This window comes from Tamandua tetradactyla, chromosome 7 (assembly GCF_023851605.1).
Source record: "Tamandua tetradactyla isolate mTamTet1 chromosome 7, mTamTet1.pri, whole genome shotgun sequence".
NCBI lineage: Eukaryota > Metazoa > Chordata > Mammalia > Pilosa > Myrmecophagidae > Tamandua > Tamandua tetradactyla.
The window spans coordinates 80,672,678-80,744,766 of NC_135333.1; the positions used below are offsets into that span (position 1 = coordinate 80,672,678).

The window sequence follows — 72,089 nt, forward strand, 5'->3', positions numbered from 1 at the left end:
TCCAAACCAACCAAAAAGAAAACCCTAGGTAAAAGAGAGAAAACAACCTCTAGAATAAACTAATCAAGGAAATCAGATGCCTAGTCATCAGCAAAATATCATGAGTCATTACTAGGAAGCAGGAAAATATGGCCCAAAGGAATAAACTAACACTTCAAATGAGATACAGGAGTTGAATCAGCTAATTAAAGATGTTCAAACAAATCTTTGAAATGAAATCAATGAGGTGAAGGAAAATATGGCAAAAGAGATGAAGGATACAAAGAAGATAATGGAATAACTCAAAAGCTTGAAAAACCAAATGGCAGAATCTGTGGGGATGAAAAGCACAATTAAAGAAAAGGAAACATACAACAGCAGATTTGAAGTGGTGGAAGAAAGTATTAGTGAACTAGAGGATAGGACATTGAAATCCTACACACAAAAGAACAGATAGGGAAGAGAAGAGAAAAATATGAGCAGGGTTTCAGGGAATTGAATAATAACATGAAGAACATGAATCATGTGTTATGGGTGTCTCAGAAGGAGAAGAGAAGGGAAAAGGGGCAGAAAGAATAATGGAGGAGCTATACATTGAAAATTTCCCATCTCTTATGAAAGACATAAAATTACAGATCCAAGAAGCACAGCATAACCCAAACACAATAGGTATGAATAGACTCACTCCAAGGCACTTACTAATCAGATTGTCACATGTCAAAGACTAAGAGAGAATTCAGAAAGCAGTAAGAGAAAAGCAATCCATCACATATAAGGAAAGCTCGACTAGACTATGTGTCTAGATTAAACTCCCCAATCAAAAGACATAGACTGGCATAATGGACAAAAAACAGGACCCATCAATAAGCTGTCTACAAGAGACTCACTTTAGAGATAAACAGATGCTGAAAGGGTTTGAACAAGAGACCTGCTCTACAAGAAATACTAAAGGAAGTGCTACATGTAGATAGGAAAAGTCAGGAGAGAGAGGTTTGGAGAAGAGTGTAGAAATGAAGACTATCAGTAAGGGTAAAAAGAGAGAAAAATAAAATATGACACATAATATCCTAAAGATAAAATGGTAAAAGAAAGTAGTGCCTTAACAGTAATAACATTAAGTAACAATGGATTAAACTCCCCAATCAAAAGACATAGACTGGCATAATGGATAAAAAACAGGACCCATCAATAAGCTGTCTACAAGAGACTCACTTTAGAGTCAGAGCCACAGATAAAAATAGTTTGAAAGTGAAAGGTTGAAAACCTTTAATTCATGCAAACAACCATGAAAGAATGGGTGTAGCTATACTACTATGTGATGAATTAGACTTCTAATGTAAAACAATAAAAAAGAAAAAGGACACCATATACTAATTAAAGGGAAATTCATGAGGAAGACATAACAATCAGAAATATTTGTGCATTGAGCCAGAGTGTCCCAAAAATACATGAGGCAAACACTGACAACACTGAAGAGAGAAGTAGACACCTGTAGAATAATTGCTGGATACTTAAATATGCCACTTTTATCAATGGATAGAACATCTAGACAGAGGATCAATAAAGAAACAAATAGCATGATAAATGAACTAGGCTTAACTGTTATTTACAGACATTCCACCCACAACAGCAGGATACACATTTTTCTCCAGAGCTTATGGATCATTTTCCAAGATAGACCACATGTTGGGTCACAAAGCAAGTCTCATTAACTTTAAAAAGATCAAATTATGCAAAACACTTTCTTAGATCATAATAGAAGTTAGAAATCAATAACAGGTGGGCACCTGGAAAATTCTCGAATACATGGAGGCTAAAAATACACACTCTCAAACAACCAGTGGATCAAGGAAGAAATTACAATGGAAATTATTAATATAGCAGGGCAAATGAAAATGAGAACACAAAATATTAAAATTTATGGGATGCAGCAAAGGCAAAGCTGAGAGGGAACTTATTGCCCTAAAAAAGAAGAAAGAGCAAAGATTGAGGAATTTTGAGTTCAGAAAAGATGCTGAACTTCACTAGCTATTAATGAACTGTAATTCAAAACCACAGTGAGATACAATATCACATCTACTAGAATTGCCATTATCAAAAAAACAGAAAACTACAAGTGCTGGAGAGAATGTGGAGAAAGGGGCACATTTATTTGCTCTTGGTGGGAATCTATAATGGTGCAACCACTCTGGAAAGCACTTTAGCGGTTCCTGAGAAAGTTAAGTATAGAATTGCCGTATGATCTAGCAATCCCAATACTAGGTATATACTCAGAGGAACTGAAGGCAGGGACATGAATGGACATTTGTGCACTGATGTTTATAGCTGCATTATTCTCGATTGCCAAGAAATGAAACAGCCCAAATATCCATTAACAGATGAGTGGATAAACAAACAATGGTATATACCCAAAATAGAATGCTATGTAGCTATAAGACAATAAAGTTATGAAGCACGTAACAATGTGGATGAACCTTGAGGACATGTTGACCAAAATTAGCCAGAAACACAAGGACAAATAGTGTATGGTCTCATTAATATGAACTATGTATAATGACCAAGCTCTGATAGTTAAGTTAAGAGCACAGGTTATCAGGAGATAGAAAGAGGGTAGAGCTTAGGCATTTGATGCTTCAAATGGGACAGAATGTGCAACAGGATTGATTGTAAAGACCCAGAAATGGATAGCACAATGCTATCTGATGCTAGCACAATATTGTAAGTATACTAAACAAAACTGAGTGTGAGCATGAGTGAAAGAGGAAGGCTGGGGCCATGTATGACACCAGAAGGAAAGAAAGGATAAAAGTGGGATTGTATAATTTAGCAAATCCTAGAGTGGACAGGGGTAATGAAAACCAGGAGACAATGGAAATGAAGCTTCAAAATGCTGAAAGGAATCACCTGCCAATCTATACTATTTATATTTATTACTAGGCAGGAATGCTGATTTGTTGTTAACTACTTTATTGCAATCAGAAGTGACATTGGGAAACACATACATAACTTAACAATGGCCAAAGCTAATTATCATCTTTAGTCTACTGAAAATGCATGCTATTTCCTAGCATTTAAATTATGTATTGAATTTTTATCTCTCTAAATAAACATTATTGTTAATGTTTTATACTGCCAGTGTTTGTCTAGAATTAGCCTTATTTATAATCTCTGATGCATTACTATTTCATCTTAGGCTTCCCTCCGGGGATCAATTTTATTTTTTGTAGCCGTATACCCTTTGAACAGCAAACATCAATTATTACCATGCACGTAAGTCTTCAGTTGTATAAATTGCATGGGTTTCCATGCATTACTGTTTCCATTTTGAAAGCTGAATGAAAATTATTCAATTGTAAAAAAAAAAAAAAAGAAAAGAAGTGCAGTCTCCCAAACATATTCATAGAACAAAGATACAAGTGTGCTCAAAATTATTTGCAACATTATACATTTATGTTCTTTTTCTGAGAATTTCTGTCTGGGTTTGCAACTCTGAGACTGCATGAATTTAAAAGTCCAATTTCTTTCACATTCTTATGAAACCAATGGTGCTGCTCTTTAAAGTGCTGCCTAATCTACATTAATAGAGTGCAGATTATTATGGAAGCCATAATAATCACCGAGAAATTGATAATGACTTGAATCAGGGCCTGGCTTGTTAATTGTAAAGCTTTTACTATAAAAATAAATTATTTAACAATTGCATTTAACCAGTTATGAAGAAATTTTATTAGAAATAGAATTTAATGGTTCCTATAGTATCTCATGCAGGAGATAAAATATCTTTGTTTCATTGTAAAATTATAACATTCAGATGTTGACAATCTGTAACCACGTAAAGATTTCCATCTCACAATTTCTCTTTCCCATTTTATATTAATTAATTTTTTGCCAAATGATAAAATGGCGAAAGAAGCTTTGTGACTAATAGAAATCGATATGCAAATATTATCACCTACATAGAAAAAATTTACTGAAAAAATATGTATTTCACGTCTTCCAGCTCAAACATTTTAGAATGTTTGAGCTGGAAGAGCTCAATTTTTTTTTTTTTTTTTTTTAGTGTGCAGAGTCCGGGAATCGAACCCGGATCTCCCGAGAGAAAGGTGAGCATTCTACCACTGAACCACCCATGCACCCTAAGAACAAGTTTTATATTTTAAAGTATATATGAAGCTTAAAATGTGAATGACCTCAGGATTAGTAATTCACTGATGGAACATCTCTCATAAGGAAAATATGTTTTAAAAAAGAAAACAGAGAAGGTAAGAAACATTTAGTGGCTGTTTATTGTGTTCTGGACAGTGCACTAAGTACTTTGTGTATGGCATTTTATTTAATTCAATTAATAGAATTTAAATTTATGCATTATTCAGTTATATAAATAGACGCTTATTTGCATTTTATGTGATAATTGCAACAAAGATCAGTAACTTGCTAGAACCCTCATGGCTAGGAAGTGATGAAGCTTGTATTTGAAAAGCAGGTGTGTCAAAATGTCCCACCCCAGTAGTTATCAAAAATAAAAATATCAGGATCAAATAGAAAGTGGAATGTTTGAAAACACAAAAAGAGATGGGGTACCTAAAAACAGCTTCATTTTCTTCATAAAGTTCTGGTGAGGCAGTGCTATGGTTCCCAAAGATCAAAGAGATCATTTGTTTGTTCTCATCGTTCCTTTTCTTTCACATCTTTTGCTTCCGTTTAAATGTATTACGGGTTTGACTGCTCAGAAACATCCCATCAGGAATAAACTAAGAGATGCGGCATGGCAAGACAGAGACAGAGGAAAAGAAAATGAAGTGCTTTGGGTATAGTTGGTGGAGTCCCTGTAACTTCAATATTTGCCATTATCCCAATTAACACCAAGAGTTTGCTTCAGTCCTAGATCACTTAGTACTCTGTAACTTGCTGAGCTCCAGTACACTGACACAGGCCACAGTTAACAGGAAGCCTGTTAACTTTATGCGCTGAGGAACCTGCTGGAGGAATGGCATCTTTATATTTCACTCTTGTGAAACCTTTCTGATCTACACAAGGAAAATAAGGAAGAAAAGGGAGGAGAAGAGAACAAATAAGAGATTAAAAAAAAAAAGAAGAAGAAGAGGAGACAAAAGAAAAGAAAATTCCTCTATAGTCCCAATGCACTTCTATGCCACTAATGTAATGTGGACAAATATTTTAGCAAACTTATCCCCTCATTCTGCTTTATAAGGAAGTTTCTAATTATAATTATACCTGCTTGTTCCTGAAATTTTGTTGAATTGTTTGTGATAATGGGTGAAGAGAAGTTGCTTTATCAGGGAGCAATTAAATTGATCTGTAAAATGAAAGAGAGACAAGATAATATTAGCAAATTGGAATTAGTAGTTCGAGAGAGAGAAAGACTTGTGGTTTGGATGGAAACAAAAAAAAGATTAGTATGGGGAGGAATTATGGAATATTTATATTTGCCTTATATTTTCAATTGCTTCTGTCTCTATCAAGAAATAACTTCTATTAAAAATTCAGAGGCAGGGTGGGCCATGGTGGCTCAGCAGGTAAGAATGCTTGCCTGCCAAGCCCGAGGACCCAGGTTCGATTCCGGGTGCCTGCCCATGTTAAAAAAAAAAAAAAGATAAAAATTCGGAGGCCAACAATTTGCATGGAAATACGAAAAGTTTGTTGTTACATGACCAGGGCAAGGATTGCTGGATTTCAAAAATAAAAATAGAGGAGACCCAGGAATTTCATATGAACAAAAATTACTTTTAGTATAAGTATGTCCCATGAGAGATTGGTAAATATATGTACTAAAACAAAAATCTGTTGTTTATCTTAAATTCAAATGTATCTGTGTGTCCACCATAAATATATGTTGTTTTAAATTGCTAAGTTTGTGACAGTTGGTTACACAGCAAAAGAAAACTAATACATTTTCATTACCAAGACTTGTTTATTTTTTCTTTCTGGCACATTTAAGCCTCCCATTATGCATAATTAATACAGGACTGTGAGACAAAATATGGCAGTGCTAGATATTTATGCATGGTCACCCAAATTGTTTATCTTTACCATAATTTACCAGGAAGTGGCTCTCACTCTCCAAGCTTTCTCTCCATACTTTGTTAGAGAAAAATTTAATTGTATTAGTTAAGTAAAAATGTTGCCAAGGTATCAGGAATTCTGTACTAACACAACTTAGATGGAAGCTCCTTGAGAATATAAGGTCATTGACCCTATCATACAATACATTTCTATAGAGAACCTGATGATTAACAAAATATTCCAGTATATGGCCACAATATTTAATTGTTAGATTTATTTATTATACTGTTACAAATCAATGTGCAAAATCAGTTATTTTATTTTAGAAAAAATAAATACATCTATTAAAAATTTACACATAGGCTGTTTTTACATAAATGACAGAAAATATTGAATGAGAATTAAGTAATTATCCATGAACTAAGGCAAAATAAAACATGACAATTTAAGGCAAATTAGGGCAAAACCCCATTAACTTACATGTGAACTTTTGTTTACATACATAAACTGTGTCTATCATAGACATTTTTAATGGAATCATGATAAGGCATGTATAAGGAAAAAGAACGGTTTCTTACTACTATGTAGAAGAATTACATGCAAGCAGTAAACTGTTCTTTATCTAAAATTTGCAATTGCTTATGTAACTCATTATCTCTTTCTCCTTTGACAAATATCCTTTTAGTGAAATTATTCTCCTTAAGAACAGGTGAAACTGTTAGGTTCTAGTATATGTGAAACCATAAACTAGAAAATACATATATAGTAGCTACCACAAAAGGACTTTTTGCAAGTAGTACATAAGATTTTAATTAAAACTCAATGAATGTATAGGTTAAATGAGTTCTGGGGCATTCGTTTTTTTCTTTAATTCCAAGCTCAATTCTAAAAGAAGTATGTATTCCATCAATAATGAAACCACTTTCATTTTAAGGCTGCAATTAAATTATTGGTCAGTATAGTTTACTTTGTGGCAACCATACTAGCTGTTCATCTCTTTATGGTTGCACTCTGTGGGTAGTTTTATAAAACTATTTTCCTTTATCTAAAGGTCTTCTAATTTTAACTTACTACATAAGCTTGAGGGCCTCCTTTCAATATGAAAGGGTAAAAGCTCACCATTCAGTATCTATGAAGGGAAAAGAGCTTCACTTTAAATCTGCAGGGGATTATTCTTCCCAAATTGAGACAGCTACCCCGTGCCCATAGCTTGTTATCCACGCTTGTCATAGTACTTTCTCCCATATGCTTCTTAAGCTCAGTTCAGGGCACAGATATTACAAAGGAATGGTTATAGTAGCAGCAGTTTAACCCATTCTGCATACTTTCTGATAATCCTACAGTAGCGAGGAAGAAATCTAGGATAGTTCATTCTGCATCATGTATGCGCATATCTGAAGTGAGACTATGTTTCTAGATAGAGCTTCTTGGCTCTATCTCTGTCAACCCATACACAGATTGTGTGTTTCATCATTGCAGTAGTTATCGTACAAGATAAGAAAGAAAGTCTTTTATCCATGTTAGAAAAATGTATTCTCAGCTGATTCTGGTGCATCAAGAGAAAGCTGAAAATATGAAAATAAAATTATATAATTAAAGCCAGTGATAAAATTAGAGTATCATACCCTAATTCCTGGCAATACACTTTTCTTTTCTTTTCCTCTCTCCCTCCCTCCCTCTCTCCCTTCCTTCCTTCTTTCTCTTATCTTCCTCCTTTCTTCCCTTCCTTTCTTCCTTCCTTCTTCTCTTCCCCCCAACTATACCACTGTACTTTCCATATTTAAAGAGAGTACAATAATAGTACAATGTTTTGACTTTATTCTACCTTTCTTTATTCTGGAATATAAATTGGTGTTTAACAATGGAAAAATAATTATTAAGATCCAATTCTTTGAAAAGGACAACAGCAAAAAAAAAATCAATAGGTAACATTGCATTGAATACATTAATGACATTTAACATTTATTGGATGCTTATCATGTGCCACTTTTAAATGCTTTTCTTTTCTCAATTAACAGTTCTATAGAAACAGTAGCTATTATTATTCACATTTTACAGATGAGGAAGGTTGGGTCATACAGAATTTGAATTAACATCCCAAGGTCACAAAACTATACAAGTAAGGACAGCCTAATTCCGGAGTCTGAACTCATAAGTACCTTTATATGTTAAATCTGTTATTCGTATTGTCATTATAATAACACTTGTACTCCATAGGACAAAAATTAGAACAGAAAAGGAATACAAAATCTTTATCTTTATTCTCATTCCAGATTTCCATTTCCATTTCCCCAGGTAACTAATTTGAGCTTTCTTCCAGAAAATTTCCAGGCCTATGTGTGCGTAAACATGAAAATTTATAAAACTCTTTGTGTTGGTTATAGTTAGATCCTCTTCTTATACATTCTTTATTAAACTCAATAAATTGTTGAGATTTCTCTATATCGCACATGTATCTTAGAGTATATTTGAAAATGTATTGCATAATTCACCTGTCAGTAATTACTGAATGAAAGAGAACTAGTATAAATTTACATACCTATTAGTGCACTTGTTCCCATTTCTCTAACTTCTGGCCAACTCTGCATGTTATTAAAACTCTTCATACAAAACACCTAAAAATGTTGAAAATATAACAAAAGGCTTTTAAATGTATAACTTCAAAAGTAGGAAAGTGAAATATGGGAAATTATCTTCATGCAATGATAACTGCCAAGTATGCTACCAAGCAAGCAACCCTAAAAGTCAGAAAGAAAGGACTCACAAAACAAATTAAATGACTTGTGTCCATTTAAAACAGCTCAAAGCAAAGGGGAAGAGCTGAGATGAATTAACACACTTAGGATATAATGCAATAGAACAGAACTGACAACACTCCCTAAATCTTGATGTGTACAATGTTTATAAACCCAAATATATGTATTGGCCTGATGTATGACCTTTCCTTGCTGATGGGTGGTTACAAGTTAAATTGTGAGTTTTCTTGGGAGAGATTCATGGGACCAGAACTGGTATCAACAAATTAAGGCATGCGTGAATATTAAGTGTCTCATACAGATTTAATCTGTATCACTGCATCCTTCTGTCCCTTTCTATATTAAAACATGTGATCTACCTACTTTATGTTGCTAACATATATCACCATTTATTTGCTGCTTAACTGTGAGTTGTCCCATTTATTCTTCTTCTTCATAGCAAAACTGAATATTCACGAACACAGAAAATTCACTTTGCACCAAGAAAAGTCCCCAAATGCAAAATATAGAAACAATGGAACCCAAGATTCTCCCTATACACAGCTCATTATAATACAAGTTGGAAGGTCTTCCTAGAAAGTAGCTTGGCAATATGTAACAGTAGTCTTAAAGCAATATATACAGTTTGACATAAAAAATAACTTCTAGGATTTTATCGTATTTATATAATGAGTCTATGAAAACATATATATGCATGAGTACACTTATATAACAGCATTATTTACTATAAGAAAATTGTTTAAAAAATAAATGCAATAACTACAGGACATTGATCAAATAAAGTGTTTCATCCATAAAATATAAAATTTAAAATGATTTTATGAAAGAAAAAATGCATTGATACATTGGTTAAAAATAGTATTGAGTTGTAAATTTAATATTTTTATTATATATAAAACATAATTATTTATTTTGCTCTGTGGAAGAATATTTTTTAATGTATAAAACCGAAAGAACACTACTTATGCTAAATACACATATCTGTAAAATCAGCAATATATATTAATTAAATAAGTAGATTACCATTAAAATTTCTTAAAATCCCCATTAAATAAAATCAACAATTTAAAAAAGTGAGCCCTTAAATGATAAAAACTTGATGGTAAAGGGCATAAATTTTATTTTATATGTTGAGTTTGATATTTTGAGTTTTTATGTATGTATAACTTAAAGAAGTAATATGAAAAAGGTATAATTTCACTATGGTTATTTCTATCTTTCCCTCTAATTTCATTTGGAATTTAGCACTGGCAAGTTGTAAATTTAAGCATTTTAATATAATATATTTGATTGAAATAATAAAAGAGTACACTAGGGGGAGGAAGAGTTCTTATCAAAAGTCAACTTGAAGTAAATAGGAACTTCATATTTTCAGAAATTAAAAACACAATGATTAAAACACTGCTGATAATTCTGAATTTAAGACTCAGATTAATGTTCCGTCAAAATATCGTCTCATATAAAGTAAAAAACTTCCTCATGGTTAAGTATATCTCCACTCAAAAACAATTCATTTAAATTTCAAGAACAATTTATTTGCCCAAATTTACTTCTGAAATTGAAGAAACTATACCTATATATGATAGTACAAGAAAAAAAACTTTTTTCACATAAAAGCATGCCAAATAATTTAATTAGCAATAGAAAACATTGTGGAAATTTAAGCTAATCCATACCTTGGTATAATTTGACTATAAATCTTAGAATACATGGCTTCTGTGGAACTGATCAAAATATATGAAAAATAGGGCGGGCCACAGTGGCTCAGCAGGCAAGAATGCTTGCCTACCATGCCAGAGGACCCGGGTTCGATTCCCGGTGCCTGCCCGTGTAAAAAAAAAAAAAAAAAAAAAAATATATATATATATATATATATATATATATATATATATATATATATATATGAAAAATAAAAGAAATACACATATATTTTATCATTTCCCTCTCAAATTTTAGTAATAAACAATTATGTTAAAACCAGAAATTAAAGTCATTTAAATTTTTGTGTTTTAAACTTGACTTTACTTTTTCATAAACTATATTAAGTTTATGCAGTGCTATGTAAATAAATATAAAGAATCAGATTTTTTATACATGGACTCTTGATGCATACTGATAAATTTAGTAACTATAAAGTTGAATCAGTCCGTATGCTGCCAATTGTCAGTCTCATTATACCAGTGCTGACATTGAACATTCTCCTCATTTTAGCATTTGTCAATATAATATGGTGAAACTGAGTCTCATAAGTGTTTTTGTTTTAATTGATTTAGTTACTAGATAGTTTAAACAATTTTATTCCATGCATTTTTATCTCCTTCATTGTGGTACTTGCTGTTTATATATATAAAATATATATACATGTATTTTTTTCTCTTTGACTTAGGAAAGAACATTAAGGATTGAGGACATTTCTTTGGTTACCTTATATTAAAATAAATAGTTCACAAATTTAAGTTATGTCATATATACAAATTTTTATTGTAATACTGCTTAACTTTAACTGTATTTCTCTTTCATCTTGAGACTTTTATAGTTTTTAATACATACAATATGTGAGAAAGAGTATCTTCTGATCATCTCCTGTGTAAAGGTAGATCTGTTACAGTGTCTCTTGTTATATTTTACAGTATCTGTGAATATATAATAAACTTTAGAATTATTTATATTTACATTGCCACTTTGATAATTAAAATACATTTACAATGTTTCAAATCATGTGTATATAATGTTACTTTATCCTCTTGCTAAATTGACTCAATTCTTCAAGATTACACAATCTATTTAGAAAAATTCCCAAATAACATGAACAAATGCAGAGAAAAAAGTGAACATTTTAGTATCAAATGCTGTTCTAGAAAATGGGTATTTTCTACTACAGAATTAGGTTTGCAGAGCCAACTTAAAATGGGTTTCTGTCCCTGCCTTATACAATGGACTATTCTCCATTTGATTAATTCTGAAATTTCATTCTCTTCAACAAATGCTCTTTGAGTATTTACTATGTCTTTACATTATGTATATTGAAATTGAATAATGTAAGAAATGTCCTATAGCACTAAGGATTTTATGATATTATTATGGACAAAAAGTCTGATATAGAAGATTAATTTTTGTACATATGTATTTATAAAACCTAGCTGCTTCTACGATAGAATAGGAAACAGCATCATGAACTGAGAAATATTTTGTTTTAAGAGACAACACTAAAATAATCAAAGAATTAGATAGGAATGAATTAACCACTAGTACAACAAAGAATGCCAAAAGAATAAAAATGAGATCTGGCTAAAGTGTACTGGCAATATTTATGGAAGAAGGGGAAATTGAGTGGAGTTTTTAGGAACTGAGATTAGTCTCCTAATGAAAGATACTATTAATAGGTCCTTCGAATATTAGGTTGCCTATAATTTTAAGAAAATCATATCTAGAAGTTTATAGCACAGTGTTGAACTGAAATAGGACTTAACTCACAACTGGAAATCAGGATCGTTAAAAAATGTCACTCTGAAATAGATATTCATGAAGATAAATCATAGGTTTTATTAATCATCTGTACAAATCTTCCCCAATGATGAATACAAAAGAAGTAATTTCTGGATAGTACATGATAATTTGTCTAATCCTGATAAATTTCCTCAGTGCTTTCCTTAAAATGAGACCTCTATTTTAAGTGTAACAAATGTAAAATAAGCTGTAATGTCAGGCAATATAATGCCTTATAAGAGGTAATAATTATTTATGTAAATTTCTTAGCCTATGAGGATTATTGAAGAAAAGAGAAATGAAATTTCAGTTGAAATGACCATTCAAATCCATTTAGAAGTTGTATTCCTATATGGAACATGAAATGCCCGAATAAGACAATGCTTTTTTTTTTTTTAATTATTGCATAATATGACATATATACAAAGAAAAGAAAGAAAAAAGCAATAATTTTCAGGCACTCTTCAACAAATAGTTACAGGACAGATCCCAGAGTTTGTCATGGACTACCATATGATTCTCTCAGATTTTTCCTTCTAGCTGCTCTAGAATATAGGAGGCTAGATGAATAAATATATATTTTTTTTTGCCATTACCATCGATTTTTTTTCTTTTTTTGTGAAAAATAGCATATATACCAAAAAAATCAATAAATTTCAAAGCACAGCACAATTAGTTCTACAGCAGATTTCAGAGTTCGGTATGGGTTACAATTCCACCATTTTAGGTTTTTACTTCTAGCTCGTACAAGATACTAGAGACAAAACAAGTATCAATTTAATGATTCAGCAATCATACTTGTTTGTTAAACTCTGCTGTCCCTGTATAACTCCACCATCACCTTCAATCTTTCTATTCCACTCTTTAGGGGTATTTGGGCTATGGCCATTCTAACTTTTTCATGTTGGAAGGTGCTGTCAATAATATGGGGTAGGGAGGTGGAACTATCTGATGCTCTGGAAAGGCTGAGCCCTCTAAGTTTCAGGACTTACCTGGTCCAGGGACCCATCTGGAGGTTGTAGTTTTCTGGAAAGTTGCCCTAGTGCATAGAACCTTTGTAGAATCTTATATATTGCCCTAGGTATTCTTTAGGGTTGGCTGGAATGGTTTTGGTAGATGTTCAACAAGTTATGATAGGTAGCAAGGTCTAACTGAAACTTGCTTAAGAGCACCGTCCAGAGTAGCCTCTCAACTCTATTTGAACTCTTCCTGCCACCGATACTTTATCAGTTACACTTCTTTTTCCCCTTTTGGTCAGGATGGAATTGTTGATCCCATGGTGCCAGGGACTCATATCCCTCTCCACCAAGAAGATTTTCACCCCTGAATGTCATGTCCCACGTAGCGGGAGGAACAATGATTTTACTTGCAGATTTGGCCTTAGAGAGAATAAGGCCACATCTGAGAAACAAAAGAGGTCCTCCAGAAGTAACTCTTAGGCATACCTATAGGTAGGCTAAGCTTCTCCATTACTGACATAAGCTTTACAAGAGTAAGCCTCAAGATCAAGGGCATGGTCTATTGATTTGGGTATCTCTAATGTTTTACACAGTATCAGGGGATTCCCTGATGGTAAAGTTTAATAGTTCCATATTTTTTCTGCCCTCCCTCAAGGGACTTTTTCCAGTACTTTTTGATTATCTGCTTAATATATTTTAGGATATATCCAGGGATTGCATTAAACTATACAGGATTAAAGGCCCTCATTCTTATTCTGGGCTCCCTGTGTTTCAGTTGTTCAAATGAGCTGTATAGACAGGTTGAATAAGATTATGTGCTACAGAAAATTTAGGTACCAGCAAAATAAACCTTTCTTCCTTTGGTCTTGAAGAGTAGGTCTGGTTCTAAAATATGGACAATGTCCTCCTTACCCCTGTGTTCTAAATTACCCTAATTCTGACCTGATTGGCCTCATTCTTATTTCTAAATACCAGGTGATAGATATATTAAATAAACAGCCTCTCAAAATCCAGAAATAGTAATTACCACTCTGGAGTAAATGTGTCTACTATAAGAACTTACAATCTAGATTCCCGTTTTCTTATAAGATTTTCTAAAGAAGCCCATACAATGATTGTTTTTTTTTTTTTTTGGCTTATTTTGCCTCACCAAATGTCCCTCAGGTTCATTCATATCATTGCATGCTTCACACTTCGTTCCTTTTTGTAGCAGCACAATATTCATCATATGCATGCACATCATTCACCAATCTACTTCTCAGTCAGTGCATCCTTCAGCCATCTACATTCACTAGGCATCATGTATAAAGCCCAAAGTCCACAGTCCATCAGTACCCTCCATTTTAGATAATTTCATTGTTCCCAAGAGAAAGATAACCAATAAGCACACCCTTACCAAATAGGAAATCTAAGCCTCCCCTTAACTCTTTTTTTTAAAATACAGTTTTATTGAGTACACTCACACACCATATAGAAATATATAGTCACGGGCTCATAGTATCATCACATAGTTGTGCATACATCCTCATGATCAATTTTGGAACATTTTCATTACTCCAGAAAGTAAATAAAAATAAAAAATGAAGCTTACCATACCCCTTATCCCTGCCCCACTTATTGACTGATAGTATTGGTGTGGTACATTTGTTAACTGTTAATGAAATAATTTTAAAATATCACTATTAACCATAGTTCATGGTTTGCAATAGGTACATTTTCCCCCATGTATCCATCTATTATTTTTTTAACATTTATTCCTCCTAGTACTTATTCATTTTTAATTTTAGTTTTACTCATCTGTCCATACAGTAGATAAAAGGAACATCAGACACAAGGTTTTCACAATCACACAGTCACATTGAGAAAGCTCTATCATTACACAATCATCTTCAAGAAACACAGCTACTGGAACACAACTGTACAGTTTCAGGCACTTCCCTTTAGCCACTCTAATACACCTTAGACTAAAAAGGGGAAATCTATGCAATGCATAAGAATACCTCCAGGATAACCTCTCAACTCTGAAATCTCTCAGCCACTAGCACTTTATTTTGTCTAATTTCTCTCTTCCCCCTTTCGGTCTTTCTCAATCCCTTCATACTGAGTTCCAACACCTCCCCTTAACTCTTGTCCCTCCCCCATTATTCGCTGATGCGGTACTGCTGATCTTTTTCTGTTAAACATGGCCCGTAGCATGCAATAGCAGTTTTCCCCCTGTAGCCTGGACTTAAACATTCTTTGTAAATGAATCATACCTTGCAAATAAGTTCCTGCAAGAATTTATTTATATTTCTAGTGTTAATCAGTGGGACACAAATGTCTATACAATCCTTTTCAATCATGTTCACCTTCAGTATATTATATTACTTATAGACTCACTAGAGAACTGCCTTCACTTCTATTTCCTTACATTTGAGTTCAACCTCATAGGTAACCTTTCACCCATCTCTAGCTTCTGTGTATCTCTAAGTCCCCTAAATTCTGTATTATCAGCCTCTGATTTTACCTTTACTATGGTCATAAAAGTGGAGTCATACAGCATCTATCCTTTTGTGTAAGACAATGCTTTTTAAGAGATCTTTTCCTATCTAGTTCTAATCATTGTGAGGCGCAAAATCATGTTTATAAGAGCAGAGATGACCTACTGGAGATCAGTGCTTATCTTTTATAACATCCAATTGGGTTATTAATTAGGGATTTCGTGAAAGTAAATATGTTCACATGCATACACGTATTTGGTAAGCATGAATCAGACTTCCCTGAAATCTGCACACAACTGGGCAAAGCAATAAAGCTGATATAATCAATATTTAAAATTGAAGAATAGATCCTAAAATAGGATATATCTCATGCGATCTGGCCTAGAAACAAACAAAACAAAGCACAAAGGACACACATTGTTCTTTTGAGCTTGTCTTAAGATCAACCTCTGGGATAAAAGGTGAGCATTTTCTTAACACATATAGTGGCTTTGTAAATGACAAATTATTTTTTTGTTGCTAAAGACAGCCATTCAAGCCAGAAAACTTAAGAGAACTAATTTTATGATACTTTTCCTTTTAAACCAAAATGATTCCTTGGTATTATTTTTTCTTTATTAGATAAGTTGTGGACTTAAAGCAAATTCATGCAGGAGTCCCACATACCACTCCACCACCAACACCTTGCATTGGTGTGGGATATTTGTTACATTTGATGAAAACACATTTTTATTATTGAACTATTAACTATAGTCAATGGTTTAAGTTAGGGTGCACCATTTGTATACTGCAGTTCCATGGATTTTTAAAATTGGTTTATTCTGTTATCATGTATACACTCTAGCATTTCCCCCTTTTAACCACATTCAGCTCTATGTATCAGTGCTGCAACCACTACCATCTATTACCAAGACATCTCCATCATTCCAAATCAGAACTCTGCTAACTTTCAGCCTTAACATTCCATTTCCTATCCCCAACCCATCCTCTGGACTGTGTGGGGTGGGGATATATGTAACACTATATTCTAGATTCCGATCTATGAATTTGTGAATTTTAGTTATTTCAAATGAGATAATACAATATTTGTTTTTGTATCTGGCTTATTTCACTCAACATCATCAAGGTTCATCTATGTAGCAGGTATCAAGACTTTATTCCTTTTTATGGCTGAATGATATTCTATTGCATGTATATACCACATTTTGTTTATTGATTCATCAGGTGATCAACAGTTCGGCTGTTCTTCAGAAAGTTAAGTATAGAATCACCATATGACTTAGAATCCCACAACTCTGTATATATCTAAAAGATTTGAAAACAGGGACTTGAACAGATATCTGTACTGATGTTCATAGCAGTATTATTCACAATTGCTGAAAGCTGGAAGCAATCTTTGTATTCTTTTGATTGTGTTTTAATTAAAATTTTTTAATCTGTGTATTTAGTTTCCCTCAGGCCAAAATAACTTGAGAACCATAGTGTGTGTGTGTGTGTGTGTATTTGTGTTTGGGTGTGTGTTAAAGAGAGAGTTTGTAGGTGTGTGCTTTTTAAAAAGTCTTCCCAGTAAAATCAGTTAGATTTTGCTTTTTTATTTTTTTTTCACATTTGACAGCTATATACATGAAGATAAGAATCATGATAGGCTGTTGAATAGCTTATCTGTTTGTAGTTTAGCTTCAAATATATGACTCTAAAATTCAGAATAGATATATCACTTGGGGTAGTTCAGATAATTGATTCATAAGTCAGCTACATCAGGCAGGTTTTGATGGTATCTTTATAAATAGGCTGGGGCTTTCAAATGCCTGATGGTATCTCTCATGCTGACATGAAAGGCATTTAGAGGTTGGAATATGCTACCAGTACAACTTGTATTTTAGATACAGTTTATGAGGCCTATTAACTTCCTATAGCACAAGCAACAAAAATATCACTGGAATGTAATAAAGTAAGTAATAATGCAAGAAATGCTTTTACAATTGTTTTAAAGGAGCAATGTGGGATAATGTCTTTTATATTAGATGTTTAGAAATAAAAAGACAAGCAATTTTAAGATGTTTAAAACAAGAACAAAATAGTAATAAACATAGGAGCTTTAGAAAGGCCAGGGATAATATCCACCATTACATAATGCTAAAAGTGGCTTCTCATCTACATGTGAGTAAGACTGAGTCTGCCTTTGCAAAGTGCATTCACCCAGTCTGTATTCATAATTCCAGATGCATACACACACACACACACATCTTTTCTTCATAAAGTTAGGTAAAGGGTTAGAAATTTACATTGTGAGGTATTTTTAAAACAGCTTAGACATACAAGATTCTGCACTAGAATTAGTATATTAAATGAATCTATTTAGTAATTCTAACCAAGGATTCTGTATAGTTCATTTATTTTCAAACTGCTCTTTACTAATAATGAGATTAAGATTTAAAGTTCTCAACTTCTTGCTTTTTGGCCACATGTTTGTTTTCATCCCCTTCCATCCATAAATCCTGTTCATAATAATATAAGCCATCACTGATAAGTTTAACAAGTTCAGATGTAATTTTTGCCTGAGACATGTGGTTGCCTGTTCGATCTCCTCCAGGATGTTATCTCATGTAAGGTGATGTCTGAGTTACAATTAAAATCTTGTTTAAATCCTGATCAGCAATTTTATAATCTGAATCATTATCAGACCGATTAGTAAATGTGTTTTTTCAGCCTTCTGTTTGTTCCATCTCTTCATGAAATAAAAAATTAAGCTCTTCTTATTCCTGTCCCTTTGAAGCATGTAGGTGAACTGATGGCTCAGCAGGTACAGGCACTGATTCCTTTTATTTCATTGGAGATTGACGATGTCTCTTTTTAACTTCTATCAAAGGCTCAGAGTTCAAGTCAGGCAAACTGGTAGACAAACCTCTAGACATTGCTTGAAGATTACTTGTTGCAGAATTTTTTTTTTATTCAGTGGACTTCCACCTCTAATAGGTAGTTGTGGATATACTCCTCATTCATTCCCAAAGTTTCAACATCCTTCTTTTGAACTTTTGAAGGAAAATGGCTTTACACAACAAGGTACCACAAGTATCACCAAAGATAGTTAAGTGAGAGAAAATGCTTGGGAATTGGCCGGTCTCAAGAAATGAATACCCGCTCTGGTTTCTGGTCCTTTTTCCTCAAAGATCACTTTAATATATTAAAAAAAGTATGTATGAGGAATTTAGACAACTTCTTTGGGAAGATCCAAAAGAAAATGACAGGTATGGATTAGCATGTTTGTTCAGATTTTATAGTTATGGACTGGAAAAAAAATTCAGACAATAAATGTTTAAGGATTTCCAAGAAGAAACCCAAAAAGACTACAAATATGGTCAGTTCTATGGACTAGAAAAGTTTTGGGCTTATCTAAAATATTTTCAATCTACGATGCAATTGGTTGACCCAAAACTTCAGGAATACCTCTGTAGTTTTAAGAAGTTAGAAGACTTCTGCGTTGATTCGTTAGTGAAGAATTCAGAAGAAAAAGACATTCAAATAGACTCTTATGGAAGTTGTTTGCTTTTGAAATCAACATTTACATCAGTATTTATTTGGGAAAAATCTGATGCTTAGTTTGGGTATCAGAAAAAGGAGGAAGAGAAGTGGGTAGCACTTTTCCTAGCAAGATAGTTTCTAAAAGTGTTTTCCCTGATTGTGCAAACGAGGGTAGTTTGGGGGACCTTTTGCAGATAGCTTCTAGTTATGTATTTTGGTTTCAGTGTTTCTTTTCCAAAGCCATTGATTACAAGAACAACAATCCTTAATATAAACAAAAACAGCTCAAGGAATGGATGACATTTCAGTTCATACTTCTTAAAGAAGATATGATCTCTTGTATTAATCTCTTCTTTAGAGCTTTCTTAAGGAATCCAATTACCCCACTATCAACTTATATTCGAGCCTATTAAAAACAAAGAAAGATTACATACATATTTTTAAATTCAGAAAAAATAGCAAATGATGCATTTACTTTTCTTTTAGATATGTAGAGTTTAAAAGGAACTTTTTTATGCAAAAGTAAATATATATAAACAGATTGCAGTTAATGCAGTACATGCATTTTGGATGCTGGGTTCTGCTCCCCTCTCCACTTTTGCGCCCAGACATACCTCATGCTTTCCACAGTGATTGTGATATTGATGTGAAGTTTTCTGAATCAGCACCAGCTGGTTACATATTAGGAGAGATTTACTTTTGTGATTTTTCATGAACTTGCACAATTAATTGAAAACTAGCTTGAGATCAATTGAAATATTGTCCTAAATTAATTAGATCTTTTTGAACTCATCTGCTATTTATACATCTGCATCACAAGCAGTCAGATCATCCTCAATTTAAAAGGAGCATTTGGTTTTTCTTTTTCGTTTCTTTAAACTTTATGCTTATAGAATGTTTGAAGACTTACATAGTAAATTGATTTCTAATTTTTATTGCTTTTGCAACTGATGTAAAAGGTAGTTTCAGTACTGGTGGGACTTTTAGAAAATAAAGCATTTATCCTGAATTATTTGAATTGGTTTTTTGTTTGTTTAGAATGTAGTTGAAAAGTTGTAATGCCAAATTCTGTTATTAAAAGACTGTTGTAGTTTGTGTAATGTTTCAGTTATAAACTTATAACCATTTTTAGTTGGCACATGATTCACATATATTTTCTTATATTGTCAGAAGCAGCAAATTTCAATACACTAAATTAATTTATTTTCTTTTTGAATAAAGTGATGTCTTTTTCTTATAAATGATAACATTGAAATTCATCCTTGAGGGAAAAAAAATGACAACCTTGGGCACCAAGTCTCTATCGAGCTGCCTCGGTAGACAGCACTTTGCCCGTGTTGTTGTCACTCATGCTGGAGGAAGGAAGGACATTCTGCTCCACGCCACTGGGAGAGGTCTCTTGAAATCTTGCTCCTGGCTTCCTCTGGACTTCAGCCCATGTTCCTTTTCCCTTTACTGGTTTGCTTTGCCTGTAATGAATCTTTGCTGGAAGTACAACTGTATGCTGAATCCTTCTAACCAATCACCGAACCTGGGAGTGGTCTTGAGGAGCTCAGGCGCAGATTTAAACCCCAATTACAGGCAGGGATTGCCAGATTGGATAAACCAAATGAGGCCCAATGATATGCCCGATTTGAATACAAAAACCCAAATAAGTTAAATTTGCAATTATGAATTCATCAACGAGAACAGACTGCACATTCTTTTCAAGTTCCTAGAAAACATTTACCAAGGTAGACCATATTCTGGACCATGAACAGTGTTAATATAATTTAAAGTATTTAGTCGTAAAAGTATGTTTCCTAGCCACAATAGAATTAAATTAGGAATTAATGACGGCAAGGTATCTGGAAACTACCCAAATACATGGAAACAAAACAGCACAATTCTAAATAACCCATGAGTAAAATAAGAAATCAAAGGTGAGAATTAGAAAGGATTTAGAGTTAAATGAAAATGAAATCAAAGCATTGAATAATTGTAGGAAGTAGGTTAAATAATTTGTTAAAATTCATTGAACTGTATATGTAAAATCTATGCATTTTGTTATAGATGAATAATCTTAGCTAAAATTTTAAAGAAGTTATTCATTTTTTCTGCTCTTGAAGAAAATTAAAAAGAGAAAATCATCTTTAAAATTGAAAATTAATAAATTCTGTTATGAAATTTGGGACTTGATTTAGATTGAAGAATAAAATATCTTTATTCCTATTTATCCGAGCTATATATATATATATATATATATATATATATATATATATATATATACCCTAAAATGCCCCCTTATAACTGCATTCAAGTATTTAATTCAATGGTGTTAATGAATCACACACATTATGAATCAACTTCAGAATGTTGTGATACCATCACCACCATCCAATATCAAAACTTCATGTTAGGTAGTTTGCAAAGAAATTTAAGAAACTATGAATGTTTCCTATGATTTAACTTACTTTTCTGAACAGAGGGACTGAAATATGTACTTTTTTTTCTTTCTAAAATACCCTGAATCATGTTCAAGGTGTAAAATTCTATCTCCATGTAATCCCAGGATAGGGATTTTTGTTTCTATTATAGGTTTCTAGGTTTATATTCCAGGAATATGTATTATTGTAGATTAGCTTCTAATCTTTATCCCTGCAATTTCTATTTATGTTTATGATATGTTTTTAATATTTTTTCATTCCTTTTTCCTTTGTGTTCTTAACAGTCTTCTCTGGTTTTAAGTTATAACTAGTTTAAAATACCTAGTTATTCTATTGATTTTCAGTAATGCCAATTCAACTCTTCACTGCCTCAAATCTTTATTTCAAAGTCTCCTCTAGACTTTTTGCTTTGCTCTTCATTTAAAGAATATAACCAATTTCCTTTTCACTTCAAACTTTATGATGGCCTTTTGTTTTCTCTTCCCTTCTAATTCGTAAAAGAGATGTGGCTCCCAGCACAGACAATAATTCACCTTTGACCTAGATGAAATATATTAGCATAATTCACCTTTGACCTAGATGAAATATATTAGCTATCTCAAAGTGTGTGAAATAATATACTATTCATGTATAGTTCTTGATTATTTAACAAATATTTCCTAAGGCAAAAGAGTTATAGTTGAATATATACTTCCCCATTTCAGATTAATAATGCTAATTTCTTGTATTTAAGAATCTTTTCAAAAACCTCTTCTTATGTATATTAGTTTATTGGAAGGAGTGCTTTGTTTGCTTTTATGTTCCTTGATCCTTACAAAAGGAAATATTTCTTATGGTCTGGTTTGCCAATATGTGATGCACATGGTTTACCCTTATTTCATTATCCTTTCAATTATTATTTTATGGAGGGATAGCATAGCTCTCTCAAATTTCATACTGGAAGTCTGGTTCATGTGTCTTGTTTCAGCATAATTTCTTGGCATAAACAGAATTCATTTAGTTTGGGTATGCTGTATGGAAATGGGAGGTGATTCTCATTATGAGGAAGAGCAGATGTACTCTAGAACAGCATGTTATTGTTCTTTTTTAAAAAAATTAGGAACTATAAATGAATAATTATAAGCTGCAGCTCTTTAAGTTCCAGCCACAACATGTCAAACAACTGAATCTCTACTCTATCTGCATTTGCCTTTATCCATGAGTACAGGCTAAGATTTTTGCCTCTACCCGCCTCTTATTCTCCCAGTTATGCATGTTCAAGGAAAGATAGCAGATGGTGGCCATGGATACCACACGCAGGTAACTCTTGGTCATACTTTCACATAGTGACAAGGAATTCCACCTTTTAATCTTTTGTTTAATTTTTGTTTTCTTTTTCTTTTTTTTTTTATTTTACTGCTTATACCTTAATTGTCTGGGACTGCTAAAATCTTGGCCAACTTCCAAATTGCTGCTGTCATTTTATAGTCTGCTAATTCCTTCCTTAGAGTAACTAATATTTTCATTATCAAGTACAAACTTACATTGTCTATATTCAAAAGGAAGAAAAATAATATGTTTTGTGTTTTATACATTTGAAAATTATGATGAATTTTCTCTTTGCTTATGAAATTTCTTGTAGCTATAGAGTACATTTCCAATTTATGGTGTGTCTTTTTTCCTTAGGAAATTTAAAGTACTTTAAATAATTTGGGCTTTGCCTGATTCCCCCAGAATTGTAGAATATGACTGATAACTGACTTTAGAATCCCTAATAGCTAAATTACAATTATTATGCAAAGTCCTACAATAGACAGTTATATGGATTGTTAAATGACTTTGCCTTTTTTGCAAACTATAATCATTTTCCTTTATTAGCTGAAGGATTTCATAATTTAAGGAAGATGAGAAACCTATAAGTCATGCTTTCAAATAAGGAACATGGATATTGCAAACATTAAATTCCTCCATAAAAACGTTAAGGCATCATTAAACTAGGTTCAGATTAATACAATTCAGTCAACTCTGGATAGATATCTCCCATAATAAGCTGAAACAATACCTAGTGATCTAAGATGTAAAATATTTTACTACACCAATTTATAAACCTATAAAACATACAGGTATCATTCAACCCCTTTATTAATAGTGCATGCCTTGTTTTAAATCAAAACCATTTTAAAGGCCCCTCCCCTTTTGCATTCCCTTCCTCAGCTGTTGCCCCTCATTACGTGTCATTTCACTGAAGCTCATCCAAAGTGAATGATAGCATCTTTTTTACTAGAAGCAGAATAGGCAATTCCTGGCCCAATGATACAGCTTAACTATCTCAGAGATTTATAGACACACTTGCTACCCTCAACTTACAACCTTCCATGGGCTAATGTTGATGTATTTATTTCTCCATAGGTAGATGGGCTTTTTGCTCACTTTGGAAAACTGCCACTTATTGTTTGAAGTTTTTGCAAGTTGCTTTACACGTGAAATATATTTACATAAAAATTCATATTGGTTCGACTTAATATCCTAGAAAAATTTTAATCTGTTTGGAAGAATCCTTTTTTCCATACTGTTTTCCCCAATAAGAAAGCTAAACATTAGAGTTGGTTGAAGTTACTGAGGGTTTTAATGAATTGTCTGTTCTGCATATCTACTGGCATGTAACAACCCCCAAACTTAATGGCTTAAAACAACAGTGATATTTATTATGCTCACAAATGTGCAATCAAGGAGGACATAGTGGGGAGAACTGGCTTCTGCGTCACTCTGTATCAACTGGGGTAGCTGAAAGTTGGGCTCCTATATTGGGTGTTTGAGTGGTCACTAACTCCATGTGATGTCTCCAGCCTGACTTCTTCATGGCAGCCAGACTTCACACATGTTGGCCTATGGCTCCTAAAGCACAGTTCCGAGAGAGAGAAACAGATGGAACTTTATCACCTTTTCTAACCTGGTCTCATAAATCACACAATTACTTCCACCTCATTCCATTTGTTAGAAGAGAGTTAATAAGGCTGACCCATTCCCAATTCATGGGGACAGAATTAGACTCAGTCTTTTGATAGAATTGTCAAAGAATGTGCATACATGTTTTAAAACTGCCACATCATCAAAAGGGAAATTAATCCAGGGCACTTAAATATTGCTCTGAAAAATAGTCAACTGTTCATTTCTAGAGTTACTTCACAGAAGCTACTTTTATAATGTAAATTCATATTCTTATTGTTATGTTGCACAGACTCTGTGCTGGTTTGAAAAGGCTTGTATACCCTAGAAAAGCCATGTTTTAATCCTAATCAGCCTTGTGGGAGCAATGGTTTCTTCTAATCCCTATTCAGTACTATAGGCTGGAAACTTTAATTAGCTTATCTCCATGAAGATGTGACTCAGTCAGTGTGGGTATTAAACTTGATAGGTGGAGACATGTCTCCACCCATTCCAGGTGAGTCTTGACTGATTTTACCGGAATTCTTTAAAAGAAGAAGCACTTTGGAAAAAGCTAGAGAATGATAAGAGAGAAAGCCAGGAGATTTGGAGAGAGCAGAGAGGAACAACATAGCCCCAAGAAGCAGAGAATCCATCAGTCAGTGCCTTTGGAGATGAAGAAGGAAAATGCCTCCCAGGGAGCTTCATGAAACCGGAAGCCAGGAGAGAAAACTAACAGATGACACCATGTTCGCCATGTGCCCTTCCAGCCGAGAGAGAAACCTTGACTATATTTGCCATGTGCCTTCTCACTTGAGAGAGACCCTGAACTTCATCGGCCTGCTTGAACCAAGGTATCTTTCTCTGGATGCCTTTGATTGGACATTTCTATAGACTTGTTTTAAGAGGGACATTTTCTCGGCCTTTGAACTGTAAACTAGCAACTTATTAAAAATTTCACTTAAAAAAAGCCATTCCATTCCTATTGTATTGCATTCTGGCTTATAACAAGGTGTGTTATTCTAAGTCATTTGTCTTATTGATAAAAATTCAAGGTCTAATAAGTAAAATTTAAAACATATGGAAATATAATATCCTCAATATAGAAATTTTGAATTCTGGTTCATCACTGTTATATACATATGCATGGATTAAGCTAGTAAAGAATTTGAATATCATATTCATAGTAGATTTCTACATATAACATGGATAAATATGTTACTTTAATGCAAAAACAGCCCCAAAATATTCTCTCTCTAACTGGGAAAAATTTTTGAAGAATGAGGACCAGATCTCTAAAAATGAGATTATCTAGAGGAAAAATAAAAACATAGCAGTAAAAAATATTAAAATACTAGTGCTTAAGCATCTATGTATATATACACACATATATATATACAGCCAATTTTGACACTAGAAAAGATTCATAACAGTCCTGTAAATAGTTGACAAAATTGTTAAAAGTTTATTACTGAATGTGTTAGGATAGTTTAAAACAATAAGAGGTTTATTATTCATTCACATAGCAATCTAATATGAATGTTCTTATTTGGTAGGAAGCTTTCCTCACTTAAACATGATACATTAGTGTTATTGAAAGAGGTCTGCACCTCGTCACATTCCAGTAGAGGTCACCAGCAGCTCCTTGGTGGAAGGACACCATGTCAGCTGGCAGAACTTCAGGAACTACACTTTGGTGCCCATCTCGTGTGGAGGGAAAGGTGGCCTGTGGTTCATTGATTTCTGGGCATTGATCAATGGTTTAGCCAATTGGTCAGTGTCTGCAAGAAATATGACTGGAAGATCAGTAATAGAAAGTCTGGGGTAAAGATAGGTGAATGGGTCTCAGAGAGGGCACAAATGATGCACATCTTCATGCATCAAGTTAATGCCCAGCAGCAAATATCGAGCAATGAGAGCGCTTTAAAACCAGATTGACAGGATGACCTATTCTGTGGATAACAACTTTTCTCTCTTCTTTGGCCATCTCTGTGCTTGTGAAATATATGCATGAAAAGTCACTATGGCCTCTGGGATGAAGGTGACATATTGGCCCACGATGTGGATGTCACTTCTAGACCTCCAGACTTCCAGCACCAAAAATGGAGCCTCAGTTCTGGATGTGACCTCATTTCCTTAAGGGCTAAGTGGGTGCAGAGAAGGTAGCAGGCTAAATGCTCCCATCCAGGTTCTGCTATCCCAGGAGTCTATCATCTGCAGTGATAATCGAGGAGCACATTTCAATGCAAGATCCCTACTATCAATTCTAGCCCAGAGCACACTCACTATTGTGCTTTTCAAAATTGTCTGTCTTCCGGCGGGCCGCGGTGGCTCAGCGGGCAAGAGTGCTTGCCTGCCGTGCTGGAGGACCCCGGTTCGATTCCCGGCCCCAGCCCATGTAAAAAACAAACAAACAAACAAAATATAATAAAACAAGAAAATGTTTAAAAATGTTTCCCTTTCTTCCTCCCTTCCTTCCTTCCATCCTTCCTTCCTTCTCTGTCTTTCCTTCCTTTCCTCCCTCTCTCTTAAAAAAAAAAAAAAAAAAAAAAAAAAAAAAAATTGTCTGTCTTCCTTCACTAGTGCATTCCTTACTTCCTTATTAAGCGAGTTCTTCTAGGGACATACTCAGGGTGGAATTTTGGGTTGAACATTCTGTATCAATTCTAATCTTTTCATCTTTACAAACTTTCTGAAACTATCTTGTATACTACCAAACAGTTGTGTTATTTCCACTACTTTTGTTTTAATGCATCATCAAGTTCAGACAAGGAATAGCAAAGCTTTGGGCCAGCTCTAAATGCTGCTCCTAAAATTTTAAATCCTGACTCATGTGAGTCACCCCATGTCAATGATGTGTCTCCTATCCAGCCTGATGTTTTTTTATACCTCCCCCCAATCTACCACTCTTAAGTCAAGATCTATTTCCACCTAGGTACCCAAGTTCTTATACATCTATATCAATCAAATATGTAGCACTGTTTATGCTCACACTTTGGTTTGCCTTAGACATAACCTTAATTATCAGCTATTTTGCTGAATACATGCCGAGGGTCTCAACTTGAAATGCAGCAACAGGCAAAGTTCAGCAAGGGCAGCAGCAGTGGTGCCGAGGTTCCAGCAGCTAACCTGTTGTCTTCTAAAGGAAATGCTAAAGTCATTTGAGAAGGATTAAAATGCTGCATCTAATACAAAAACATCTCTTTCAGAACACGAAGGCCTTCAAGGCTATCTATATAAGAAGCAGTATTCTTTTTTATCTTCCCTCTGATGTATGGATTTCTAGGTGAACTGAAATAAATGAATCTTTTGACCTAAAAGGTATTTTAGCTCGTAACTTAATTGCTATATGATAATTGCTTTATTTAGTGCAGCGTGAAACATTGAAAGGCATAGACTTCTTAAGATCTAAGTTACGCTATAATTAAAAGTTCTATAATATCAGTTAACTCACTGGATTATTGTGAAGTCATTTAAAAGTATATACATGGATTTCTATTAAATATATTGAGAACTTTCAGGAATTGATAAATTAAGCACAATAATATATTAACTTTATTAATATAACGATGCTTCATTAAAGAGAAAGAAATGAAATAAAGTTAAACTGCAGCCTATGGAATGATACTTTAATAAAATTACATAAGCATAGATTGTTTGCCAGGACAAATTAGAGGGCAATCCACCAATAGGTTATACTTATACTGAGTGCTATTCTTCAATGAAAGGTTAAGTGGCAAGATGAGCATACAGTATACAAACAACCCAAAAGTGAAACTATAAATATTGTAATTTATGTTCATTCATTTCATATCTCCCAGATAATTATTTTTAAATCACATAACAAAAACTAAATCTTATTACCATGTAAATATTTATCACTTATATAATAAGCCCCTAGGGTCACATGTCTACTAAACAGATTTCCTTCTCTTTCCAAATACATTATTGATTAATTTGGCCATTGATTTAGACCCACTGGGTCGTCTCTTTTCTTTGAGTTTGAAGTTTGTCAGGATGTCCTTGATAATTCTAATAAACATCATTTCTACCTCCAGAGACTGTTCTGCTGCAGACAGTTCACAGAATTGGCATCGGTTATCCAATGCCAGCTTTTGCCCTTCTTCCCAGCCAACTTCTCGCACGTGACAGAGATCTTGTTTGTTGCCAACTAAAAGCACTGCTGACTCCACAGCTCTGAAATACAGATGCACAGTGCTTTGGAAAGACTGTTTTAAATTAAACGTTAAAGACAATTCTTTTAAATTTATATTAAACAGACTGTGAAGCAAAAAATAAAGAACACGTGTGTGCGTGTGCATGTGAATTACTTATGGTCATGTATGTGTAATGACACATATTCCTGTCTACTCATAAAATTTATTTTAGGTAGAATATAGTAAATGAGACAAGTAAGCAGACCCTAAAGGACAGGAATTGAAGTAGCACACACCTATTGTTAAAATCGGGCTCTGTTTACTACCAAGGCATGATTTCAATATTTCCCACTCTCAATTTCTTTGCATGTAAAAAATGGAAAATAATCCTCAACACACAATATTCTCATAGATATTAAATGAAATGATACACACACACACACACACACACACATATATATATATATATATATTAATACTTAGCATGCCTGGCAGTGAAAGATGCTTACTAAGTATTAGTTTTCATTATCCTTATCAATTGGAAGGGAAGGACTAACATCTCTGTACTTATATAGTTACTGTAATTGAACAGTCAATTTACATCTAAGTTTCCTAAGAAAAAAATAATGTTCAATACCCATCGCTTTTTCTTTAGTATCCATTACAACATGCTCTAAAGAATATCTTACAATTTTGTGAACTTGCACAATTTTTGTGTTTATTTAAGAAAAATAATTCTTTCTTAAGATGATGTCTTCAGCATATATCAATATATCCTCCTTGGTTTTAGTGGCACACTCCTAAAAGAGAATTCCATGGGAAGAATATAGTAAAACCACCAACCCTTAAATGACATGAAACTGTACTATCTATGCTAGGGAAGAAATGGCTAAACACAGATGGTTCTCAGTGCTATCTAAAAAGATATTGTTCCCAGAGTCCTCTAAACGGCAGTTCATTCATGAGGCAGTGTGAATGGTAAGGGAGAAAGCACCTGTACTTGATAGGGAGTTAGTTTATTTTTCTCTCTGGTTGGCAAAATTATTGTTAAGGGTAAGTAAGAAAAGGTAAGTGAAAATGTCTTAAAGGGTGTGTAACAAATATCAAGTATAATTTTATGAAATGATGCCATATTTGACTCATCTAGTCAGTCCATGAACTGATAACTGAGAATACCCTAGAAATTATTTAGTCAATAAACTAACATGATTACTTGAAAAATGCCAAATACAGGTTTTATATTTTCAATATATTTATAAATATTCTTGAGTGGTTCTTTTGATTTGGAGTAATATTAAAAACTTTATTCTTGTCCCTTGCCTAGGTCATGGTGTTTACACCTAAGACATTTACTGCCTGAAACAATGGAGTTCAAAAAATTAGAGCTATAAGAGACCTTAGCAAAATTGCATCCTTCCCTACTTCCCTGCCATCATCATCTTTAAAGTCAGAATTTGAGTTCTAGAGAATAAAGGGGCTTACTTAAGACCAATCAGCTAGAAAAAAACCCTAAAATTTACATCAATTGACCCCAGGCAGGTACCCTTTATCAATTATTATCCTTTGGTTTATTGATAATGAGCAATTTAAATAGACATAAAAAACAAACACACACTAATTTTCAGTTACAATATTATGTTTCTCTACTACCAGACTAGAATGTTATTTTAGACTCTATTGGCAAAACCGTAGTTGAGAGAAGCACAAAAAATGCTTTACATGAACATATTGAACAAAAATAAATACTTTAAAAGGGAGTGAATAATAATAAAAAGGATAAGGAAAACTAAAATTGGAAACTCAGATGTTTAAACTTCTGTCTAATAATGCAGCCATCATTTAAGATACAGCTATGCATTCATTTACAGTCACTTGCATCAAGCCAGTAAATGTGGAACCACTGATCAGCTCTTTATTTTAGGAGGTGAAGTGGAGAAAAAAATGTTTTCTCATACTTCAAATTTGTTAAAGGTTTGATTATTCAGTCTGTTTTGTTTTGATAGATTGCACAACCCAACAACTAGGAATTAGATTTCACAGGATGTCAAATGAAATACATCTGAATTTCCTTAGCATCCTTAACATTTTTGTCGGAACAAAAGGAAAAGTTGGGAAGTGAACTGACTTGTGTACAGAGGACCATTATTTTGCAATTGAGTGTCATGTTAACAATAGGAGCTGCCTTATAAAATAGCCATTTACCCAAGGCAAGTAACTGTTTATGTCAGCTGGGATATAAAGTATTCTCATCTGATTCCTTTTACTACATGTGTATCTCCTGTGGAATGGTAAGGTGAATTGTTCAGGGCTGTTAAATTTTGTAATTGGAAGTCGGCATTAAACTCTTCCTAATGATGCTTACAGCTATATGATGATTTACTAAAAGGAAAGGAGAGAGGAATGAAAAATACTTACCTTTTACAATGACTAGTTTGTGGTTCCCGAATTCTGTAGATCAGGGCTTTTGCAAAAGCAAATGAAGACCTGTCACTGATGTCATATACAATGACAAACCCATCGGCCCAGTGGAGCTCACTCGTGAGGGAGAATTTTGCTTTCTGTGACTGAAAGTTTTAAAAAGCACATTGAACGGGGGTGGGGATCTGACCCCTGTATTTTATACTTAGGTAATTGAGACCCATTTTACCCAGAAGAGATTTCAATAAGCAGAATTCTGCCACACAAAATCAAGATAGCAATATTTCCTAAACTGAGGCTTAATTTGTTTCACTATTTCTCCCTTACCACTCTCTTTAATTAATTAAAAGTGATTAAATTTGTAAAATGTACAGAAAGGTTATATCTAATTCATATGATTTTATTCTAAGAAAAAATCTCTGCTTTTTCTGAAAACACCATAAGCTATAATAATTGCCTTTTAGAATAATCTCCACATATTTGTATTGAAAAAAAGACAATATTTTCTACCGATGTTCATAAATTGAATATTTGTTGATTAGTGGTACTAGATTTAAATCAGTAAAAATTATTTATGAGATTTAGCTGAAAAGATTTAGGGGATATTTTATTTACAAAAATATCTGGCCCATGCAGTTGTTTGGAAATCTTCAACAACTGGCAATTCAGTCTCTTATTTGTATAATCCTACTTGATCTATTTGATTTTGAATGGATAGAGAGGTTTGTACTCAAAACCAATCATACTTATGCTGTACTGACAACTTGCTATTTTCAAACATAACTTGGTGAAAATATAAACGGGGTTAATAAATCATTAAACTATTAACTCTGACAGGTATATTCTGACCTGATAGAAATATATCATGAATGCAGCTTAACATTACTATTTTAAGAATATCCTTAAGATAATTTGGATATAATTTCACAGAGAAGCTAAGGAATGGAATTTACAGCACTAAAAGTAATCTCTTAAAATTTTAGTAGCGAAACTTGAGAAGAAACTACAGTTTTAAAACTGTCAACTTTTCACTTACTCTCATTCAATCCTACTCAAATCATGATTTAAAAAAATAATAAAATGTTTTGTTTTACTTACTTGAGAGCAAGGGTCGTATATTTCCAGATTTAGTTGTTTCCCCTCCAAACAGAAATGCTTATTATAGACAGATTCTGCAAAAATATGCATATTCGTTATCAGTATGGAAATATTCCAGAATAAAATAGTGGGTTCTTATTTAAATTACAGTCTGACAAATGCAACCAGTCATGTTTTAGCATGAGGAATGATTTTTTTTCATTCCTGTTAGCCAAAATAGTATTTGTTATATTTGCTCATATGTGTTTCCTTTACACGTGAACTCCACCATATCCACCTACTTACTTGCCTTTGTGTTCATTTCTTTATCTTCCACCCCATTACTATGAATGAAGTAACTGTAATCCTAGCTAAGACCAATGCATTTACACTCATCTAATAAAAAATCTGGCTCCAGCAATTCTGTCTCTGCTACATGGTAAATTTCATCCTCTTTACAATATCATTCCCCACATTGTAAACACATACTGAATTTCTTCTAATTAAAAAAGTCTTCAGACCTCATGATCCCTTTCAACTATTGCCCTATTTCTCTGTGATCTTTACAGTAAAGCATCTGTATTTCCTGGGTCCAACTACTCTCATCCTAAACTCTTCAACTATTAAAATCAGTCTTTTGCTCTCTACCTAATACCACACTTACCAAGACCATCTTGTTAGACTTAATGGTAGTTCTGTGTCTTGATCTTATGTGCCTTCCCAGTAGCATTAATGCAATTGTTCACTTCCTTCACATGGCTTTCAAGGCAACACACTCCTCTGTTTTTTTCTTTATTTACTGTTGCTCCAACTTAGCTTCCTTTTGTTCATCCACCATATCTTTTCACATTTCAAACATGGATCCAGTTCTTGAAGTTTTTCTCCATGTACCCTCACTACCTTGCTGGTCTTGTGCAGTCCCAAGCCTTTGTATTTAATTATTTAAATTATTATCAATTATTATTTGTATATCAATTATTATTTTCCCTTAACTCCAGACTCAGAACCATGAATTTATTGGATATCTTCATGTAGAAATCTGGTGGACATTTCAACCAGAAAATATCTGAAACTGAGCACCTGATCTCTCTGCAAAGACTGCATCTTCCAGGTTTAAGCTTTATTTAAAGGGCATCTGCATACCATTAGTTGCACATCTCCATAACTCAAATTCATCCTTGATTCCTTTCCCTCTCTAACACCACACATATATTTTACTAAAAATTGCTTTTTATTCTACCTTCAAAATATATTTTAATATGACATCATTTCCCTCAACTGGTACCACTCCAGCCTAAGCCACTATTATTTCTTCCCTAGATTATTGCAAAACCTCCTGGATCATCTCTCTGCTTTTTCCATTCCCATCCCCTTTCCCTTGCTATAGTCTATTCTCAACACAAGAGCAAAAGTGAACCTTTAAATCAGGGGATGTCACTTCTCTGGTAAAATTGCTCCAATGGCTTCCTAGTTTACCTGTATTAAAGCCAAAGGTTTTTAAAATGTGTGTTAGTGCCCATCTCTAGTCCCTATTATTTCTCTGACCTTCAAAAAAAAAAAAACCCTCTCTGACTATTCTCTGTCACATTCTTTCCAATCCATGTACCGGCCTCCATAAAACTCCAAACTTTTTTTCAGAAAGCTCCTATCTCAGAACTTTGGTAATTCTGGTTCCTGTTGCCCAGAATGTAATCCCCCAAATATCTTCATGACTCAATTCTCACTGCCTCTAGTTCTATGTTCAGATGTCTCCTTCTCAGGAAAGTCTGCCCTGATCACCCTATTTTAAATTATCACACAGCCAATGGGTCATTTTGAAAATATTATATACCTCAGTATAGCCATGTTTTAATCCTGATTCAATTTTGTGGAGGCAGCCATTTCTTTTCATCCTAATTCAATATTGTAGGACAGAAATTTTTGATTAATTTATCTCCACAGAGATGTGGCATGCCCAATTGTGCATGTAACCCTTTGATTAGATGGAGATGTGACTCCACCCAAACCAGGTGGCTTTTGATTAGTTTACTGGAGTCCTTTAAAAGAGGAAACATTTTGGAGGCAGCAGAGCTGACAGAAACTTCAGAGCCCACAGGGAGAGCAGATTTAGATACTTAGAGAGCATTTGCTTCAGTAAACAGAGACACTGATGTGTGGAGATACTTGGAGCCCAGGAAATGTTGCTGTGTGCCTTCCCGTGAGATGTCAGGCAAGCCAGAGCTGGAGAGAGCCAAAGCAAACCAAAAGATGAAAACCAGTCCCAGAGAAGCAAAGTGAGGAACCCCCACAGGAACAGAGGCTGAGAGCAAATGGAGCCCAGGAATAAGAGACCAGCAAGAGACCAGTGTTCCTTCCCAGGTGATGGAGGGTTCCAGATGCATTGACCTTTCTTGAATTAAGGTACCTTTCCCTGAATGCATTTGTTTGGACATTTTTATAGGCTTAGAACTATAAACTTGTAACTTATTAAACTCCCCTTATAAAAGCCATTCCAATTCTATTATATTGCATTCCAGCAGCTTACAAACTAACATGCCATATTAATGCCAACCCCTTGTCTTACTTTATTTTTGTTTGGAGCAGTTACCATTGAATGATATAACTTATAGCTCAATTGTAAATTTTTTCTAATTGCCTGACTCTTACCTCCAGAATGTAAGCACAATAAGGGCTTGGATATTTGTCTCCTTTGTTCACTGCTATAATCTCTGTACCTGAATGAAATAATTTCTGTAACTGTTTCCTCCAATATTTTGAATAAAAGAAATACTTCTATAAAAAAACTACATACTGACACAAGAGCATGACCCATTCTGGCAAATGCTCTGTAACCCATAGTAGAAAGAGAACATTTATAGTATCATTAGGAAGATACAACAGACATTTGGGGGGGCCAACATTTTGTTCTCATACAGTGGTGACATTTACATTTGTGGTCTTTTCAAAATATCTCCAGGTCTTATATATTTCATTAATATGTAATAGTCAAAAATATGAGAATATTTCATTTGTTTTTGTAACTATATGTTATAAAATTTTAAGGTGCTTTTTTTTTTCAATTGATGCTATCATGTAGTTTGTTTTTTAGTTCCAAAATATTTCCTCATTCTTGATTCCTTGTGTAATGTTAACCTTTTCGATTAAGACATTGCCCTCAAGAATGAAAAGAGGAATTTATCTTTTTTTTGTATTTCTTTTCAACGATCAGTTTTGTGCCAGTTTGAAGCTATTAGGTACCCCAGAAAAGTCATGTTCTTTAATTCTTACTGCATATTGCTGAGTGGGACCTTTTTTATTGTTTCCATGGAGATATGACCCACCCAATTGGGGGTGGTAACTTTGGACTATATGGTTTTCATGGAGACGCGTCTTGACCCATTCAAGGCGGGGATGCTTACTGGAGCTCTTTGAGAGGGAACCACTTCAGAAAAAGGTTAGAACAAAAAGCGCCCACACAACCAGAGACCTCTGAAGCAGGAGGAAAACACTCCTGGGGAAACCTTATGAAGTGAGGAGATAAAGCTAGCAGATATCACCATGTGCCCTCCCAGCTGAGAGAGGAACCCCGAACTCCATCGGCCGTTTTTTTTTTTTGAAGCTATCTTTACCTTGATGCCTTAATTTGGACATTTTCATGGCCTTAGAACTGTTAACTTGCACATAAGAAATTCCCTTTTTAAAAGCTATTTCATTTCTGGTATATTGCATTCAGCAGCTTATGAACTAAAACAGTGAGGTTTTTTTTTTTTTCTCTCTTGATGCTGTCTTTTTTTTTGGTTTGTTTTTTAGTTCTACAATACTTTTTCCGTCCTGAGTCTTGTGTAATGTTGATCTTTTTGAAGAACAGCATTGCCCTCGAGAATGAAACAAAAAGAATTTCTCTTTCCTTTTATTATTTTCTACAATAATTTTAAGCACTTGCCTTAAAAGGTACATTATGGTATATGGGTTGAAGTACTGTGGTGAATCCATGCAGAGAATAACACAATGTAACACTTTAAATTATTTTCTAAAACATTCTAAAAATGATACCTAATGAATTAATGCTAAATATTTATTTTTGTCTGTATCTCATGGAAAAAAAACACACATGCTTTCAAATTCCTCTCACCCTAAATATTTTAAAACAAAAAAAAAATATTGCCTTTTCTCCCAATTTTCCTCTTTTCTGTCTTAATCCTGTAAAAGTAACAACAACAACATAAAACACTTGTGAGTTAAGCTGGTTTATACCCATACCTTCAATTAGGTAAGATATTAGTACCATTATATTAATTAATTACAGAGCCAAAAATATGCTCAAAGCTGTGGCTAAATTCCCCACTCATTTTATGCTGTAGTATTTCCCATGCTAAATTCTAATCAATAGATCAGTGATCCATAGTAGAGTTAGTGAAATGATCCTCTTAAGATTAAATCAAGGTGTCCTGGCATCTGTTCTAGAGTTTCTCTGAAATTATGCAAACAATAGAATATTTGGCTCTAGTCTTTAACCAAAGCATTTTTTTTTCCTATTATTTTTGTATGGCTTGCAGTAAAAATAAGCTTTCTTTTGTAGTTATTTGGGTTTTTTTTTTTAGCATTAACTTTTCTTTCTCTTTTAACAGATGTCCAATTCACTTCTAAATTGTTTCTCTACAATATTTTTGGGAGTGGGTAGGGTCCCAGTTTTAATGGTTTTGTACTTCTAGATTTTGAAACCATCTAACTCTCTAATCCATCTAACAACATCAAATTAGGAGAATTTTACTATAAAACAACATGAATTCCAATACCTATTTTTGCAATTGTAACCAAAATCTATGAATAAATAAGATGCTTAAGTGTGTAAAAACTGAAGATTATGTCAAAATATGCTCTTGGGTGCGTGGGTGGTTCAGTAGTAGAATGTTCACCTTCCAAGGGCAGACCTGTGTTCAAATCCCGGACTATGCACCAAAAGGAAAAATAAATAAATAAACAACTCTGATTTTAATAATGCTTTAATTATGATGCTGACATTTTAAGGTGAGAAAGTCTATAATAGTGACTTACCAAAATTAGATGCATATTCTCCAATAAATCGCTTGGTAAGAAACCTTACTGTAAGTGCTGCAGAACAAACAAGCTGGATTTAGGGTCTTTTCTGTTTTAGTTTGAATATAATTTAGTCATATACGATTTGAGGTTTTTGTCTTTCAAATAAAAAATTATCTGGTATTAATGAAGACTTTAAGGAATTTATGAAATTCTAGTCTAAATAATAGCTAACAAGATTTCCATTGTATAATCTCAATAATTAGGTCACCAGAAAGAAAAGGCTAATCTTACAGTGTTGCACATTCAAATCACTATCTAATTAATTCACAAATTCAAATACATAAGGTAACTTACCTTTTGTAACAAGAACAGATTTCTCATTATACTTAATAAGCAAGAACTGTGATATCTCTTTATTGTCCTTAGGAAATTAAATCTGGCTCTCAAACCCCATGTACCAAAAATGACAAGAATATTATCAAGTATTTGCATTTGCTTAAGGATATAGAAGGTTAAAAATTCCAAGAAATAATAGGTTCCTGGATCTGGCTAAAGTTACATTGGGGCAGGTTGTTCTACTGGTACATCTTCAACCACCATCTAAATGTGGTTTAAAAAAAAGTCAAGAAACCATGGCTTCCAAATGCAGGGTACCTGCTGCTCCATTCCCAGGCATCCAAAGAGGTGTGCCCTTCTGAAGTTCTTTTGCCTCAGGTATGTTGCATTTAAAAAGTAATCCATAGGTCCCATACATGTGTCTCCACTCTTAGTCACAGGGCAGAAAAGTCCCTTCAAAACCGTGAATCAATCCTGGGAAAAGACTTAGTGACTCAAGGAAACAGATGTTTGGTCACTATTGGGTACTAGGACAGGTGTGTGGGTGTAAGAAATAGGTAGGATAGTGATGGTGGGATTTCCTGTCATTCCCATGAATTTTAAACATCATAATAATGACCCAAAAATTAACATTGAAAAGAGTTTTCTTGCTATACCTTCTTATAACTATATAGTTACTATTATTACATATGTAATACCAATATGTTTCTCACTCTTTTTGCCTTCATAATATCATAATACATATATCACAATAAATATACATATTATAAAATCATAACACAATAGTAAACATCAACACTCACCAGATTTGCCTGTTCCTTCACCACCCAACACAGCAAGCTTCACATCATTCATTTTGTTCTCTGTTCCCTCTTGGTTGGTCCTGTCTTCTGATACTATGCTGACTTCAGCCAAGCATGTGTTTTTCAACTTTCTTCTTATTGCTGGCCTCATCACTCTCAGGCCAACTCCACCCATACTCCAACCATCCAATAATAACCTTAAAAATATTTTCCTAGAGTAGTTTTCAACATATTCCTTTTCATGTGTTTAAAATATTGGAATAACTACTTAGACAGTGAAGTTTATGAAGTCAATAGCTAATAAAAAAAGCGAACTCCTAGTTCTTAATTTTTGTGTACCTGGAATCTGTCTACACCTAGAATCTAGAAAAATGATGTCTTTTCTTTAGAAAGTTTTTAAAGGATGGTAAACCTCCCTTTAAGAATTACTTTGGATCAGTTTTGTTTTATCTACTAATATGTAAGCCTGTATCTTCTAGGGCTTCTGTGAAAGGTGAGGGGGGGATAAATTAACTCAGTTATGAAAAGAAATGAAAGAAGGAATAGAATAGCTACCTAGGATGTATTACTATAGGGTTGATGACCATGCAAATAAATATTGAATCATATGAGCTCTCAAGCAGAAATATGGGCGCTAGGAGTTTCATCTGTCGAATGTCTCCCTTAATAAGTAATTTTCCATATTTTACTCTTTGCTAATAGACAAAAGTAATATTTCTTGGGGGGAAAAGTAAAGTAATCATTTTGTTTGAAGAGCAATATATAGAAATTTGTCATGTTTCCTTTTTTAGTATGTTGGAATTAGGGAACAAAAATAAAAAAGATAAATTGGAAAGAGTATTTTGGCAAATGTACTCATTCTGAAACTAAAAAGGTAAAATAATTTACAAATTATGACTTTTTCATGTTTCTTTCCACTAATTTTCCCTACAATTCCAAGTCCTTCCATTAGTTTCTTTCTCTTCTCTCTTCCCTTTTGGATATATATATATAGGTTGAGAGTTGGGAAAAGAGCACAAAAATAGAAGATTTTAACCTCTGGTACTAAATTTTGAGGCTCAGGTGAAGGAATTCTATTTCCAAGCAGGGAAGATTACAGGAATAATAACACATTTTGTTCTTATTTGTTTTTTTAATGGAATACATTCATTTAACAAACTCTTAAATTACTACATATATTAAAACAATCTTGTGTTTTTAAGGTTAATGATTTAAAAAAAGAATGTTCTGTGTTCATGTAGTCCACAGTCTACTATAAGAGAAATATAGAAACAAAATTACAATAAACATGATTGTTGGTAAATGTGAGCATTGATATAGGTCTGAGGACAGCAGAGCAATAGATTAAAAGGTTTTCAAAAATAAGTAAAGCCTGAAGTATGAGTAGGACTTCAAGGGGGGAGAAAAATAGTAATTGAGGATTAGGGAGAAATGTCAATTCCAAAATAAAAAGAGAGAATTTACTAAGGAAAAGGGGTAGGCAAGAACATAATCTGCACACTATATGTTAACAGCCGAAAAAACATAGATATGCCCTTTTTTATTCTAAAAATTAAACAAACAACAAAAAGCTATGCTCTGTCTTAAATCCATGCAAATATATTAAAAGTAGGAAGAATGTTTTTTAAATAAAGATGTTTACCAGCTGATTTATTACACTGTGGAATTGAGTTTTTTTCTTTTTTCAGAGAACTACTATTATTATGGTTCTCAAGAAACTTATCATTGAAGGTCTTCGGAAGTTTGGTGTATCTATTGATAAGAAGGAATAACTTCATAAAATGGATGGCATTGAAAGCAACATAGGAATATTTTGCATTGAGACACATGATTCTTTCAGTATACTTCCTCTCTACTTCCATTTCGATTCTAAAAGTAGATCTAAAAAGAAAGGAGGATGTTGTTGGAGTAGAGTGAAGTTAAAAATTTAAATAAGAAAATGAAATCCTGCACAAACTTTTCTAAGAGATGTGTCCATTTATTTTAGCCCCTGGAAAGTCTACTAAACATTAATTTAAGCCATTTTCTGATATCCACATTATTAAACTACCTAAAATTTTCTGATACCTCCCTTAAAAAATCACCCATTTACAAACAAAAATAATTTTCTACTACAGACTCAACACCGATATAATTTTATGTGTTTAATTTTATTTCTCTGAAATCAAGTTAACCAGTTCTTTTCAGCTTCTGTCATTTCCCTATAGCTTCTTTTAGAAGTAGCTGCATAATTTCTCCACCCAAAACTTCATATTCAGAGGAGAGAGGAGATTCAACCAAATATCAAGGAACAAATATTATGTTCCATAAACTGTTCCAGAACCTTGAAAAGATGAGATACTTCTCACTTCATTCCTGGAGTACCTGATCACCTAAACCAGACAGGAATGGTTCACATTGACAGAGAACAAAGAAATGTAGAGACAAATGTCATTCATAAAAATAGATCCCCAGATGCTAAACAGATTAGCAATCAAGCCCCCCCCAAAAAAAAAAAAATATATATATATATATATATATATGTAAAGAACCAAACCCCATGAGCTGCCTGGGTTTATTCTAAGAATGTCAAGTTGATTGAACAACAGATAGCATAATAGAATATTTCAATACATTACCAAGATCAAGGAAAACAGAACAAAACAAAACCATGAATAGCATGCTCTGAAAAGCATTTGATTAAATGTAGCAGCTACTTAAAAATAAGCCACCTAAAAATTGAAGGAGATTTGTTAACTTCATGCAGGCTATTTATTTTTTCAAAATCCACAGCAATATCTTTAGAATCATTACTATTAATCTTTCTCTGAATGAGAAAATGCTGCCTCTTACTTTTTATCATAGAACTGACAGTCCTGCCCAACACAGTGAGGGGAAGAAATGGTATACATGAAAAAGAACAAACAAAATGGTCACTATCTACAGGAAATATTTTCCTTACCTGTATTATCTTTTTTGGGGGGAGGAGAGGGGCAGTCTCTGGAACGGAACCAGATTTTCAGGCACAGCAGGTGGGAATTCTGCCACTGAGCCACCAGTACACCGCCCTACCTGAATTGTCTTAATTATTAGCATATATTACACCATTCAGTAAGGTGTCCACATAAAAGATCAACATAAAAAATTGATATTTCCAAACAATAATAATAATAGCAGCCTACACAATTGTTTACTATATAACAGGCGATTTTTAAATGCTTTTCAGATAAAGCTCATCTAATTCTTAGAGAAATTTTTTATGAGGGAGGTAACATTTTCAGTCTGAAACATAAGAGAAATATAGTCCTCTTCCAATAGAAAGTAAGATAATACAGTAAACTAAAATGAAAAGGAATATATGCTATGACGAGAATTCTCTAGTGCATTTTGAGGATTATAAAATAAGGTTTGATTGATGGAGAGACGTGGATAGGAAGACCCAGTAGTAATATGGTAATGATTACCAAATTAATCTAAAACTAAAATGAAATGCTAATAAAAAGTCAAACAAAAATGCTTTAATTGAATGTGGACAGTGGACTTAGGAAGTGAAAATGTGCAAGAATAATCAAGAAATTTGGAGGAAAGAGTGAGAAGATAAAATAGTGAGAAAGTGAAATATTTTACCACTATTAGATTTCAACTGAATTAATATGCTTATTAACAAAATAGGTTGATTTTTGAATATAAGAACTGAGTATGTAGAAGTTGATTTTGTTATGAATACAAAATTTTAAATATGTGCTATATATGTCATATAATTAAGAAAAATGTGTAAAAACAGTGTCTATCTCATGCCTTGCAGAAAAACTAATTCTGAGTATTAAAAACGTAAGCATGAACTTTAAACTAGAAATAGATTAAAAGGGAAAAATATATAAATATATAAAATACATTACACATATATTTACATAGCGCGCATCCATATATAGAGTATATATTATATGTGTGTGTGTATAAAATAAACTCAAATGCATGAAGAAAAATATTGACAGAAAACAACAATCCAATGACTTTTTTTTTTTTTTTTTTTTTTTGCATGGGCAGAACACCGGGAATCGAACCCCGGTCTCCCGGGCATAGTAGGCGAAAACTCTGCCCAAACAAACGACTTTTTATGATTGAATTTAACATTTTGATTATGTTAAATAGTTCCATGACATAATTAACACGGTATGTGCATTTGTAGATTCATAGCAAAATAAATTTCCCATTTTAATAAGAATTGAGGTATTTGTTTACCTCTATTTATATAATCCAGCTAGCTAAAAGAATTCAAGCTCTAACAAAAAAGGAAAAACGCTTTTGAGACAAAATTTCTTCTGGATACTTTTATGTAATAGCATAGAAAGATGTCAGTAAAGAGTAGTATAACATTTTGAGGAAAAAATGGTTGTACTAAACTCACAAAGCACATTTTTAACCAGCTATTATATTTAAATTTAGAGTTTGGACATCTGTGCATTATATTAGGTTAGGTAAAGGATATATTGTGGAGAGAGTTGCTGGTACGACATGGGATCACAGGCGGAGGCACAAACAAACATTTCAAAAATGACCACTTTATTACTTACACAGCACAAAGGGGCCAAACAAGCAGGAAGAGATCCCTTCATAGCCCATCGCCAGCCTGTTCCGTCCCCAGGGCAAGGGGCCTTGGCCAAAGAGAGCTCCTGCCCCAATAACCCTTTCTTTCCGGTTAGGCTGCCCCATTAGACCTAATATCTCCCCCGTGCTGCATAATGGAAACATACTGAAATATCTGTACACAATAGAGAAGGGGGTGAGGGGTAGGTGAGGGCTGGGAGATGGCTGCTGGGCGTGTCCTCACTTCCCCAGCATAAAAGAAAAGAACATTCGATTGTGCCCGCTCACGCCTCCTTCCAATCCCTTCCTGCTTCCAAATCACTTCATGCGATGTATCATGCCATCAATAGCACAGCGAAATCAAGTCTCAGCCAGAAATTAGAGTCAATTTCTTTAAAGTCACAAATCCTCCAAAAATCACTTCCCAAGCAATTATTTCTAACCTGGCCATTTACCTAACCAGATTATGAAGTTAAGATAGTGGCTACTAAAATACAAATACTCACTTAAATATTTTATGGTACCATATATGTATATGTGGGTGTCTGTGTGTATATTAGACATGTTCTTAACGTTAATCCACATTCCTGGGGGTGAGAACCTATTATAAATAGGGTCTCTTGAAATATTATTTTAAATTAAGATGTGGCCCAACTGAATGCGGTCGGACCTTAAATCCAGGTTACTGAAGACTTCATAAGAGAAAGAAACCGGTAAGCAGAGTCAGCGAAAGCCCAGGGGAGGGGACAGGGAGGAGTCAGGAGCAGGAAGTCGAGGAAACCAGAAGAGAAAGGAGAGCACGTGGCCATGCGACATGAGGTGGAGCTGCAAGCTAAGGAGCCCCAAGGATGGCCGGAAAGTCATCACCAGAATCTTACAGACTTTGTGGACAAAATCTTCAGCCAATACATTTTCACTGTTTAAAGCAGCACCATTGTGTGTGGTCTTTGTTGGAACAGTTTGGAAAACTAAGGCATGACCCGGGTTTTTATTATCCTTCCCTTTGGCTCCCCTCTCACTTTCTTTCTCGCTCACTCTCTCCCCGGGAATTTTTAGAAGCTTGTCTTTGTCGATGGCATTCTGAACATTCTCGGTTATTTCTCGGTGTTTGTCATGTTTTTCATTCATTGTTCTACAGGTGCACAGTCTACTCCCTAAATCTAGGATTCGAGATTTTCCGTTCTAGTAAATTTTATTGGCAGTATTACTTTAATAATTTATTCAACTCTGTTTTGGGGTTCTTCTTGTCTGAAACTCATATTAGTTTAATTTTTAACCTCCAGGGTAATTTTCAATGTCTCTAAACATTTCTCTCCTTTTGATATGCTCTATATTAACATTTATAACATCTATCTCTCCATATAACATCTGTCTGTTTATCTAATATTTATATATATATATAAATATATACATTTATATGTTTAACGTTTCCTTTATGGGTAATTTCCTTGATTCTTTCTTCCGGATTATATGTCTAATTTTAAGAGTGCACTTTTATTTACTGCTGTTGTATGGAAATACTATAGAAGTTAATTAAATTTTGAGGAAAAGATTAAGTTTGATAACTTCTATAAAAGAATTTGCAACTGAACATAATTCCCAACATAACCAATTTTATCTTTATGAAACATAATGTGTTTGAAGTTACAATGTAACATACAATATATTATTTTTGTATAGTATTTATATATGTATTGCAGGTGAACAAGATTTAGACCTTTATATTATGCCCAGGTAAATAAAAAGCTTTGTTGACACCAATAATAGTATTGGCCTGTGACAGTTAACCTTCATATTTCTAAATCAGTTTTAGAACATAGTTTGAAAGACAATCTTTCATTTTGGTGTCATGTTCTGATTCAACATGTAATGTTAGTAATTAACAAAATTACGTGGGCCTTTTTTTTTTTTTTTGCAAAAGAAAAACGATTACCATCTCACTAATTTTCAAAGTAAATATGAGACCAATAATTGAATGGTTTGCTGAGTTTTCTCAGCATGTATACTTATAAATGGAATTATCTTTGCAAACTAATGATTCAGTATTTATTTCACTCTTTTAAAGCATTCTTGAGGTATTTATTGTTTCATAAGGTTTTATTTTCCTGCTGGCTTTCTAATTGCTGAATGGCTAATAGTAGTAACGATGCAGCTATTCACCTTTTGGACCTTCCACCCAAATTTGTATCAGTCTTGTGTGGTCTTCTTTGAAGCTATTTCAGTTGTCCTAAAATTTAATGATTTAGCTAAAATTTCAGTTTGCTTCTTCTTAATCACTTGCAGTTGGTCAAAAATTCTCCTTTCTTTTATACAGCTGCTCTAACAGGAAGATTGAATGAGCTTTGGTAATCCCAGTGAGTGCAAGGTTTTTTTATAAATCTGGTTAACAAAGGGCAGAATAATGCAGATGTGGTGAGAATAATATATGCACATTTTCTTAGCTCCTTTCATTAACCCATTAGGAATAAAATATTTCAAAGCTAAATATTTAGAATTAAAGTTTAATCCTACAGTTACATGGGATTAAATGATAAAAGAATTATGATTTCTTTGGAAGTTTGTTACAATCACACATCAAAATGATAATGGATCAAGCAGAAATAAAATTATTGCCCATGTAGATTACAGAGTGGGTTTTCCTGATTGGTGGGCAGCTGCACTTCAACATCTTCAATACCTACTTTCTGAATTTTGCTGTAGGAGGGTGGGATGGAAAAGAGTGTGAAGGATCTTGTGTGAAAGGTTTTGGTGAGCCAGCCTGGAAGAGGTGCCCTTCATCTCGACAGTTAGATGTTCACTATCTGTTGTTAGAACTTAGTCACATGGTAATGCTAAATTCTAAGAGAGGATGAGAAGTGAGAAGTGCAAAATAACTGTCCTCCCAGGAAGAAAAGGAACTGGTTTTGGTGACAACATAACATTTGCTTCCATAAGAGCTAGATTCTTTAAGTTTTTAAAATGCAGTGAGTTAACCCCTGATACTCTCTCAAACACTAAGTACTCTCCAGTTAATAGGCTAAGCCCTTGATCTTGAGGCCTTTTCTTATCAAATTGATTTCTATGGTGGAGAAGCTAAGCCTATGTATAATTATGCCTAAGAGTTACTTCCAGATAACCTCTTTTGTTGCTCAGATGTGGCCGCGCTCTCTCTCTAAGCAGCTCTGCAAATGAAATCATTACCCTTCCCCTTACATGGGACATGACATCCAGGGTTGTGAGTCTCCCTGGAAATGTGGTATATGACTTATGGGATTGAACCTGGCCCTGACACTATGGGATCAACAATGCCTTCTTGACCAAAAGGGGTAAAAGAAATGTAAGAAAACAAGGTACCAATTACTATGAGATTTCAAATAAAGTTGAGAGGCTATTCTGGAGGCTACTTTCAAGCAAGCTTTAGCTAGATGTTGCTAATTGTCAGGGTTTGCCAAACTCCAGCCCCATGTCATTTTTTGCCAAACTCCAGCCCCATGTCATTTCTGTTAATGCTAAAGAACACCCAGGGCTCTATCTGAGACCCTATAAATGTTTCACTCACTAAGGTTACTTTTCAGAAACCTAAAGCCTTCATATAGTTTCTAAGCCAGATAGTTCCTGAAACCCAGAGATACCAGTCTCTCTGAGAACTTCAACCAGTTCCATCTCCCCATCCCATATGGCTGACACCCCTTTTCAGCATGAAAAAGTTATAATGGGCATAAACCATTCAAGATTGAAAGAAGGATCAAACGAGAAAGAAGAGTTATAACAGAGAAATTAGGATTTCAATAAGTATGACTACTGAATCATTAGATTGATATTTCTTATTAGTTGCCAGTGCCTTAGAGCAGCTAGAATGAAAAACCTGAAATTCTGGAACTTTGAAATCTGTTCTATAACTACTTGTTAAAAAGTACTTAAACTTTATTTTTTTGTGTGTGTATGTGTTACATTTCACAATGAAAAGTTATGCTAGGTTAAATGTTCTGCTCCATAAGTGTCTATTTTTAAAAAGATTTTCATTTCTTCAATAGAACATTTAAAAACATACAAAGGTAAATTTTATATTCAGGTTGGGCACAAACCCAAAACAGCCTTTCCACTGTAGCCCACTGCCACCCACTACATATCTCCTCTTACCCTGTTCATTTATTTTCCAAATTCAATATAGATTTTTTCCAGGAATTTTTGCAAGCTTTTGATCACTTGTGTTTTAACCACATTGACATTATTCTTTCAGGTTACAATATATGTTTGTAGTTGGCTTTCTCTTCTTCCCTGCATCTTCATAACTATTTTTCAAAAGTTAAGCCCATCAATGAGCTCCCTGGTTATATTCACAAGCAGAGAGACATGTCTATTTCTTTAGGTATCTCTCTATTTTCTTTCTCATTTGGAGGCAATGTGATTGAATTATCAATTTTGTGTTTATCCTAAGTATTATAGACTATGGCTTTGTTTTTTTTGTTTGTTTGTTTTTTGGCATGGGCAGGCACTGGGAATTGAACCCGGGTCTCCAGCATGGCAGGCGAGAACTCTGCCTGCTGAGCCACTGTGGCCTGCCCTATAGGCCACGGTTTTATGATTATAAGATATGCAATGTCTTCCCTACCTTTCTGCCAGCTCTACCTTACAAAGAATGATGTTCCCTGTGTTAGTTTTCTATTGCTGCATAACAAATTACCACAAATTTAGTGGGCTAAAAATGACACCGATTTTATTATCTTTCAGTTTTCTGTAGGTCAGAAATCTAGGCACAGCTTAACCAGGTTTTTGTAATTCAGGGTCTCACTAGACTACAACGCAGGGGCCAGCTGGGGCTGCAGACTCATTAGAGGCAGGACTGGTGAGTACCCACTATGAAGTTCCCTTGGAGAGTTGATAGAACTCATCTTCTTGCAGTTGTTTTACCCAGGTGCCCCCGTCCCCCCACCCCGCACATACATCTTTTTTTATTTTTTTGCCCGCTGTCAGCCAGGGGCCTCTTTCAGTTCCTTACCACACAGCCCTGATCACTCATCCTCTCACAATATGACACTTATTTTTTCAAAGCCAACCACAGGGTGGTTCTTTCTGGTGTGTGCAAACAATATATATCTCTATCCATCTTGGATATATATTTGTTGTTTTAGGTCACTAAGTTTGTGGTCGTTTTTTTCAGCAGCCGTAGAAAACCAAGACAGATGGAATTACAGACAGAGCAACGTGAGCAAAGCCAAGATAGGAAGGAGAACGACGAATCTGGGGCACGGAAAATACCTCTACATTACTAGAGAACAAAGAATGAGTGGATAATGGTGGGAGTTGGGAACTCCTTTAAAAGATGAAGATAAATCATGGATGGCTTTTCATGGCATGCTAAGGACATTATCGTGTAGGGCAGAAGGATCCATAGAGACTTTTTAAGTTGAAATAATGATTGCATGTTCCAGTGTGGAAAGTAATTCGGAACGTGGTCTGGAGGTAGAGTGAGGTAGGAGGTAAGAGCACAGAAGTAGAAGGAGGAGCACTTTTTAGAAGACTATCTTAATACTCTGGGAAAGAGTCTACTTAGAGTGGCAATAGAACAGGATTTTGAGAAATATTTAGCCAATAAATCTCAGCAAACCAGTAAGACTGTCCAGAGACATAGTATGAGAAAGGAAGAATAAACCCAGGATGAGTACCGAGTTTGGATTTGCATGATTAGATTGGTAGTCATATAATTAGCTGAGGTTTTAAGGGTTTCTTTGCTTGCTTGCTTGTTTGCTTTAATTTCAGTATTAGAAGAAATTTGAAGCAACATGTTTTAGGACATGTTAAGTTTATGATACCCTTAGTATTTTTAAGTGAATATTTCCATTAGTGATTTGGCTGTAGAAGTCTAAGGCTGGTGAGAGCAAAAGCAGAGCTGATAGAATTTGCAGTTTGTCTTATCAATAAACCTTCAGTGCAAAGTCAAGTTTGCTTGTGTGGCTTGGACTGCAAACTGATACGAGAAAGATTTTCTGAAAAAAAAAAATCCACATATTCAGTAATCTCTGGAGAAGAGAGAAGTCTTTGCATAGACTTTTCCACATTTGTTTTTTAGATTGTTTCTTAAATCAATATACCTTAAATATTTTGGATATTTTACAAATATATTAACTAAAACATTTCTGCTTATTTTAACAACCCTGTAAATAGGCATTGTAGATCATATTATTCCCAGTTCACTGGCATTTCTAATGGATCTCAGGGGGAATTTTAAGTGTCTAATCCAAAAAAATACTCTCAGTAAGTGGAAGCTAGAATTTGAGCTACAATTTCTTTTATGTGAAGTCTCAGTGTTCTTTCTATACCACCATCCTTTCGCTTCTCTTTAAGATCTATCTCCTCCAAATTGAACAACTCAAGCTGTTTTTAGCAACTTAGTGTAATACGAAGCAAAATTGAAAATATTACTGAAATCAATTTCTTAAATAAATTACATTCCTCTAATTCATAGCATTGCACTTAGCCTATAGTAGGTATTTCAGCTGTCATTTATTCATTATTGGCTGACTATCTTTGAGCGTATACAATCAACCGAAAGTTAATTCCAGAATGTTCATGTTAACAAGTCAAAGTTAATAACTGCTATTACAGGGAAATCCCTCATCTTTGACAGAATTTAGGTAGTTATTTTTCTAAGCACAGAGTTGTTCTCTGTCACTTTAATAATTAAATTCTTCTCAAAGGAGATCCAACTGAGAACAGAAACATTCCCATGAGAATCTAAAGCATAACTTCCTTTTTCCATGTAATCTCGTGATCTTTATTTTTAGACTTGTTTTTCTTATTCAGTGGATGTTGGGATTTAGCTATGTTCTCTCAAAAAGGTTGCAAAGGGAAATGTATTCTGTCATACATTATAAGAAATCTTTGAAATTATATTCACAGAAAGTGTATTTAATCAAGGAGCAACATTGGCAATTCTCTTCCCCAAGTATAAATGTTTTATCCCCATTGTCATGCATGGCTTTATTTTCTGCCTTATATGGAAACATTTTTAAAAATTATTTCCACCACTAGTTAGTTCCTAAGAACTTGGATTTATTCCCAGTGTGCCCTGTCCACCAGATTGGAAGCTGTTATACTGACCATTTGGGGAAAGAGATTTGAGCAGCTTTTCTCCTCTGAATTTTATGCCTAGACCATCCAATTGCTCTCAGGGACCCATCTCTTAGGCATAGTGGATACTGTGTCTGGGGTACCCTGTTATTTAGTGATCACTGATACCAGGTGAGCTTTAATAATGCAGACAAGTCTTGCTTAGTTAGGAGAGAATTAATACATAAAAACAAAAGATGTTCAGGGATATGAGGGTAACCATGGCTGATAATATCTCTGGGGATGATGAGTGGGAAGGAAAGTGAATGAGCAATTCTAAGGGACAATTGTGAAAATGTGTTTGCAGAAACAGAATGAATTAAGCATAATGAAAATATTTCATGTCTGAGATAGTGGAACATTAACTGTCTGATTAAAGGATTGGGGCAAACAGGAGGGAAAAATCATTTTGGTCCCAATATACAGTATTTATATAGAGAGATTGAGGTGATGACAAGACACAATGAGAAATACTTAATTATTTAATTAATTAATGAAGGAAGAACCTAATGAGACCATCATATTTTATCAATAGTCATTAAATAGAACATATTCTAGGAGAGAAGTTGCAGGAAAATTTTGACGTTGTGTAAATAAACCATGTGCATAAATATGGTATGTAGAAAATTTCAGACTTTGCATCTTTAATATGTATCCAGAGTATTAGGAACTAAGTTAGGGAAGACCATGGAGGATATAAGACTATATGTTTTCTAAATCCATTCCTGTGGCCTGTGTATTGCCCAAAGCACCTTCAAGGTAATGGGTGAAAATCATCAGATGAATGACTAAGGGTTATGTGGAAGAAACCATCTGAAGAGCACTTAAATCAGGCTCCCCTCTCTAAAGACCTGTTCTGCAGAGGTTAGGTGAATTTCTTTATGTTAAGGAGAAAATAGAATATTATGTTTAAGAAATTGTGTGTAGAATGAAATAGCCCATGGTGAATCTCAGCTTAATTATTTTCTGCGTTTCTGTGGACAAGACTCTTAAGGTTTAATATAGAGTGGCAGTAACAATGATATGTACCTCATAATGTTGTAAGAATTAAAGAAGGTAGGACAACTAGTGAACTTAGTATTGAACGAGGACTCAATAAATGCTAACAATTATTAATATAAATTAGCTAGTAAAGTGATTAAGATATATATTACCTAGAACTTCATTGACACTACTTTCATTTTTGGAAAAAGGATAACAAGAATGTCTGTGTATGGATATGAATTTGTCTCTTTTAGATAGTCCCCTATGGAGAGATGGACTATGTTTAACTTTTAAAAGAAAATAAAATCGACCATTTAGATCTGCACAGCAGACTAATTGGAAATGGATAGGGCAATTATTATTATACTTATCTTGCAGTTGGGAAGGAGACTAAAAGGGACTAAATAATCAGTCCTTGACCATACATCAACAATTAAAATCTATGCCTTAAACAACTCTTAGAATAATAATATGACACCTTCTGCTTTTCTAGAAAACTTAAATTACAATTATGGAATTTTCAGAGATTTTACACTGGAATACAAATACATCAGGCAGTGATCATTTTACACATCAGTAATCAAGAACTCAAATACATTCAACTATCAGGTAGGTAATATAAAGTATGAAGTGACCAGAGATGAAACAAAAGGGAGTTCTATACATGATGGCTAAGTGGAGAGTTAATGTCTATTAAAAGTATTTGAATACAAAGTTAGACCAACAACAGCAACAGCAAAAGAAGCTAAAAGTCTCTAGGCAGACTTGTGTCCTGAAACACTGGTTTTTAAAGCTCACTTATAAGTAATTGAATTTTGGATTTGTTTTGTGAGTCTTGCAATTTTTAGCATGATGGAAGACATAATTTAATTTTGATCTTAAATACTTTTGAATGCACACAAAGATAAGAAACCAAGATCTTTGTTCTCAAACTACTTTTTGGTTCAAATCCAGGACTGAAATATCTCAGACAGAAATCAAAAAAGAAAAACACACATATCACCTAAAATAAAGTTGAAAATAAATTGTAAGACAAACTAAAAATAAAACAAATGGGAACAAAACAAACATGCTTATCCTGAAAAGAACTACTTATAGAGAGCCATTTTCAACACTTTGTTAAGTAAAAATATAACATGAACTTTTGCAAAACCTGTACCAGAAATATGGTTTTTTTACCTAATCTTCAAAAATAGATATTATCATCATTTTGTACAATCCTATTGACTTTCAGATTTACTCTTATAATACTAATGCTCACCATTGCCTCTTGCATTTCATATTTTCCATATAGAATGATTTCATTCTCCTGACATTTCATTCTTTAAAATTTCCTTTAGTGAGCATCTGTTGGAAGTGAGCTCTATGTTATATTATGTCTGAAATTGCCTTTTGCTTCTCTCCTGTTCTTGGAAAAGAATTTATTTAGGTATATATTGGTTGGCATGAATTTAATCTCTGACCTCTGAAATTATCAGCCCATGTTATTTGTTTGGCCTTCCATTGTTGCTATTCAACTATCTACTGCCAGTCTTTCCGGGAATCTATAGTTTTCCCTCTAGCTTCCTCCCTACATCCCCCTCCAGGAGCTTTATCTTTGTATTTGTTTTTCCACAGTTTTACCTTAATGGGTCTATGTGTGGATTTTGTTTTACTTATTTTTCTTAGAATTTCTGTGTTTTTTTTTAAGTGATGTAAAATCCTGAGCTACTATCTATTTAACTAAAGTCTCAAAATATTTTTCTTTATTCTTCTACAATTCAGCTGAATCTACATTAACATTTTCTCTGTATGTTACATGGAATTTAACTTCTGTTTTATATAGTTTCTCTCTTCCTCTGTGCAGAATATGCAGCATTCTGTGTGGGTTCTTCAGATCTATATTCCAGTTCACTAATTTTCTCTTCAGCTGGTATTTAAGTGTTCACTGATGCAAATACAATATTAAAATTTGATCATTTATAAGAGGTTAGTAATGATACTGTTTGTCTTGTAGGGAAAACCACAAGGAATTGTGCATTAACTTGAGGAGAACAATGATATAAGGTGGGGGAAGTATTCATAAGAAGCTGGAGAGAAAGTTGTTTGCCAAGGATCACTGAAGTGATCTCAGATGTTTTGTACTCAGATATAGACAATCCAACGTGACCTGGTGGAAAGGGTGACTGAAGGACAATACTCCAACTTCATTCTTCTAATGCGCTTCAATTTCCCGCTATGCAACTCCCATGGGAGAAGCCCAACAAGAAGCCAGATGGTAGGGAAATCTCTCAATAGAGTTCATGCTAGTCAGATGTCCCACTGCATCTGACTAAGTAAAAAAAAAAAAACTGAGAGGGCAAAAAATGTATATATATATTTAATGTTATGGGATATGTTCTGTTCATCTTTGTCTTTATAGCATTTTGGATTAAAGTACTCTGCACAAGTATTTTTAAATCATTCCTTACAAAGGAAAAAAAAAAGAAGAAGCAAGTACTGCCACTGTATTGTATGTCTGGGTCAAGTTGTTCAGAAATATTTTTAATCATTCAGCACAGATGTGATATAGTCTTATGTATTTCCATTCTCTGTTGAAGGCAAAAATTTAATTAAAAGACTGAGACTAAAGTAGAAATTGCATTTGTTCATTAAGTCATTTATTTTTAGATTGATGTGGCAAAATTTTCTTTTGCAAAAAATTAAAGTCTAATAACCACCTGTTTCATCTTTAATTTTATTCATCCTTTCAGTTGTCACTATAAACATCGTTATCATCAAAAACATTGTCTTCAAAACCCCCATGTGCAACTAAATTTAAAATTAAGTAAAGCCTTTCCATACTTCTTCATTGGGGGTAACCTAGAATAATGCCAGATAAAAATGTAGAATGATTCATTATACTTTCTGCCTTAAATTCTAGTTTGTTGCAAGTTATCGTTTTGGAAATGTAACCCTTAATAGTTTCAGTGCAGCTTCATAAAGCCTAAAATCTGAACTCATGAAAATAACTACTCTTTCCTCTTTCCATTGCTCACATCAGCTATGATCCAAATAAACAATTTAAAACTATCTGTTCAGGGATAATTATGTCAATTAGATTCAGCTGATTGTAATTCTTAAAAATTAGAGCCTAGAAAATTAGCCTTTATATGTTGCAATTGAAATCTTTGTAATTCACAACTACAGTAAAAATTTCACTTAATATGGCCTTCAGAATTATTCATTTTAATATGAAACATCCTGTGCTTATTAAAATAAAATTGTGTGCAGCCTTAGATATGTCCTATATGCATTTTACAAATTTTAAAGTTTAATATATAGTAAATTACCTTGAACATTTGAGCTTCATTTTTGTAAGAATAGTGGACTAAAAATTGCATAAAGTTTTTAATAGGAAGCTTTCTCTCTAATTCCCCACCTCACTTTGGTGAGAGAGGCAAAGAGTATGAGTAAACTTCAGAATCCATTGTTCCAAGACTCATTATAAAAATATTCTTATCTACACCTTTCCTTTCTCTGCCTATTTCATTCCAGACCTCTCACTTCCAATCTCCTACTCAATTTTTTAACCACTTCTGGTTAGGGTTTTGTCTCTTTTATACATAACTTTTGACTCCATTTTTTACCTCATAGCTCATAATTGTTGCCATTCAAATCTTGGTCATATTTGTACTAATTTCCCAGTTAATTCACTTGTCACATATGGCCTTCAGCATATCTTCTAAGCTCTCCCCATGATGGCTTTTGTGAGCATAAGACCCATTTTTATAAACCAAAACTCTCCACGTTAAGTTGGCACAGATTTAGGTTTTTAATGGCATTTTTAAAAACTTCTAATTCCTAAATCAACAAGGCTTGGAATACAAATCAAAAATGTTAATGACATTTCAAATCAGCAACTTGCTTGCTCTAAAGAGAGTAACTTCTCTAGGGATGAAAAATGTCCTTTCAGGGAGTTCAGGGAATTCAGTAATATTGACTTTCGTAGTAACTTTCTTGATGTAAATCCTTATTTTGGGCGATCTCAAGAGAGTTCTGTATTTTCTAAAATGACCCCTGAGATAACAGAAGATCCAAGAATAAATTGTGAAGGTTAAGAGATTGGACTTTGAATTCCCAGCATCCACTAAGTATAACTATATAAACTTGGAAAATTAGCATAACTTTTTTCTCTCTTAGTTCTTTAATCTATAAAATAGTTATAATAATAATGACTTTATCAGGGGGCTTATGCAGGAATAAATAAGCTAATGCATAGAATAAACATTTAATAAATGTCCCTCATATTAATAATATATTTCACAGTTCCTTTTAAAATTAGAAACTTTATGATTCTTTGACATCCACTTTCCTACAGGCTGAGAGACTGTTCTTGGGTCTCCTATTCTTTCAGCAAAGGGGAAAAACATTTTGCATCAATACATACAATTAGAAATAAACAAATATTCATATTAGGTGCTGGAATTTAAGAGTGCTTCTGGATAATCTAGTTTCATATATTAAAAATCCCAGGTGAAGCAGTGTAACAAGTGCAATTTTTCTAAGGTTCTGTTTATGTGAAGGGCTTGTGGACTTTTTGGCAATAAAATTATAATCTTGAGCTGAGATTATACGTGAAAGGATGATTTCTTCTTAGTTAGAGGTCCTAATGCTTTAGTGTGTCTAAATTCCTGGGCAGATCACTAAAATGCACCTTCCAGGGCCACAACCAAACTTCCTTTGCTGGTTTAAATCTATTATGTGCCCCAGAAAAGCCATGTTTTAATCCTGATCCAATTCTAAAATGGCAGCTATTCCTTGAATCCTGATTCAATACTGTAAGTTGGAAACTTTTGATTAGATTATCTCCACAGAGATGTGACACACCCAATTGTGGATGTGATCTTTGATGAGATGGAGATGTGACTCCACTGATTCCAAATGGTATTTGATTAGCTTGTTGGAAGCCTTTAAAAGAGAAAACATATTGGAGAGAGCAAGAGCCAACAGAGAGCAGAGCTGACAGAAACTACAGAACCCAGAGCTGACACAGATGCCAACACTTAAAGAACAGAGACACACATGTTAGGAGGTGCTTGGTACCCAGCAGACATTGTCATGAGATGTTAAACAAGCCAGAATCTGGAGACAGTCAAGGGAAGCCAAAAGATGAAAGCCATTGCTAGAGGAGCAAAGTGAGAACCCCCCACAGGAATGAGACTGAAAGCAATGGAGCCCAGGAGCAAGGGGCTCACAGTTCCCAGCCACATGTCTACCCAGCTGATAGAGGTATTCCTTACCAATTGGTCTTCCTTGAATTGAGGTATTTTTACCTGGATGCCTTAGTTGGACATTTTTATAGGCTTAGAACTGGGAACTTGTAACTTATTAAATTAACCTTTTTAAAAGCCATTCCAGTTCTGGTATATTGCATTCTGGCAGCTTACTAACTAAAACACCCCCAAATAGGCTCTGTGGAGGTGTGTCCCAAGGAAATGCATTTTAACAAGCACCATAGGCAATATTGAAGCACATAGTAGAAGACCACAACACAATTGGAAAACACTTCTCAATGTGGTAAAACTAAAGGCCTAAGTAAGCTAGATGCCTATGGGGGCCTAACCAGACTATTCATTGAATTTGCCAGTATAATCAGAAGTTGGTCCACCTTTCACCAAGCTTGCTAGTTTCCAAAGGAATGTGTCTCCAAGTATTTTTTTTTTATGACCATTGCCCTAAAAATTGATATGGAGTGGTTCTCCACTGTAGTTTGTACAATCGGCTTCCCAGAGATGGAAATTTAAATCCTTTATGAAGATTGGTGGGTCATTTTGTACATTTGACATATTTGAGGCATTGAAAATCTAAATTATTTAATCTGGTAAATCAAGGAAGAGAATTTATATTAGTTGGTATAAAAATAAATAGGGGACAAATTGTTTAAGCAGTTTAAGTTATAATTATGATTTTGAGTTTTATTTTAAGAACTATAGGAAGCCTTTATAGAAAATGACTTCTGCTTCCATATAGAAAATATGTAACTGACGGCAAAAATAGAAGCAGAGAGAGGAGATAGAATGTTGATACAGCAGTCTAGGCAGGAGAGAACATTGGCTTGAATTAAAGTGAGTAATAAAGATATATGAGGATAGAGTAAACAAGATTTGGTAATTATTTGAAAGTAATGAAAGAGGTAAAGGAAGAAATCAATATCCAAGGACTTTCTATTGGGGAAATGGAACTGATGTTAGATTTACTTAAAAAAAAATAGAGCTGGGAACAACTTGGATAATGTGGAGACTCAGGAACTTCACCTTGAACCTCTTAAAATGCGAGATGTTGGATATGAATCAACATCTTATTGGAGATGTTTGGATAGAGATGTATATGTGGGGTCATAAGCATAAAATGAAAGATCACCATTAAAGGAAACATTTCTGCCCACCAAAAAGATTGCAACTGCTTAAAAAAAACTGTTACTGTTTTTTTCTCTAGATTATATGTTATGATTTCTTATAAAATTTGATTTGAAAGGAGAGTTTCCCTTCCTAAAATGCTTCTGCCATTGAGCCAGCTACATCAACATTGGACACATGTTAGGAAAATAAACTTGCAGATCCCACTCCTAGCTTACTGAATCAGTATCTATATATTAACAAAATATCTAGGGAATTTATATGGACATTAAAGTACAAGATAATACCACTATAGTTTAGGAAATGGTATGGTACAGGGTAAAGAGTCAAAGGAAGGACAGTGCTTGCTTTATGTGGAAAACTGGGGCTGAGAAATGGGCCTCGCTATTTTAGGGCAGCTCTTCTTGAGCTTCAATGTGCATGTGTGTGTCCTGCAGCTACAAAGACCATGCAAAAGAATTCACTAACCTGTACAATAGAAGGGGGAAGAGTTTTCATTGACATCATGAATAGTATTTCATTCATCTGTGTATTCTCACAACTCACCTAGGGTTTACGCACAAATGTTAGTATTTAATGTTTTGAGGGAAAATGGAGTAAATAAAAAATGACCAAATCTGCAGAAATTTTTCATATTACAACAATAGAATGTATAACCAAGAAGGATCTCAAAGATTGTTTAATTCAACTCTTTCAGCTAACAGTTATTTTAAATAATGCCTCTTTGCGGAGTTGTCTCAGTTTATTAATTTATTTTTTGATATTACAAATGTATATCACTATAATGCCAGACTTTTTTTTCTTAATTACTGTTTTGAAGTATGATGTTCCATGAAGTCAGTATGTGTCATGAGCTGTGTATTGTTCTCTCTAATGAATTTATTTTATATTGTTATTTAAAATTATACTGGATGTTCTAGTTTGCTAGCTGCTGGAATGCAATATACCAGAAACAGAACGGCTTTTAAAAGGGGGAATTTAATGAGTTGCTAGTTTATAGTTCCAAGGCCAAGAAAATGTCCCAGTTAAAGCAAGTCTATAGAAATGTCCAATCAAAGGCATCCAGGGAAAGATACCTTGGTTCAAGAAGACCGATGAAGCTCAGGGTTTCTGTCTCAAGTGAGAAGGCACATGGCGAACATCGTCAGGGCTTCTCTCTCGGCTGAAAGGGCACATGGAGAATACGGTGTCATCTGCTAACTTTCTCTCCTGGCTTCCTGTTGCATGAAGCTCCCCAGGAGGCATTTTTCTTCTTCATCTCCAAAGGTTGCTGGTTGGTGGACTCTCTGCTTCATAGTGTTGCTCTCTCTGAATCACCCATTCTCCAAAATATTTCCTCTTTTATAGGACTCCAATAAACCAATCAAGACCCACCCAAATGGGTGGAGACATGTCATCCCTTAATCCAGGGATTAAGGGATTGTTAATCCCTTAACAATCACTCTTAACTAAATCACATCATCCAAGGAGATGATCCAATCACACTTTCAAACATACAGTATTGAACAAGGATTATTCTACCTTTATGATATTGGATTTTGGTTAAAACATGGATTTTCTAGGGGGCATACTTTCTTTCAAACCAGCACACTGGAAAACGACCTTTAAATTTTTTCATGCCATTTTAATTAAAAACTATTCCTTATTAACTTAAATCTAGTTTTCATTATAAGACTAAGTAATTAGTGGCCATATATAAAGATAATTAATACCAATACAGCAAAATAAGCTATAGCCTAATCAAATTAATAGAAGAATGTTTATAGAGTACACAAAAGCTTTTATTCATAAATAGGTACTATAGTCACAGGATGTACCTCCCACCCAAAATTTAGTTCATATGTCAAGACTGGTGAAAGGTTTATTATTCACATAAGAAGACTTTCTAGGGAGAGCAGAGAAGGCTCCCAAGCAAGTGCAAAAATGGCTTGAGAGCAGGAAAAGAGACTCTCTTGGCTTTTGTTGTGATTAGGGCACAGGGCTAGAGTGAGGGTCACAAGAGGTAAGGGATTGCAGGGTTCAAAATTCCTACTAGTCCCAACTCAGGCTTTCTTATCGACTTGCCCAGAACTGAAACAGAAGGGGAAGGAGAAATGGGGGGACCTGAAAATTTCAGTATTCAAACATCAGAAATGGAGTCAGAGTGTCTTATATTAAGAAATACAATTTTTTCCTGAAATATTCAGGTGCATTGGCACATTGACAACACTTAAGGGAAGAGTAATTTTGAGATTATCTTAAAAACACATCATATATTTCCCAATAATCAAACTAACTGGAATCAATGGCTACTGAGAAGTTTCAAAAAGTTTTCAATTCAGGGGCAGATTTTGAAATGTCTTTGTTAGTCCAAATTGTTGACCTTTCTCCTTTGTATACAGAAATTCATTTTTTAAGTTCAGGATGAGTTAGAGTCTAATTTATCACATGAAAAATTCTAAAACATGCAAATGTTTTATGTTGGTTTAAATAGTTTATGTGATTATTTTCTTATTTATTTATTTTTTTCAACATGGGCAGGCACCAGGAATCGAACCTGAATCCTCTGACATCGCAGGCGAGCAGTCTTGCCTGCTAAGCTACCGTGGCCCACCCTATGTGATTATTTTAAATATTTTTATTTTAAAATGTGCTATCTTTTTAACTAATTTTTTATTTATAAATTGGGCATTTGTAATAAGGTAAAATGATCACAAACTCACTAAAATGTGAAGTATTAAATGTGTGAGGTTTTATTATAATTGAGAAATATGCTATTTGACTTTCTAATATTGATCTTTTCTTCTGACCTGGAGAAGTCCTCCTGTATTAAGAGAAGTTTATCCTAAAACCTCAGCATTTCTACTATAAAGAGAGAAAAGAGGTCGAAAGTTCTGAACCTACTCATGACTTTAGTATTTCTACTTTTAGAACAGGGCTGACCTTTCTCAGGCACAGGTTCTGAAGGCAACATTCACATGACTTTTGGGGCCTTTAAAAAATTAGGAACTTTCACCCTTGACTTTGAAATGATTGATGGCCATACATTTCTTATTTTACAGCCATGGTATGCTGAAAATCATATTATTTTGACAATTTGATGGCATAAACTATAAAGAATGTTATTTTCTTAATATAGCCCAGAGATTCTATTATGATTTTTAGGGGCTAGTTAATTAAATCTTGGGTAACTGTGAATTATTATTTCTATTATGCAGATGTGTGCATGTGTGTGAGTCCGTGTTCGTGGGTGTTATGTATCTTCTCCTTCCAAGACTGTTGTGAATTTTTAAAAAATGATTTGTATATGTGAACAGACATATGTTGAGAGAACACTGTGAAGCCAGAGTATGTTTTTCTTGCCCAGGGAAAGAGCAGGAACATATTCACCATCAAAATGTTAGTGTTGATCAAACCCTGTTCAGAAGTTTCTTTGCCCTTCAGATTTTCCCCAGTACATTTAGATATATTTAATCTCTCCTTTAGTTATTGTTCTTATTTTGCTTATCCTTCTATTAGAACATTTGCTCACATTCTGCCTTGATTACCGATATTTGAATTTATATAATTCTACTGAAAGATTTATGCAGTGATTCAGTCTCAGACTGATAAGATCTCTAAAGAACTATATAGCTAGATGAAATGACAATCTTTACAAGATTGAAAGACAGATAGGAGCCAAAGTGATCTGGGGAAGAAGTATGTGAATAGACTTCTAGGAATGAGCACAGTGTATGAGAATAATTGTGTCCCATTACATACTGGCCAGAAGGCACCTGTTAAAAGAAGAAACTCAGTAATGAAGTGAGTAAAATGGCCCATCCTGTAAATTTCAGTCAGATGCCATCAAAGGTGCTTGCATAGTAGGGCCCAGTACAAAGAGTCTTGGTAGCGGGGACTAAGGCTGTGCACGGGCTCAAACCATAGAATTTCTCTAACCAGACTTGATCTTCAACTACCATTATTAAGGGTCCACTGACAACAAAGGAAAATTTTGAACCCCTAATCTGGTACAATTTTATTGGTAGTACCAGTCATGGTGATGGTTTTTTCCTGCTGTCTATTAACATTATGGTAAGAACAATGATTTATCTCAGAGGAATGGACTCGTATCTAGATATAGATTTGCCTTTCCTGTCTGAAACATTTCTGTCAGCACTGCCATTTATGCCATATCCTTATCTCTGACATTCCACATGCCATCAGGGAACTCATTTTATGGCAAAGGAATGGAGGAATAACCTACAGGAGGCTCAATGATAGTGTCATCTGGGATACACAAACTACATATTTGGCGTATGCCTCAAACCAGAGGCCAACATACAGTGTCATCCATTATTTGCTGATACCAAATAATTCAATTATCCATACATGGAAACTTGGTCAGTTGGTTCAAAGGTTCTAGTCCTTAAGGGAGAAACATTTTCTCAAAGGTACACAGATGTGGACACATTAAATAGGAAGCTGAGACTGCCCATGGACATTTTGGGCTTCCCATAGTGCTGAATATGCAGGCAGACTAAGGGATAGCTGTACTGGCTGGTGTGACTGATCCTGATTCCTAAGAGGAAATTGGGTGACTTTTACTTAAGTGGGATAAGGAGAATATTCCTGGAACCCAGAAGTAATCACTGGGACACTTTTTTGTGTTCCTTTGTTGAGAATGCTAGTAAATTGAAATTAAAAAAAAAAAAGTCTACTTGATAAAGATGGGATACTATGTACATATACAAGTTTTAGTCACCTCATCAGAAAAGAAATCTTATCTCTTCAAATTCTAATGAAAGGTTATTACTCAATCACAAGCACTAAGTATAATTATTTTGCTTTTACTCATTACAAACTTGATTAGCAAAAAATGTTCATTGTCAATCTTTTTAAATTCATGTTTGTTTCACATGGTTTCTTTTCAAATTTCTTAATAAATGTATTTAAACCTGTATATCAATATAGGAAACATGCATTCACAAACACAAGTTTCCTTTATTCCATATAACAATGATTATTTAGTTTTGTTTCCAGTTTTTTCCTTTTTTAGATATTTTTATCAAGATATCGTCATGTACCACATAGCCCATGTAAAGTATAAATCAATACCTAACAATGTCATCACATAGTTGTGTATTCATCATCATGATCATTTTTAGAACATTTGCATAATTCCAGAACAAGAAATAAAAAGAAGAAACCCATACATCCCATAAACCTTACCCCTCCCTCTCATTGACCACCAGTATTGTAATCTATCCAATTTTTTTTACTCCTTTTCCCCCTATTATTTATTTATTTTTGTCCTTATTTTATTCATCTGTCCATACTCTTGATAAAGGAAGCATCAGACACACCATTTTCACAGTCACATGTTCACATTGTAAGAGCTGTATAGTTAGAAGTTCTTGAAATTTTCAAGAATTAAGTTTACTGGAATAAAGGTCAACAGTTCCAGGTCCTTCCCTCTAGCCACTCCAATACACCATGAACTAAAAAGGGAATATCTATATAATGCAGAAGAATAGCCTCCAGGACAAGCTCTTGACTCTGTTTGAAATCTCTCAGCCACTGAAACTTTATTTTGTCTCATTTCTCTCTTGCCCCTTTTGATCAGGAAATCTTTCTCAATCCCATGATGCTGGGTCCTGGCTTAACCTCAGAAGTCATGTCCCACATTGTCAGAGAGATTTACACCCCTGGGAGTCATGTCCATGTAGCAGGGAGGGCAGTGAATTCACCTGCAGAGTTGGCTTAGAGAGAGAGCCCACATCTGAGCATCAGAAGAGGTTCTCTGGGGGCCATGCTAAGGCATAATTATAAGTAGGTTTAGCTTCTCCTTTGCAGGAATAAGTTTCATAGGAGTGAGTCCCAGTATCAAGGGCTCAACCTACTGAAATTAGTTGTACCCACCACTGGTGAGAATATCAGGAATTCCCCAGATGGGGAAATTTATCATTTCCTCCTTTCTCCTCAGTCCCCTAATGTTTTTGTTCTCTGCCACATAACTCTGGGATGTATCAGGGCATTACACTGACCTGTACAAACCAACAAGATCTCACTCCTTATTCAAGATTATATGCAATTATGGTGTTCAAATAAACTGATCATACAAGTTAACTTAGATGATGTGCTACCAGAAATGTAAATTTTGCACAAAATGAAAATCTCTTCCTTTAATCTCACAAGTTTTAAAATATAGACTACATTATCCTCTATCCTGTATTTTGATTAACCTTAATCATATCCAGATCAGCTTCATTCATATCTCTACTTGAAATCTGATCACTTTTTCAGCTCTTTAAACAGTTGCTTTGTAGGGTAATGCTGACTTCCATAACTTCAGGATTCTATCTCTGAGTCTCCTGTGTCACACAAGTACCAGAAGTTCCAAGGAATGACAAGGTTATACACAAATAGCTCAGCATCTCAGAATTTAGATAAATCAGTTACAACTTTAGAATAGATATAACTGTTATAAGAGACTACATTCTAGGAACCTTTACAACAGGCCCCAACCTGATAACCCATACTCTTGATTTTAAATCTCCAAGTTTGTATATTATAGCTAGTCCATATGAGTGAGGCATGAAAATATTTCTTTTTTTGTTGCTGACATTTCTGACTGTCCTCAGGTTCATTTATTTAATTGCATGCCTCACAACTTAATTCCTTCATGCAGCTTCTCAGTAGTACATTGCATGTATACACCTGTAAATGTCTGTAAAGTCTAGTTCATTTATTGTATTATTCAAAATCTCTGTTTCCTTATTGATCCTCTGTCTAGATGTTCTATCCATTAATGGGAGCAGTGTATTGAAGCCACCAATTATTATTGTAGAAATGTCTACTTTTCCTTTCAGTGTTGTCAGTGTTTGTCTCATGTATTTTGGTGCACTATGGCTTGATGCATAAATACTTATGATTAATATGTCTTCTTTATGACATGTTCCTTTTATTAATGCATAATGTCCTTCTTTGTCTCATTCAATTTTTTTACATTGAAGTCTAATTTATTGGATATTAGTATAGCTGCCCCCACTCTTTTCAGGTTGTTGTTTGCATGAAATATCCTTTTTCAACCTTTTATTTTCAATCAGTTTTTGTCCTTGGGTCTAAAGTGAGTCTCTTATATACAGAATATAGATGGGTCCTGTTTTATAGTCCACTATGCCAGCCTATGTTTTTTTTTATTGGGAATTTTAATCCATTAGCATTTAATGTTATTATTGTAAATGAAGTACTTTCTTCTACCATTTTGTCTTTTGGATTTTATATGTCATAACTTATTTTTTTCTCTTTTTACCTTTACTAATAATCTTCATTTCACATTCTTCTCAGACCTCTCTTCCTGTCTTTTCCTATCTGCCTATAGTGCTCCCTTTAGTATTTCTTGTAGAGCCAGTCTCTTAGTCACAATCTCTCCCAGTGAGTGTCTGAAAATATTTTATATTCTTCCTTGTTTTTGAAGGATGATTTTGTTGGGTATAGAACTTTTTGTTGGCAGTTTTTCTCTTTCAGAATCTTAAATATTTCTCTTTCAGAATTTTAAATATTTCTCTTTCAGAATCTCAACTATTTCACATTCATATGGCCTTCTTGCCTCATGTTTTCTGCTGAGAAATTCACACATAGTCTTATTGAGTTTCCCTTGCATGTGATGGATTGCTTTTCTCTTTCTGTTTTAAGAATTCTCTTTGTCTTTAATATTTGACAATCTGATTAGTATTTTGGAGTAGGTCTATTTGAAGTTATTCTGTTGGGATTAGTGTACTTCTTGAATCCGTAATTTTATTTCCTTCATGAGAGATGGGAAATTTTCAGTGAGTATTTCCTCCATTAGTCTTTCTACCCCTTTTACCTTCTCTTCTTCTGGGATACCCATAACGTGTATATTCATGTGCTTCATGTTGTCATTCAATTCTCTGAGACTCTGCTCATACTTTTACAATCTTTTCCCTATCTTTTGTGAGTAGGAATTCAGATATCCTGTCCTTTAGTTCACTAATCCTTTCTTCTGCCTCTTCATATCTGTTGTTGTAGATTTCCATTTTTTTCATCTTTTCTATTGTGCCTTTCATTCCCATAAACTCTGTTATTTTTTTCAAATTTTCAAATTCTTCTTTATGTTTGTCCAATGCTTTCTTTATATCCTTCATCAATTTTTGCTATATCTTTCCTCGAATTGTTTATTTGATTTTTGATGTGATTTTGCATGTCTGTTCGAACATCCTTAATTAGTTGTTTCAACTCCTTGATCTTGTTTGAAATGGTTTTGTTCCTTTGACTGGGCCATATCTTTGAATTTTTTAGTATAACCTGTTATTTTTTGCTGGTGTGTAAGCATGGATTTCCTTAATTAGTTTATTCTGGAGGTCATTTCACTCTTTTACCTAGGGTTTTCTTGTTGGTTGGCTTTGTTCTCTCTCTGTTCTTTGGCATTCAGTTCAACTTATTCTAGAACTCTGGCATAGGTTAGGTTCTGTTTAACTGATCAGAATCTTTCAGCCCTTCCTTTTCTTTTCACTTGACTTGCCTAAACTAAATGGAGTCTTTTTTTTTTTTTTGAGGAGAAGGAGTAGGAGGCTCTCCTCAGATATGATCAATGCCAGTCAGATGTTTCCAGACCTGGCAGGCCCACACCTCAGGAGACAAGTGTAACCATTATCAAGTTTCCCTGAGGGGGAGATACAGCAAGTTATGAGATTTTCCTATGAAGTCTCTAGATTCTGTGCTTTTCCTATCCTGCCCAGCCTTTGGTGTTTCTCAGCCTTCAGCTTCCCACCCACATAAAGTGATGTGGTGCCTTTAATTTCTCCCTTCGGGTGGTGTGGCTGAGACAGAGGCTGAGGTAGGAGGTGGGCTTAAGTTTCTTCTGTGTTTCAGTCCTTGGACTCTGAACCCCCCAAAGGAGGGCAAGCCACTGAGTTGGACTCCACCCCCTTTTTTTTTTTTTAACATGGGCAGGCACCAGGAATTGAACCTGGTCCTCTGGCATGGCAGGTGAGCATTCTTGCCTGCTGAGCCACCGTGGCCTGCCCACCACCCACCTTTATTTTGAGAAGAAACACCCTTTAGGGGATTATCCTCCCCATTCACCTGACTAGTTAGTTTGTCTTTCAAGCATGCCTTAATTCTGCCCTTGCTGTGGTGGTGCTGATGTCTGAGACTGCTCACAGATCTATCTAAGGAGCTATTAAGAAGTTAAAAAAAAAAAGGACAAAGGCATTTTCAGAGCTGGACCCCAGCTTTCCAGGTTTGCCTATCAAAAGCTGGAGTTGGTATATGACTCTGTGTGTCCCTGGGCTCTATGTGCCCCATTTTCTTGGGACCCAGCCCTTTTACATTACTTTGTGCTAACCAACTCAAAAAGCCTCTATTGTTGTTATTGTTGTTGTTATTTTAACATCAGCCCTGCCTGAAAACTCCTGGTTCCTTTAGTCCTTACTCCAGTTTTATCTGTGCTCAGAGCCCACTTTCAGCAGTCTAAATTTTTAAATTAATTCTGCAGTTGGAGCTTGGTTGAGCTACCTTCCTTGCCCTTAGTAGGGTTTGTTTCTTTTTCTCTTGGGAACCAGCCTGCCATTCTTTTAGACATGCTTTACATGTTAGGCCACCTGTTCAACCATTTCAAATGCAAATCATTATAGTGTGACACTATTCAGTAAAAAAACAAAAAGATTAAATGTTTGTATAACTGTGTCTTTTAAGAAAGATAAACACTATTGTAGGTATGTGGTGAATTGATTTCAGTGCCTCCATTTAAACATGCTCTTAATCTTAATCGGTATTCTTGTGGGTGTGAAAACATTATAAATAAGACCTGTTAAAAAGTGTTATTTTTAGTTAATGTGTAGCCCTATTGAATATGGTTGGGTCTTAATACAGAATATGAGAATCCTTTATGAGCAGAAGAAATTCAGACAGAAAGAGAAGAACACAGCGAAGAGCCCAAAGTTGGAATTTGTTGTAACCCAGAAGAGAAAGGAGAGGGCATTGCCTTGGGATGTGAGGCAGATATACAAGTCAAGGAACCCCAAGAATCACCAGCAGCCAGCACCTGAATGCTCAGACTTTGGAGAGAAGGCATCACCTTGCTAATACCTTGATTTTGGACTTCTAGCCTCAAAACCATGAGCCAATAAATACTGCTGACTAAGCCAACCCATTGTGTAGTATTTCTAATAGCAGCTCAGGAGAACTAAAACAAGATATTTGCTTTCTGTATACTTCTTTCTTTTTATCATTGATAAACTCTGAATTACAATTGGGCTAGTCATATAAAATTTTGGCTTCCTTGTTTTATTTTAGAAAATATAATTTGGCATTTTCATTATTGTTGAAGTTTTAAATGGTCTTTTAAGATGTTCCATAATGCTAACTACAATATTCTAATAAGAATTACATTTCAACTACTGACAATTAAGGATATTTTAAAAATATTTATGTTTGTAAAGAGAACTTATTAATTTTTACCATCTGGTTTGTTTAATTACCCATTGCCTCCTAGGCATTGAATTAATAATTAATCTTATTAACATCTTCTTACATTTACATACATTTTAAATGAACTTTAAAAACAATAAGTAATATAATTCATAGGACTATGTGACAACATTGAAATGTCATGTCTTAAATGTTGCCATTAAAATTCAATTTACAAAAAAGCCAAAAAAAATTCAATTTACATCTTAAAAAAGTTGACTGAATTGCTAAAATGACAGTAAATGTAATATGATTAGCAAATGGCTTTGCACAGAGTAAATGGTCAAGAAATGGTAGCAATTATAAATAATTTAAAATGGGAAATAACACTTCATTTTCATTGTTGATGTGGTTGTTTATAATCAAGTTGACTTTGCAATTGAACTCTTGAAGCCTGACAAAATCTGGAATAATTTGAAAGCATAGTCTTCTTTTAAAAAAAATATTTTTATTAAGATAGCTTCACACACATACAGTCTATCCAAAGTATATAATCAATGGCTTACATCACCATGATTATCCTTAAAATATTTTCATCACTCCAGGAAAAGAAGAAAAAAGAAAAGACTCATATCCCCCACCCCTCTCACCCCTCCCTCCCGCCGACCACCAGCGTTTCAATCCACCCAATTCTTTTTTGTTGCCCCTTGTCCCCACCTTCTCGTTATTCATCCATTTTGTGTCCTTATTTTATTTTATTTTTTTTTAATTAATTTATTTTTTTACATGGGCAGGCACCGGGAAACGAACCCGGGTCCTCGGGCTTGGCAGACAAGCATTCTTACCTGCTGAGCCACCGTGGCCCGCCCTGTGTCCTTATTTTTTATTCATCTGTCCATACCCTGGACAAAGGGAATGTCGGGCACAAGGTTTTCACAATCACATGCTCACACTGCAAAAGCCATACTGTAAGTTATACAGTCATCTTTAGGAATCAAGGGCACTGGCACACAGTTCAACAGTTTCAGGCATGAAAATATAAGGTCTTATTAGTAAGACATATATGGTAGTATTAAGTGGCATATTAGAAAATTAATGTCATGTTTTTCTTAAAAATATTGAGAAAACTGTGATATTATTGGTTATTCTTTTTTCTTCTTTGGCCTTAGACTTACTTCTCCTACAGTGATAAGATTATACAGGAAAACATTAATTCATTCAACATTTATTTGTGACTCTAGTATGTTTGTATTCAGTCTGAATAATGTGAGCCAGTTTGTCTGAACTTCTGTTTTATCAGTCAGGACTATCCATTAAAATTACCTGATTTTCTCTTTCTCTATGCTTCCATCTTCATTCGTTCACACCTCTTTTCTTCTAAACACTTCCTAGTAAAGAATGGCTATGATAGTATCATGTATGCCTTCTTTCAGAATATGACATGAACTTTCCAAATTTGCCCAAAGTTGCTAAATATTATGTTAGAAACATATATTTGATAAATTAATTAAGTGATGTAGAAATTTTTCTAATCATTAGTCAGAACAAGTGAGCAATTTATTACACCCAATGCAAATATGTCTCACTTCATTTTCCATTTCCTCCACTTGCATATGTCCTCTGCAAATTTGTCATTTCTCTTGTTCATCCTATTCATCTTTTATTTTGATCATTAAAATGTTACATTTTATACTCAGTATTGTTCACACTCTACAAGATTTGTATCACTTAGATAAAAGCAATCTACTTGATGCACAGCTGGTTTCCAGTATGATCTAATTGCTTTTGTGATATGTCTCAGGCACCTAATGTTACACAAAACACTCCTGAGCTTTTTCACATAAGTAAATTAAATTACTTACAGATGAACTTGTTTTATAACATGTATCTGAAAAGTTTCAGCTCATTTAGGGAGATGTTTAAAGTGAAATTCAATTGAAAATGTGTCTACAATCACTAGATACTCTACACTGTATATCTCATATCTCTGATTTATCTTATTTTCTTAATACATATCTCTAAACCATATGTTGTTATTACTGGTGTTTCATTTGTTCATATGAAACTTTATGCCTTTATTTTAGCGGTTGAATTTTATTTAAAATTCCAATGCAGTAGTCAAAAATTGTACTCCTGACAGAAGTTCAACTGAGCTTTTTTTTTTCTTCAGTTGGTTTGACTGATTATTTTATTGTAATTACTGTCTATATGCCTCATCATTTAAAGTCCAGGAATCTACATTTCTGAAAATCAAAGGTTGGTTTTAATTTCACAAAACCATGCCATTTTCAAGATATCAAATGTTGTCATCTGACTTGACATTATGTTTATTTTCAGTTGAATTTTTTCATTTCATGCTGTATGCCAAATTTTTAAGTAAACATTTCTATAGTTTTATAAATGTATAACCTATTTTTAAGGGTAAACTTCTGTGATATTTTGAGGTTAAAAAAAGAAATACATGCAGGTAAAGAGAAACAATACAATTAATTAATGGCCTCTCTAAAAGTTTAACATAATTTCCCTCAACTTTCATTTCATAAATTAAGGACTTTCATGAAAAATAATTTCTCACATCCGTTAGTTTGTACTATCTTGGTCTAATATAATATCAAGCATAAGCAGGAGTTGGATGGGAATTGGTACGAGAGGAACACTTTGTTAATAAGCTGAAATGAGACTATTGAAAAAGTATATATTCTTATGCTTTGAAGAAATGAAAACCTGGTATTGCTAGGGAAAGAAAAAGATTTGTAAAAATTAAAAATATATATTTTATATAAAACACTAATATCCTTCACTTAAGTTAAATGAACATGTATTTTTCATGTGACTATCCCATCTTATCAATGCAAGTATATGAAATGTTTCCTTGTTAATTTACAAACAAGTGGTAACTACTGATAACTTTATATTTCTGAATTTCAACTTAAAATCACATTTTGAAAGTTTAAGCTGTATAAAAATGGCTGAATTATGTGTAACAATAGAAGAAATTAGATACTAATGAACATCAGAAGCAATCAAATAGTCTAAAGGACTAAAATGGAACCATAATGACAAAGATGGATCAAGAATATTGATGAGAGAGCAGCATACTCAGATATTTGATAAGAAATGCAAACTGGTTTAAGAATAATCAAGTAGATATACCAGATGAAAAAAGTTCAATAGACTGTAATTATGAAAGAGCATAGGATGTGTGTGTCACGTTTATGCATTCTGAATGTAAAGATGTTGGACAAAGTTCAGAATCATTGAATAAATATGCAAAATGTGGTCATGATTGAAAGAATTCAATCAACATACATTGAAAATATTTGCCCTATTTTAAGAATTGCTATGAGAGATACATGAGGAGCAAAAATTGTAAAGAAAATAACAATTTAGAATGAATTCACATCAGTTAATTCCAAGATTAAACTACCTCCTGAAAGTGACCCTTTCTGCATCAAATACAAGGTCAGATTGCTAAAATAGTTTAAAATCTGCTAGAATGGCATAAGCTGCCTATTGTAAACCTAGTTATGAAATATGAAAGCAGAATGTGAGTTAACCAAATTTATGTGTGATAACAAAGCAAATAAACTCTTAATCTACATGGATAATATAATTTCATCTCTTCTGAAGTCCCATTTAGGACAATAAAGGAAGTAAGGAATGTTTCCATACCTTGTAACATTTCTTTTTTTATTGTGAAAGATAGCATATATATAAAAAAGCAATAAATTTTAAAGCACACCACAACAATTAGTTGTAGAACAGATTTCAGTGTTTGGTATGGGATACAATTCCACAATTTTAGGTTTTTCCTCTTAACTACTCCAAGACAAAGTAAACTAAAAGAAATATCCATATAATGATTCAGCAGTCACACTCATTCGTTAAATTCTATCTTCTCTGTTATAACTCCACCTTCCCCTTTGAACTTTCTCCCAATGTTTAGGGGTATTTGGGCTATGCCCCTTCTAACCTTTTCATGTAGGAAAGGGTTATTGATAATATAGGATAGAGGGATAGAAAGAACTGGGGTTACATTTCTTTTTAAGTGATGTTCATGCTCTGTGAATATGTTGCAAAATATTTTAACCAGACAGCTGAACGTTTACTTGCCCACTAGAGAAGTCTGCCATTGATCTGATAAAGAATATATAATGACTGGATTTTCTATTTTTCTAAATTTTTATTTGATAAAAAATGATTTCAAATGTTTAATATAAAGTGGTATAAATGCACCACTATGTAAGTATGGGCAAGAAAGTTAAAAAAGATAAACCCAATTATTGAAATATTGTCAGGCACTATACCTCCAGTTCTGATTATTAAAACTGAGTA

The 72,089-nt window shown here is 34.0% G+C and overlaps 1 protein-coding gene across 1 annotated transcript; it reads right to left on the minus strand.

Moving 5' to 3' along the window:
• Positions 1 to 27,660: 27,660 nt before the first annotated feature.
• Positions 27,661 to 38,466, minus strand: RERGL (RERG like). The gene is made up of 5 exons (XM_077167936.1): positions 38,347 to 38,466; positions 37,223 to 37,279; positions 32,210 to 32,283; positions 31,109 to 31,257; positions 27,661 to 28,733 (listed from the first exon to the last, which is right to left on the minus strand). Exons 1-5 carry the CDS (start codon positions 38,396 to 38,398, stop codon positions 28,451 to 28,453), a joined length of 615 nt encoding a protein of 204 aa, XP_077024051.1. The 5' UTR covers positions 38,399 to 38,466; the 3' UTR covers positions 27,661 to 28,450.
• Positions 38,467 to 72,089: the final 33,623 nt, after the last annotated feature.

Coding starts and splice junctions, on each gene's coding strand:
- RERGL (XM_077167936.1), bottom strand. CDS start 38,398: ATGAATGATGTGAAGCTTGCTGTGTTGGGTGGTGAAGGAACAGGCAAA. Junction 37,280..38,346: donor TGAAGGAACAGGCAAATCTG/GTGAGTGTTGAT, acceptor TTTGTTCTGCAG/CACTTACAGTAAGGTTTCTT. Junction 32,284..37,222: donor AGAATATGCATCTAATTTTG/GTAAGTCACTAT, acceptor ATATTTTTGCAG/AATCTGTCTATAATAAGCAT.